General features: G+C 35.2%; 8 protein-coding genes and 1 long non-coding RNA gene across 19 annotated transcripts; 4 read left to right on the top strand and 5 right to left on the bottom strand.

Moving 5' to 3' along the window:
* Positions 1-153: 153 nt before the first annotated feature.
* LOC132599579 (protein BONZAI 1-like) lies at positions 154-3,143 on the top strand. Its single transcript, XM_060312907.1, has 6 exons — positions 154-294; positions 389-496; positions 607-771; positions 2,344-2,457; positions 2,544-2,637; positions 2,771-3,143. The coding sequence occupies exons 3-6, from the start codon at positions 730-732 to the stop codon at positions 2,860-2,862; spliced, it is 342 nt and encodes a 113-aa protein (XP_060168890.1). The 5' UTR covers positions 154-294; positions 389-496; positions 607-729; the 3' UTR covers positions 2,863-3,143.
* A 2,926-nt stretch (positions 3,144-6,069) lies between these two features.
* Positions 6,070-9,814, top strand: LOC132599478 (ethylene-responsive transcription factor ERF113-like). Its single transcript, XM_060312849.1, has 3 exons — positions 6,070-6,599; positions 8,104-8,529; positions 9,388-9,814. The coding sequence occupies exons 1-3, from the start codon at positions 6,410-6,412 to the stop codon at positions 9,600-9,602; spliced, it is 831 nt and encodes a 276-aa protein (XP_060168832.1). The 5' UTR covers positions 6,070-6,409; the 3' UTR covers positions 9,603-9,814.
* A 4,570-nt stretch (positions 9,815-14,384) lies between these two features.
* Positions 14,385-21,254, bottom strand: LOC132599468 (mitochondrial import inner membrane translocase subunit PAM16 like 2-like). Its single transcript, XM_060312840.1, has 5 exons — positions 21,079-21,254; positions 19,898-19,967; positions 15,902-15,989; positions 15,074-15,204; positions 14,385-14,977 (listed from the first exon to the last, which is right to left on the bottom strand). Exons 2-5 carry the CDS (start codon positions 19,898-19,900, stop codon positions 14,855-14,857), a joined length of 345 nt encoding a protein of 114 aa, XP_060168823.1. The 5' UTR covers positions 19,901-19,967; positions 21,079-21,254; the 3' UTR covers positions 14,385-14,854.
* Positions 21,255-21,825: 571 nt separating this feature from the next.
* LOC132599402 (pentatricopeptide repeat-containing protein At5g50990) lies at positions 21,826-27,149 on the top strand. Of its 10 annotated transcripts, XM_060312815.1 has the most exons (5): positions 21,826-22,089; positions 22,756-24,571; positions 25,344-25,424; positions 25,529-25,624; positions 26,467-27,149. In XM_060312815.1, exons 1-2 carry the CDS (start codon positions 21,933-21,935, stop codon positions 24,270-24,272), a joined length of 1,674 nt encoding a protein of 557 aa, XP_060168798.1. In that variant the 5' UTR covers positions 21,826-21,932; the 3' UTR covers positions 24,273-24,571; positions 25,344-25,424; positions 25,529-25,624; positions 26,467-27,149. The 10 variants fall into 10 exon arrangements, with proteins under 10 accessions (XP_060168798.1, XP_060168803.1, XP_060168757.1 ...); XM_060312820.1 differs by lacking the exon at positions 25,344-25,424; XM_060312774.1 differs by having other exon boundaries at positions 25,344-25,624.
* Positions 25,316-27,291, bottom strand: LOC132599459 (uncharacterized). Its single transcript, XM_060312834.1, has 6 exons — positions 27,094-27,291; positions 26,726-26,987; positions 26,570-26,606; positions 26,228-26,333; positions 26,001-26,111; positions 25,316-25,886 (listed from the first exon to the last, which is right to left on the bottom strand). The coding sequence occupies exons 1-6, from the start codon at positions 27,289-27,291 to the stop codon at positions 25,770-25,772; spliced, it is 831 nt and encodes a 276-aa protein (XP_060168817.1). The 3' UTR covers positions 25,316-25,769.
* A 5,906-nt stretch (positions 27,292-33,197) lies between these two features.
* On the bottom strand, positions 33,198-37,805 carry LOC132599388 (uncharacterized). Of its 2 annotated transcripts, XM_060312745.1 has the most exons (6): positions 37,551-37,805; positions 36,654-36,734; positions 35,822-35,867; positions 35,633-35,739; positions 34,434-34,468; positions 33,198-33,535 (listed from the first exon to the last, which is right to left on the bottom strand). In XM_060312745.1, the coding sequence occupies exons 3-6, from the start codon at positions 35,822-35,824 to the stop codon at positions 33,468-33,470; spliced, it is 213 nt and encodes a 70-aa protein (XP_060168728.1). In that variant the 5' UTR covers positions 35,825-35,867; positions 36,654-36,734; positions 37,551-37,805; the 3' UTR covers positions 33,198-33,467. The 2 variants fall into 2 exon arrangements, with proteins under 2 accessions (XP_060168728.1, XP_060168719.1); XM_060312736.1 differs by lacking the exon at positions 36,654-36,734 and having other exon boundaries at positions 37,551-37,803.
* An 8,818-nt stretch (positions 37,806-46,623) lies between these two features.
* On the bottom strand, positions 46,624-49,721 carry LOC132622511 (uncharacterized). The gene is made up of 4 exons (XR_009575926.1): positions 49,554-49,721; positions 49,303-49,431; positions 48,573-48,687; positions 46,624-47,209 (listed from the first exon to the last, which is right to left on the bottom strand). It is a non-coding gene; the product is annotated as an uncharacterized LOC132622511 (long non-coding RNA).
* Positions 49,722-58,816: 9,095 nt separating this feature from the next.
* Positions 58,817-63,076, top strand: LOC132599381 (probable beta-1,4-xylosyltransferase IRX10L). The gene is made up of 4 exons (XM_060312725.1): positions 58,817-59,381; positions 60,893-61,281; positions 61,790-62,031; positions 62,316-63,076. Exons 1-4 carry the CDS (start codon positions 59,276-59,278, stop codon positions 62,827-62,829), a joined length of 1,251 nt encoding a protein of 416 aa, XP_060168708.1. The 5' UTR covers positions 58,817-59,275; the 3' UTR covers positions 62,830-63,076.
* Positions 63,077-63,874: 798 nt separating this feature from the next.
* LOC132599373 (receptor-like kinase TMK3) lies at positions 63,875-68,170 on the bottom strand. Its single transcript, XM_060312713.1, has 2 exons — positions 65,480-68,170; positions 63,875-64,774 (listed from the first exon to the last, which is right to left on the bottom strand). The coding sequence occupies exons 1-2, from the start codon at positions 67,902-67,904 to the stop codon at positions 64,272-64,274; spliced, it is 2,928 nt and encodes a 975-aa protein (XP_060168696.1). The 5' UTR covers positions 67,905-68,170; the 3' UTR covers positions 63,875-64,271.
* Positions 68,171-69,841: the final 1,671 nt, after the last annotated feature.

Below are 69,841 nucleotides of genomic sequence, written 5' to 3'. Positions count from 1 at the left end.
TGACCATACAATTTGTATTACTAAAAGTGTTGCACTTGACTGGTTCGATTGCAAATCTTTTCATACTAGCTGCTGTGGGACAAAATTTGCAAACTAAGGTAAAAATCTCTGTTGGCAGGAAAAGATACTTCTACATCAAACTTTCTGCGTTTGGTCATCGAGGTCACAAATTTTACCAGGTCCTAAAGAGCCAGCTTTTTGCGGAAAGCTTTTTTGAGAAAATCCAGCATACATTCCTCGATTAGTTGGCAGGGGGCTATGAACTTAACTTCATGGTGGCCATCGACTTTACTGGTATGTATTGGTCTTTATATATGTTTTGTACTCTTTCTCCTTCATGATATCATGTTTGAGCAAGGTTGCTTCTATTTCTGGAGAGGTATTGCAGTTCTACGTTAAGGACCGACGTTACCCTGCTTGGGGTTTCGGAGTGCAGCCCATTGATGGCCCTGTTTCTCATTACTTCAATCTAAATGGCAGCAGTGACTACTGTGAGGTATATCCAAAAGAGCATTAAATGTGATTTTGTTACTATATCTTAATGTTGCGACCTCCATAATTTCTGCTTTTCGTTTTATTTTATTAATCAGGATTTTCTTATTCTAGGTGGGATGAATCCAGGGTATCATGACAGCATACATGAATGCCCTTTTTAATGTTTCGCTTGCAGGACCAACTATATTTGGACCAGTAGTTACGTCAGCTGCCAATATAGCAAATTAGTCTTTGATGAAGGGCGAGCGGAAATACTTCGTTTTGTTAATAATCACGGTACATCTCACTTTGTAAACATAGACCATCTCTTTTTCAATTTGTGATGACCACCGTACTTTCACCTTATTTACTGATGGTCGTGGTTTTTAGGTCAAGTAAAATGCTACCCATTATGTGCTAGCATGTTGGCTTTCTTTGATTAGAGTTCTAGCCAGTTGATCTCTTTTCAAACATGTGATCTTTTTTGGCTTTTAAGTGGGAGTTGTGCTTTCTATTCAACGAATGAGCAAAGTTTGAACCTTGATTGGTAGCATGAACCTGAGTTACCATCAAGCCTTGCAGTTAAGCTAGGCAAATGGTACTGATATGTAGACATATAATTATTTATATACATGTAAATATTCCACTGTTGTTTTGGCGATGGACGCACTGATGCGTCACATTCAAGGAGAGGTGTCGTGGTTCATGTTATTTGCAGATGACATTATGCTTATTGACGAGACGCGAAGCGGTGTTAATGCAAGGCTGGAAGTTTTGAGATAGACCTTGTTGTCGAAAGGTTTCAAGTTGAGCAGGACTAAGATCGAGTACTTGGAGAGCAAGTTCAGTGATGTGATACTAGTAGAGGATGAGGACGTGCGACTTGACACTAAGGTCATTCCCAAGAAAGAAAGTTTCAAGTACCTGGGGCCGATCATCCGAGGGAATAGTGAGATTGATGACGATGTCAGACATCATATTAGAGCGAGATGGATGAAATGAAAGCTCATGTCTAGAAGATGAAGGTAGCAGAGATACAGATATTGAGATGGATGTGCGGGCATACCAGGAGAGATATGATTCGGAATTAAGTGATTCGTGACAAGATGGGTGTGGCCGCTGTGGTGAATAAGATGCGGAAAGAAAGGTTGAGATGGTTTAACCATGGGCAACGGAGATGCGTTGATGCGCCAGTGAGGTGTGAGAGGCTGGCGGTGGCGGGCCTGAGGAGATGGAGGGGTAGGCTGAAGAAGTCCTGGGGAGAGATGATTTGGCAGGATATTGTGCAGCTTTAGCTTACCGAGAACCTGACCCTTGATAGGAGGGTGTGGAAGTCGAGTATCATGGTAGAGGGTAGAGGGCTAGTAGTGGGCCGTGAGGATTTCTTTTCCGTAATAGAAGTATTACTATCTTTGCCCATTCTCTTATTTTTTTAAACTCTAATATAGCTTGATTGTTTCTTTCCTTATTGAAAAAAAGGCTTGATTGTTTCTTTCTTTCTTTGTTAACTTCATTTATCTTATTATATGTTGCTATTACTGCCTATTATTATTGTTGTCTTGGCACCTTCTCTTGAGCCGAGGGTCTATCGGAAGCAGCCTATCTACCTCCCAAGGTAGGGGTAAGGTCTGCATACACTCTACCCTCCTCAGACCCCACCTTTTGGGATTATACTGGGTATGTTGTTGTTGTATGTAAATCTTCCATTGGAACGCATAAAAATGGTATAGAAAACCTTTAACTTGAATTTCACCTAGAGTGAAGTCTTTATCTAATTTTGTCCTGAGGCTAAATTTCATTATGCCCATTTGTGAGTAAATTTCATATGGTTATTTGGATATGCTGATTACATTATTACAAAAATCCCAGGACGGAGTGATAACAGATCTCCAAGAAACAATGTATGCCATTGTTCATGCTACGGATTTGCCATTGTCAGTTCTTATTGTTGTGGTGGGAGGAGCTGATTACAAGGAAATGGAGGCATGTATTTACTCTTTATCCATATGAAGCATTGGTATCAAATCATCTAGAGGCATAAAGACAATTCCTTTTTTGTATGTCCACAGATTTTAGATGCTGATAAACAGAGGCTTGAATCAACACGTGGACGTGTTGCAGTGCGTGACATAGTCAAATTTGTTCCCTACTGGGATGTACAAAGTAGGTTATTTTAAAGCTTAACACGAGCTATCTCTTATTGAGGAGGATAGATCAAATGTCTTTCTCTAAGAGCGACACTAGTGTGAGTAGGCTTTCTCTGTATGCGACCTGATTCCTTTGAATTGATTTGTAGGTGGAGACTCGGTCCGTCAGTCACTTTTAGCAGAATTACCTTCTCAGTTTTTGGAATACATGCGGCTCAAAAGGATCCAGCCAACTTCATGATCATACGAGAATTGTACATACAAATGTTGATTCGTGTATTGCCCTGTTAAAATCGTCATTTTCAAGTTTGTTTCCCGATGCTGTCAAAAGTTTTGCTTTTCGATGTCTGGTTACATCTTTTACTTCATATTTCCCGGAAGCTTGTACTTATTATAATTCTTCATAATCATGTTATTTATTTTGTTGATAAAAATTCAACGAAGCTCGTTATCTTTGTACTTATTGAGTAAATGTAATTAGTCAGGATGAAAGGATGCAGCAACACCTCCCTTTCGTGAGTATATTTTGATTACTTTGCCATTTCATCCCAACTAGTTAAGGAGCTTGCCACTCGAACATGTTGGGTTTAGATCGTGAAAGTGGTTACCTAAATTGGTGAGACGAATAGAAGCCTTACACAACTTGTGTCAGTTGTGAGGCACAAAATAGAGTTTCTCGCTTAGAAAAATCTTCAAGAGATTGTAAGAGGAGCCAGGTTAGTCTGGTTTCTTCTAGTAACACTTTGTCAGTCTGCTTTGTCAAGTCTAAGCAAAGATAGTCATTACATTGACAAAATCAAATGTCCTATTTTAGCTTGTCGAATTCTCAAATGCAAAATCAAATAGTTGGGCCTTGCTTTTCACTTCGATTAACATTTCTCTCTTTTATTTAAAGTTTTTTTGGCTGACATTTTGTATACTCTCCCTTTCTCTGGATTCTGATTCCTTGCTATAAATGAATTTGTTAAAACGTTCCCAGGTTAAAACTTGTACCTCAATTTTGGTGTTCTTTCACTCTAATTTTAGTCTTATTATCATGATCATCTCTTTCTTAAAAAATTTCCTAAAAAGTGAAAAATATTGAACATTATTAATAAATTTAATAAGATAACCAAATAGCACATGCATGGACAATGTTTGAGTAGTGGCGGATCTAGGATTTTCACTCAGGAGGTTAAAAAAAAACAATAAAACTAAATATAAAAAATTACGTTGTCCCTGGGGATCAAACGTAGGACGCTAGAGATAATTTTGAACTCCCTAGATCGCTTGAGCTAACCTTTTGCATTTGTTTAGGATGTTCAAAAATCAATATATGTACATAAACACGAAAAATTACCTTATATATACACTGTAATTTTTTATCGAGGGTGTTCAGGTGAACGCCCTCACCGCCATGTAAATCCGCCCTTGTGTTTGAGTAGAATTTTCGTTTTCAAAATAAAACAAGAAAATGATTTTTTTATCCAGCAAAGGGGAATATTAAGTTGTGTTCCACGTAAGAGAGTTTGATGGTGACAATAAGAATAAATAAAAATCAAATAAGTGGAAGCAGTTGTGTCTACTGACCAAGTCCTCCGCCTTTTTTCTTTAAATATCTTAATTTTCCCATATGTGATTTCTTTCTCTTCTCCCTAGTTGGACAAGTATTGACAGTCCATACTTAGTTGGGAGAAAGAAAGAAATCACATTTGAGAAAATTAAGATATTTAAAGAAAAAAAGCGGAGGACTTGGTCAGCAGACACAACTGCTTCCACTTATTTGATTTTTATTTATTCTTATTGTCACCATCAACCTCTCTTACGTGGAACACAACTTAATATAATCGAGCTATCACTAGTTTACTGCTACACTCAATTTTCATTCTTTGCCCTAAATATTTTATTTAAATCATCCAGACTCCAGAGCATCTCCCTCCCCCACACCCCTAAAGAAGAAAGTGATGTGATCTGCTTGGTATATTTGAAATATGAGGATAAACATCTAACGAATACATTTCTAAATAATCATGTCGATTTTGTAATTTATAATATTACACGGAGAATGAGACATATGGAGGAATTTGTGCAACATGCAATTTGAATAAAAGTAAATGACAATGCAAAAATTTCTTGTATTTTATTTTTCGATACGTGTAAATTAAAGGTCTCTTGAAAGATTTAAGATAACAATATACAACGAATTGTAACGGAACAAAACAACTAGTGGCATGATACTATGCAAGCAACACTTAAAAATTTAGTTCTTCGTCCATCTTAAAGAAAGAAAAAACAATATATATTTAAAGAAGAAAGCAGGGAAAAATGGGTCTCAATTTTGTTTACCAAAAGGAGCTTTAATTTTTATTTCGGAAAAGGGCCAAATATGCCCCTGGATTATGAGAAACGTTTTAAATATACCCTTCTTTATACTTTGGGTTCAAATATACCCCTACCATTATACTATTGGATTAAACATACCCCTCTTCTGTTAAAGTTGTCCAAGGTGTACATCTAATCTTACGTGGCACTAGTATTTGATAAGGTGAATGTCACGTGGCATGCCACTTCATCATCTCTAACCCATTTTACCCTCTCCTTTATTTGTTCCTTCACTACTAAAATCTTCTTCCCTCTGCCACCGTTAACACGATAAGTTAGAGCTCTAGAAAATTAGGGCTTTAAGGGAGTGGCAAGAATACAAGGAAGCAGTTAAGCATAAAGACCTGTCTCGAGCTCTCCGCTTCCTGGGAAGTTTTAGATATATGCTTGAATGCGGATGATATGAGGCTTGTTGGTAGTACTTATGTTAGGTCTCTTGCCCAATTTAGGCAAATACCGCACTATTGGTAACCTTCACTTCACCATTTTTACACATTTACCAAGGCCAGCGTTAATTTAAACTTTTTCTAATTTTGTAGTCCCTAATCCACTCGAATCCTTATTAGTTAAAGTATCTCCTCTAGTTTAGACTCCACGTGTGATCGAGTTCGGGGGAAAAAAATCCAGAGCTCTTATGGCGGTAATGATGGGTAGGGGAAGAAAATTTTAATTGTGGAAGAACAAATAAAGGGGAGGGGTAAAATGGGTTAGAGGTGATGAGGTGTCATTCCATGTGGTGTCCACCTTATCATATATTAGTGTCACGTAAGATTAGATGTCTACCTTGGACAACTTTAACGGAGGAGGGGTATATTTAATCTAATAATATAACGAAATGAATATATTTGGACCCAAAGTATAACGAAGGATATATTTAAATCTTTTGTCATAGTACGGGGTATATTTGGCCCTTTCCGTTTTTATTTTATGTTTTGTAAACTCTATGAAGTCTTCTTTTATATCCATTGTGGGACAATCTTCATTCTCGACTAGGACTCGTGTTTGTAGTCCACTCCATTGAAAGATAATTTGAAAAAATGAGCAAATAGCGACAAATTATTACCGTATGACCAACAAATAGTCCAACTTCTACATTCATCCAGCTAGATAATAGTTCACATAAAGTCTACAAAGCTACACAATTGTAAACCCTAGCATTTTCTTCTCCTTTTTTATCCGCATTCTTCAGTTTAATCTCTTGGTTTTCAACTTCATGTGTTTTCCTTTCAGTAGTTAGCACAACGTTAGAGCTACTAATTGATTAGCTACTGTGAATGAATCATATGTAGCTCTTATTCTTGAAATAATTGAAAGAAAGAAAAAAGGCAGCAAAAGTGGATCGAATTAGACATGGGAAGAGGCCATATGAATCATCGGAGAAAGAAGAAGAAAATCATATTACTAATCAACAAGACATATGTCCCAATATGTACTCAGCAGCTCGATCTCAACATGACATGTCTACTATGGTTGGTGTCCTCTCTCAGGTTATTGGGAACACCACTGCTGGAAACACCATTAATAATACCCATTCTTCTTCAGCTTCCTCTGTGCATAATACGCCATTAACCCTAACTCAGTCTATGCAAAACCAACCTCAGCCCAATCAACAACAAGGTATATATTCTAGATAAAGAATGTATATTTGCAACTTTTGATGATCCTCTTCATGATCAACCAAATTTTATTAGGAATTTTCCTGACTATGACTAATTAATTATAAGACGGATTTAAGTGATACATGCTATTAGTGTAATGATTTTTACATGTTCTTACTTTCAGATAACCATATCAAGCTTGCTACACGAAGAGTTAGGTTAATTTTATGTGATGGTTTAAGATATCAATACACTGTCAGAGATATCTTATTATCTAATCCTTCTTAGCTTGTGCTTGAGATCGTTATTAGTACTCCCCTATCCCAGTATATGTGTCATGCTTTTTTTTTTTTTTTTTTTAATTTGTCCCAGAAAGCATGGTATTCTTTTTTATTTGGAAACATTTTAATTTTAAACTTCTTACTTTATTCTGATGAATAAGATGATTTGTCGTACAAATATATGTATGACTTGTTTTAAATTATAAATTTCAAAAGTCTTTCTGTTTGGATGGTTGTTTCCCGTGTTTCATTAATGTACAGTACGGTATGGTACAGTATGGTGCTGTATTGCATTGTACTGTATTAATGAACACAATGTTTTGATAGACCGTATCGTTTGTTGTGGTTTAATAACATTTGTATTATTTGGTTTGACTGTATGGTACTGTATAATAACTTGTAAGTTTACTAAAATATCCTTAACTCTTAATTAGAAATTAGTTTATATATATTAATAAAACTCAGGTAAAGAATAAAATAGGAACTTTAAAAAATAAGTAGGTGGTAGGGTGGGGGTGAGTGGTTGCGGGAGGTGGGGTTGGGTGGTGTTGAGGGGTATTGGGTGGGGGTGGTGGAGGGGTAGGTGGTAGTGGGATGAGGGTGAGGGTGACTGGTTGTGGGGTGGGGTTGAGCCGTGTTGAGAGGTAGCGGGTGGTGGTTGGGTGGTGGGGGTAAGTGGCAGAGGAGTGAGGTAGTTGGGGGTGGGGGTGGGGTGAGTGGGTGGGGTGGGGTGAGTGGTAGGGTGGGGTGGAAGGTGAAGGGTGGGGTATAATAGAGAAATGAAATACGTAACCACGGAAAACCACCAAATTCGTGGTTACATAAATTGGGACTTTTCATGGTTATATAACCATGGGATGAACTACGGATTTACAACACCGTACCACATAATTTTAAGAACAATAGAAACAAACATGGTTTCATAGAAAATCATACATTAATGAACCACGGGAAACCACCATCCAAATAGGGGATTAATTTTCGTGCACAATCAAACACCATCACATATAAATTGGGACGAATGGAATGACTTCTTCAAGTGGAAGCTTATCACTCCTGGGATTCCAAAAGCAAAATTACCTAATTAAGCATCTTCTTCAAAAAGTTACCACTTAGAGTATTGTTGATTTTGCTTATAATAAAAAGATCTCCTTCCAACCTTCCATAAATGGACATATAACCTCACGTGTTTCTTGTCGTATATTAAACCATTTGTTGTTATACGTGTATTCATGTGTGAAGGGAATCAAAGAAGAAGACACTACAGAGGTGTGAGGCAAAGACCTTGGGGTAAATGGGCAGCCGAAATCAGAGACCCTAAAAAAGCTGCTAGAGTATGGCTTGGGACTTTTCACACTGATGTGGATGCTGCTATTGCATATGATGAAGCTGCCCTTAAATTTAAGGGAAATAAAGCTAAGCTTAATTTCCCAGAAAGGGTGGAATGCAAAACTGAATTTGGGACATACATTACTACTGATCATCATCATCATCATCATCAAGAACAATTTCCAGATGCTAGCTCCAATAATTATCTCCCAACTTCTTTGGGGACTTTCTCCCAATTAGAACATGATGTTCACCACAACGCCCAGCTACTTCGCAGTAGCGGTAATAATAATGCTGATTTGAACTTTGGAGTCTCACCAAGAGTTGATCAACCTTCAGGTAAAGTAGAGAATCCTATGTTTGGACATTGTAGGTTTTTAACTGACTTTATCTTCAGCATGCTCCCTCACGTGGGGCCTAATTCTTTTTTTTCATGGATCGAGCACGTGAGAACTGCTTTTAGTAATGGTTGGGGGTGGGAAAAATGGACAACTAGTCACTTTTCGGACCGTTAATTAATATTTAACCGCTTACTCAAAATTAATGAACATTTAACTGTTGTTTAATACAAAAATATATTTGGACAAAATACTCCTACCAAAACCACGAAAAAACTTGAGGAAATTCTACCAGAGTTTCAGAATTTGTCAAACTTCGGATATTTAAAGTGCTGCATTGTTTGAGCTTTAGGACATTGTCCATGAGTTTCATTTGTAAAAGTTGAAACTCCTAGAGAGTGTCGCGGAGTTCAAACTCCATGAAAAATTTCTGGTGTTACAGATTTTTTTTCTGAAGTTTGAATTGCAATTGAAACTCCGGGATCGAATTCTCAAATTCCTACACATTTTACTAGAGTTTCTTTTGTCATAGTTTCGAACTCTAGCACCATGTGTTGGAGTTCTTTCATGTTTTAGTTAGGAGTAGTTTTTCCAAATATTATTTTCGCCTTAAGGATCGCTATTTCCTACTTACATGTCAAATGGTAGCAAAATTAACAGATTGTCCAAAACCAAACCATCCAACCTAATTTTTATGATCAGCACCCAGGATCTTTGTTCGCTCTAATACCATGTTAAAGTGTGTGATCGTTTCATCTAAAAACTTTAGCTATTAGATAGAGCACATTTTCATTTCTACTTAATTTGTCTTCAACAGTATCTAATTTTATCTACCTTTATTTTTCACACACATATATAGGGTTCGTCTCTAAAGCACTGAATTCTGCCGAAACTACTTTCATTTCGGAATCATCATCAATTACATCTTTGATACAACAAGCATATCATGTACAGCAAGAATCAAGTTATCACAAAGAAGATGAAAATATTCCGAGATTTTCATCCCATCTGGGGGCTTCTTCAAGCTCAGGGCCTATTGAAAGTAGTTTGGTGGATTTTGACGATCCAAAGTAATTCTTTTGACAACATGAAGGTAATTTCTTGAGGATGCCTGATATTATAAGTTTTTTCTTAGTTCCAAGTTTTTGGTTTTAAAAGTGGCTTTTCTTTCTCGTTTGTCTTGCAATCTACTTGGTTCGATTAATAAATTCAGTTGGTTAGACAGGAACTATAGTTATGTACCTATGGAAATAAATTAATATTATGTGGTTAAATGTCCTTAACTCTTTAGTTCGTACAGGACAGTATAATGTTCAAGAGGTCACGATTTATCTAAAGTGTCATGAGTTGGAATACTGATTGCTCCTATATATTGCAATTTTCCAATGTTTTCTTCTGTCCTCTTAACTAGTAGTATAAAAATGATTTATCTCCGCCAACATAACTTTACCTAACAGCTAATTAATAACAATATTCCAATCGACTTTTATATAACTTTTGTGCAAGTGCATGTATATTACTTAGTTAAAGTTAATATTGCATAATAATGCAATTGGATGGTATATACATTTGAACTAATAATTGCCTAAACTACTAGAAGCATTGATAGCTTGTGGAAGAGTGTATTAACTCCATTATTCGTAGCTAAAGCTCAGTTCCTTGTGAACATGTGTATATATACAACTGTAGAAGTGCAGTTCCTTCATTTCCCTTCATGTGAACATCAAGCATTTTATAAAAGAGCCTTTGATAAAATCATGCTCACACATGCCATTTAATAATGAAATTACATCTACCAAACCCTCCCAAACGTATCTATATTTATTGGCAGGAACTACAATCTCAAGATCACCTTGATTTGTATATGATGTTCTCCAAGAATTTTCCCTTGCAGTTATATTATCCTCATGCTAAACGATCGAGTAAACAGTAATGAAGACATACCTAATAATAATGAAACTGTGTTTTCCCTAATAACCTAAGCTTTAAAAAAAGATGGGTTCACACTTCAACATGATATTAGAATAAACAAAGGTCTAATTGGATCCTAGTTTTACTGCCACCTTTTATCAAAAATAATTTCCATGTGCTTGTATCATTAAAAAAAAAAAAAATCAAACCCGTACGTGACAGTACAATACAATCAATAGCTTGGGTCATTGGAGATTGGAGCGTGAGAAGTAGTGGGAAATCAATGAGCTATGTCTAAAACCTTAATACCAAATAGGCCAAGCCGTTTCATTAGCCTCAAACTGTGCTAAGGCAACTATTCATATGGTAAGATACTAAGATGAAAAAGAATATCGGTTAATTTCTTCTTATGGCTTGTCATAGAGATTTATTGTTACTTATTTTATAGAATCCGAAGTATAAATATTTTGTATCCTTGTCAGCGCATAGAACTTATAATTCATATATAATTGATCAAAAAAAAGAAAGGTTTTCAAGGCTTCATGAATGGGAGAGTACCTTTTTTCTTTCTGCGAGATGTGTCCTCGGCTAATGGCTTCAGGTGCAACTTGCGTTTAAAGACTCGATGGTTCACATGATTCTGCAATTCACACCAAGTATTGCATTTCTCCACGTTCTTCATCGAGGAGAGTACCCTTCGATCACTACAACTATTGCATAGTACACACACACCTCATCATATATGCACATATTTATTTATTTGATTTTGTCAAGAAGATGTGGTTCTTTCTTTTAATATTAGAGAAGAAGAAGAGAATATCTATATAGTTCGAACTCACCTTTTAATTTAACACTTCCAATGTTTGATGTGGCTGATGATCTAATGTGCAGTTCGCTATTGTAGCATTTAAACGTGCATGATCAGAAGCTAGCTTTATCAGAAACGCAGTATACATGTTACTACTTTCGTCGTCCCAATTTATGTGGTAATGTTTAATTTGCTAAGCATGGAACTTAACAAAGAAGTAATTTAAAAAAAAAATAACTTATGATTTAATAAGCCATAGATATTTGTTTGGCTATAAACCATCTCATCAAGAATAAAATTAGAAAGTTTAAAATTAAATTATTTCTAAATAAAGAAGTATAATAATCTTTTTAGGACATAGTAAAACACATATGACACATAAATTGGGATGAGAGGAGTATATTTTAGTGCAAAAGCAAACTAGGGTGAGTATGGCATATTGGCATGTGCTTTTGCTTGCTTGTAATTTATACTTTTGGACATTAAAATCTCCAAGTTCCGCATTGAAAGAGAGCAAATAATGTGAAAGGAATTGATTCTATAGCTATAATAAATCTAGAAGTCATGGAATTCGGCATTTATTGACGATGTCAACTTTCAAAAATACACACACACCTGGCTCATATTGGAAGAAAGTTATCATCTAATCACCACTGGACAAAACACGTACCAAATTTAGGGTTGACCCTTCATGTATCTTTGACTTTTCTCTGTCCTTTTCCTTAACATTGTGGGCGGTCACTTTCTCATGATTTACTAACTTTACACTGTAAAAAGATGTACATGCATTTCGACACACGATCAGCGTAGCTCACGCTAATCTAATGAATAAACTATTTAATTAACACATACTCCTTTCGTTTTAATTTATATGAATTTATTTCCTTATTAATTCGTGCCAAAAAGAATAACCTCTTTCTATATTTAGAAACATTTTACCTTTATGCAATGATTTATAGCCACACAAAATATATGTGAATCATTTTACACCACAAATTTAAAAGTCTTTTATATTTTTTTAAACTTCATGCCCAATCAAATAGGTTCACGTAAATTGAAACAGAGGGAGTATATTTTACCTTGATATATCACATACTTAACCATGATAAACTAATTTAGTAATATCAATATCAGCACCAAGTTGCGAGTAAATAAATACTCCTACGTAATATTCTTAAAACTGGCATTTTAAAGCCTCAAATTCCAGATCCCATATAGTATATCGTCCCAAAGGCCAAAGCTAAACAAATAAAACGGAAAATGTGAATAATGGAAGTGAAGGTCCACACGCTAAGATTAGAGGTAAACAAAAAGCCCCGCAAACATCTTATCATTTCATCACTCCGTTCCTCACATGTCAAACTTTACGGTTTGATTAAAAAAAGTTAACAAACGAAAGAACTTGCAAAGTCAAAAGCTGCCCAAATTTTTTTGGAGTTTCTGAAAATTTTAAAAAGAAAAACTAAGTTTGAATTTGTTTAACGAAAAAAACAGATCAGACGTACACTTGTCACAAAAAGGAAAAAAGAAAAAAAGGACTTAGAGCTTACAATCTCAGTTCTCAGGTTTTACAAATTTAAAACGAATGCTATTTTTTCGGTCGTATTACTCCCGCTAGAAGTAACTTTTTAAGGGTGTGACACATTCATTAAGTAGGCATTTGGCCATAGAAACCAAAAAAAAAAAAAAAAACTTTTTTTTTTTTTTGGAATTGTTGAATTTGGAGTTGGAGTTAGAGTTGTGTTTGGCTATAGTTTTTGCAAATAATATTTGGTTTTTGAAATGTATTTTTTCTAAGAAATATGATTTGTACCTTCAATTTCTAAAAACTAGCAAAACCACCGAAAGCAATTAATAAACCTAACCAATGCGAGAAATATAACAACTATACTCGAAATCAGTTATGGAGTGCTCAAGACTGATGATTTCTTTCCATCAAAAGGCTGCAACTGGGAAGCTACTTGTGTATACAGAAAATATAGCATTTCTAAGTATGGCTTTGTCGCCAAAATTACCACCTGCTTCTTTTTCTTTTAAAGGCTTTTTAGCACATGATGTTCAATGTTTTTTGGAGTGGAGAGCAACTGAGCAACATAAAAAAAAATTGGGTAAAAATTGAAACCAGAAAAATAAAAATAAAGGTCCAAAACAGACAATGGAAAAAGTGAAAAACAAGGTTTTTGTTGTTTTTCAAATTCCAAATACAACTTCAAAAACACCATAAAGTGAAAAAAGTTTTTTAAAAAAAATCCGAAAAAAAGTGAATAATTCTCATGGCCAAACGGGTACTTATAAGGGAAAAGGTGCAAATACCCTCCAACTTTGCGATTTAGAGCAAATATACCCTTGTTAAAAAGGTGACGCATAAATACCCCTATCGTTACACTAATTGTGCAAATATACCCTCTTTGCTAACAGAATTTTTTTTATTAAAAAATGTCACGTAGCTTTAAAAAAATAAGTCTTACCATTTTTTAAGTAGACTTATTTTTTAAAGTCATGTGGCAATTTTTTTTTTTTTGTGGGTCGGGTCTGTTTCGTTTAAAAAATGGGTAGACTTATTTTTTTTAAAGTCAAAGACATATTTGCTTTAAACGAACCAGACAACCCAATAGAAAAAAAAAAATTGCCCCGTGACTTTAAAAAAAATTGATATTCTTATTTTCTTAAAGTCACATGACATATACTTAATTACAAAAAACAAGCAAAATGATTTTTTTTTTTAAAAAAAAAACTATAGTTGCATCTTTTGTGTTACGTCAGGGGAGTCACAAAATAGAGTATATTTGTACCTTCGCCCTTAAACCAATTATTTATTGACACTAATTAAGAGAATTATTTCTCTCCTCGTTAATCTATACATAAAAAAAATGTAAATAAGTGCTAAAAGAATTCTCAGAAACAATGTATGCATCTGTATCAGACAGATAATTGACATACAGACCAAAAAAAAGAAAAATACTACTCCTTTCAATTCATTTCCTATTCCGTTTGTTTGACGCTGTTTCCTTTCCAAAGAGAAGAGTTCATTTCAGTATCTTCTTAACGAAAAACCTTTCATAATGTCATAGCAGTTTAAGACCACAAATTTCAAAAATGTAATAGCACACAGATATTATTGAATACTTAGAAGATCATAGTTTTAAAAAGCTTCCTTTCTTTATTAAACTTCGAATCAAGTAAAGAATGACAAACAAAATGTAACGAGGGAGCATTGAAGTTATGCCTGTGGAGGAGTTCCCACTTCCCAGCCTGAAGAAAATTATACAGCACAGCCGAATTACACACAAATTTATTTCATTTCGTAAGACATGGAGATTGCAATTTGCATTCCAAATTTTTGACTTCACGCTACTCTTCCGTCAAACTGCGGGAACCAAACGCATGAAGCGCGCTTCTAAGCAAAATCAGAGTCATGCTAACTACACCAATGATAAATTAAAATGCTTCTCTCCCACGGGCCATAATTACCAAAACTAAGGATCGAATACATATGTAACATTGCAGGAAACATCTGGTGCTCAGCCGCAATTCTCTTCTGCTCAAATACTCCTAAAATGAACCCAGAATGAATGTCTGGCAGCAATGCTGGGGGAACTCCAAAGAACTAATTTGGGCCCTCTGCTTTACTTTGGTGAAGTGATTCTAAACATTCCTTCGCTCTATGAACTTTTGATTGAAGATAAAAACTTCCATTTTTAGCATTACTTTCAAACAAGTTATCATATTTCTGCAAGGCATGATGAAGAAACGTATTAAACGCTTCAAGTGTCAATGCATTAAAAACCATGGGGAAAACAATCGCGCAAAAGCACCAAAGACAAACCTGCAACACTTCTTCCCATGATGAATGCTCTGCAACCCCAAGAATTTGCCTAGCCTCCGACTCGGTCATATTTTTGCTTGCTCTTTTAATGTTCTGTACTGCTTCTTGCGCAACACCATTTTTTGACGCGTCTACAATTAACAAAGCATGATTTGATCATCAACCCAAGCAAGGTTGCAAGGGATATAGATGCCAAGCTTCAAGCACGTTAACTAATGTCATAACCTATCACATACTTTATCTATTGTCTCAAGACTCTAGGGCTTGTCACTTGAAGGACTATTTGTTTTCCAATCTAAGGGCTTTGTATCTTGCAGGAATAAAAAGGGTTTTGTCGCAACATTACATGGAGGATGATTCACATTTACACATCTCCTCAAGTAAAATTGTGCCTCTGTTTCAAAAGTGCCATAGAAAAGCTACTAGAGCCAATCTTCCCCCAAACCCCCAAAAAAACAAAAAGAAATTTTTTGAAATCGTCAATATAATCGAAATAATCGAACGATTCTATCCGAGGGATCTTTCCCCCTTTCAGAATTGCATAGAATTCTTTTTTATTCGTCATTGATGAATTATTCCCTATCCACTCTCCCCAAATCTCTTCTCGTAATTTGAAGAAGAAAGATAAGGAAATCCAATTAGAGATGTCTCTTCACAATAATTGTGATGGAGAAAATACCAATTCAAATTGAATGGATTTAAAATAATGTTACGACATGGATCGGGATTAAAAAAAAATCCATTTTCATCCATTAAACCACCTATAGTTAAAAAGCCAAATTTTCTATTGGAATAGGATTAGAGGGGCATATGACAATGAAAACTTACTTGCAATAGCTTGGCGATATGCCTGGGCAAAAGCCCTTACCATTATTCCAGAACCCATAACAATCAAGTTTGCAAGGATTCTCGAAGCCTGCAATGAGAAGTCATGAGAGGCGCTAAAGTGACAAGCAGCCTTTGAATAAAAATAAATTCTCTAGATACTATAATAATTAAACAAGAAAGGACGAATATATGAAAAATCTACGGCTGTGTCTAGACTAGTTTCTGCTGGGCTTTCCAAAGAACCACAAATCTGAAAACCTATGTCATTTTCTGGTAGATTTTGCAGGCTAAAAAGGAGCTTATTTTGATAAGCAGCTTGGGCTATATCTTGAATTCTTTAAATGAGATGCCTAAAGAAGATAGATATGTTATATTTAATGGTGGGAGGTAGCAGCTACCCGTTGAATTAGTCGAGGTGCGCACAACCTAGCACGAACGCCGCGGTCATAAAACAAATTCAAAAAAGGCTTGCTTATTTGCATTAGCAAGCACCAGTCAAATGCATCCATACAACAATAACAACATACTCGTGGGAACTGGGGAGGGTAGGATGTACGCAGACCTTACCCCAACCTTTGTGAGGTAGAGGCTGTTTCCGATAGACCCTTGGCTTAAAAAAGGGAAATCAAAGCAGGATTAAAAGAAAATAGCGACCGCAGAATATCAAGAAGAACAAAGCAACAAAGCAACAGGTAGTAGTCAAATGCATCCATCTTGTATTAAAATATGAAGCGACTTTTTTTTTATGAAGTAAGAATATTATTGACAAAAAGGGCATTAACTAACCCGTACACAAGAAGTATACCAAAATATGAAGCAATTTCTTTTATCAAGAAGATAATCATAATCGCTTCATCTCAAAAATTCTGCCTTAAGTCCACATTCAGCATATCCTTTCTATAATCAACGCCTCGCTTCGCTTCAGGAAAGCGCTGAAGCGACCACTTTTAATAACACTGATCTAGGTCAATCTCTCTCTTTTTGGGGGGTGGCAGTGCTGGCGGGATGGAATGAATTTAATGTCACTTATTTCGATGTATATTTCAGTTTCTCTAGGCTCGTTCTATACTAAAACATAGAGTGAGTTCATACAACAATAACTACAGTACACCTAAGATCCAAACTAGTTGGACTCGGCTATAGTCTAGCTATATAATCCTCTATATCCATTCTGCTCTATTATGCTTTATATCATTCCAACACACACTAATTTGTCTTTTTAGATAAATAAGGAATTCTCTAAAATGAGAAGTTCTCTGCATCTCCCACCCATCTCTACAGTGATATACCAATCGCTTGTTCAGCTAAAAACAACCCAAGCAAGAATCTAACTTAATGCAAAAGCACCAATAACCGCTAGACCTTAATCCCAACTAGATGGTACTTGGTATTGCTTGTATGGATCTTTTACTTTCATTGTGTTTCTTATCTAAAACTCTATAGATCTTTTGAGACTACAACCTTTGACGTGATTTTAGGTCTATCCTGACGGTTCCAAGAACAGTTCCAATCATCGTAGTATCATACTTAAGGACCAGTGAATTCCAAAGTCTTTGTAGGATAAGGCCAAATCACATCAGACAGCCTTTACCTATAAGTTGCATTTTTGTCCTGGAAGAATAAGTCTATACATTTGAACTTTCTGCATGTATACACCTGTCTACCTAGACTACTGAATCCATCCAATGGTAACTTCTTAATTTTTATTCTGCCAAGCGAGGTCGATTACGTCATTTACATAATAAATCAACAAACCCTGTAAAAAAATACAACAAACCAGAAAGATGAATTTAAAAAAAAAAACGAAAATAAAAAGTAAAGAATGACAACACACAGCCGAATTCCTAATTTGGTGGTTCAGAAGCACTCGTGCATTAGAAAACTCAACCTAGATCTCCCTCTTGATTGAAGATAGACATAGACACTCTCCAGAGTAACACAACATCCATGCCAGAGGAAAATGCTACAAACATTTGGATGTGTCTTATCACTGCACTGTTAGCAAAAGTGAAAAGTGCAAAAAAGCTCTAAGGTCAGCTAGGGCTTTAAGCGCAAAGCGCAAATAAAGTGTGGACTTTAATGAAAAAAGGTGCAATGGTGCAAAAATAAATATATATATATATATATATATAGAGAGAGAGAGAGAGAGAGACAGAGAGAGAGACAGAGAGTGTCCAAGACTAATAATAATAAGCATGACTAACAAATATATGGAGAAAGAAATTGTAAAAACATTATGATAAAGTCAAATATCAATTATCTAGCGTCACCTCTTCAAGAGAGGCTCATTAGCAAGGAAAAGTATGTGTTAGAGCCTTGATAATGACACTGAAGCGCACATAAAGCAAGGCGAAGCGCTCATCATGTTTTGAGCCTCGCTTTAAGGCTTAAGCGCGCTTTAAGTGCACCTTTGATAACACTGAGCACATTTGCTCACAGCCTCAAACCATGTAAAAAAAAAAAACAATTTAAGCACCAAATCAAAAGTCCAGCACCCTCACATGAGTTCTATTGAGAAGCTTCCTACCACCGCTAGATGTGTTTCAAGTCCCCTTACCAGAATGAACACATTGCATTCACGGTAGACTTTACCAACGTTATACTGTTATAGGCAAAGCAATGCAACCAATACACATAGTTTAAGGTTTTAGGTTTAGGCTAACATATTCATGGGAAACTTGGACTTGTTTACATAAATTGTAAATTAAGGTTTGAATTTCCTAAAATTAACAAGGGACTTTGGTAGTACTGACAAAAATGTTAGCCAGAGATTATTTTAAATGGCAAAACATAATAGGTAAGGATTTATATACCTGACTTAACTTGTTTGGGACCAAGGTGTATGTGGTGTTGTTGGTAATACTACAAAAATATAGAATGTTAAGACAAGTACAAAATCTCTCTTCGAATTAAAGAAACCTACAGCCGCCTTCGCCATATATCGGTCCATCTCTTTTCCGCTCTTCCTCCTGTAACAGTCATTCCTTTTTCCTTCCCTCACCTGAATCAATCTCCATCTAATTTATTTTCTTACAATCAATTTCGGTGTCTTAAGACCGGAAGTGACATGCTTAGTCACGCCATCGTTCCATTTTTCCTATAAAGTTAATTATACATGTCAAGCACTTAAGCATGTTTTTGATCTGTTGCTAATTATATGTCAAGCACTTAAGAGTTTCGATCTGAGTTCTAATCATTGTTCTCGTTGTTTTCTTTATCAAGAAGATAAACTAAAGATTGTTAGAAGTCGTTTGGCACCATAAATGAGAGTTCTCGGTCTCCAAAATTATGATATAACAGCTTTTGCCATATGTATTTTTGTTTGTTTCTTCTCAAGGGTTCTCTCCCTTTGATAATGGACCCTCACTAAAGATATTGGAGCTCTTACACAAGCTTGTTTCCTTGCGCAACCCCCCGTTGTCTCCAGCCATATGTGAATACAGTGTGTTCCTCGAATTCTATGTCGTCTTGTTTCAGCAAATCTCAAGTCCAAACTGGTTGGTCTCATATAGATTCTAACACAAAAAAGGGGAAAACGAAAACGCGAAAGTGTGATGGAGGAGGAAGACTAGTACTCCTAATTCTTCTTTTGTCATTCTTTTAAAAAAAAAAAAAAAAATACACCCATAAATAGGCTTATGTATGTACCAAATAAATTCAGATTCACTTCCACAAGATGACTTTCTGGGCTTTCAATTACCATTCATTGGAATGAAGTGGCAGTGCGTAAGGCATCAAATTGCCAGATTCCATCCAAATCAAGAAAGAAAGAACAACTGAATCAAGTACAGTTACCAATTTCAAAAAGAACAACTGAATCAAGTAAGACAAGCAATCAGCTTCAAGATTACCCACAAAAAGAAAAATTCACTTCACACAGGACAGTTTAAACAAACTATAGCTAGGATCAGACAAGGGGTCAAAAAATAAGATAAAGCAAATTAGACACGACTATCTGAAGGAAAATATTGGAGGCAAGTTTGATATTGTACTTACCATTACGGAAATCAGGAATATAAGTATCCAATCTGGTGTAGCAGCACTAACACAATTTGAATCAAGTAACCTACAATAAGACCAAGCATCTTTGAATAAATCTTTAATCAAAAGTTAAATATAGTACGGAAACAGGAAAATCTGTTTACATCTACATTTAAAGAGGTTAAAAACATGAACTTTGCTATACAAGCTAAAACAACTATCATAAGTCTCGTTATACATGTACTCGCTAAGAAAATAAAAGAACCTTTTTGTTAAGGCCCAGTGAGAAAGAAACTAGAATAACGTGCTGGATACATTTCTTACTAGGCAAAATCGCATGCTTTTGCTACCTAGTTCTAGAGGCCATACTGTTTGGTACTTTTTTTCTTTTCCAATTATAATATATTAAAGGTTTAATGTCAATTAATGAGTTTTATTCACAATAAATTAACAAACAAAAACAGTCTTTAAACCTAAAAAGACTAACATCCTCAAGAGGCATGAATTTTTCCCATCCAAAAGTTAGCACCTTTAAGATAATGTACTATGTAAATGTTAAGATTAGGAGCCTGTTTGGATGGGCTTATGCCTATAAGCTGCAAACAGCTTATAAGCTAAAAAAAATAAGTTGGGTAGTCTAACTTATTTTTTTAAGTCAAATGGGTCCAATTATATTTTTGAGCTTATTTTAAGCACAAAATGAATTTAAGCTGGCCAGCCAAACACTCAAAAAAAACTGAAAACAGCTTATAAGCAACTTATAAGCCAATCCAAACGGGCTCTAGGTATTAAATGCACAAAAACTATACGACCTAAAACAAGGTAGCAAAAATACAATTTTGTCTTTCTTAAATTATGAAAACCTAATAGCACAAATACAAAAAGCGAATAAAAAGGCAGCATGCCCTAGTTTCTTTTTCAGAATAAAATTAGAACTGAATAAAAATGGGATTTTTACCAACATAAAGCTAAATAAAAATGGGATTTTTACCCACATAAAGCTAAATAAAAAAGGTTTTTTTTTTTTTTTAACCAACACAAAACTAAATAAAAGATTGAGCACAGTTAAAAACATGTAAAAGAAGGGGGGAAATCATTACATAACAAGAATGAGAATGAATGGAAACAACAATTTGCATCATGTAAAACTAAACTTTGTTGCAAGAAACAAGAAACAAGAAAATTACAATAATGACCTTTGTTAAGGCGAGGGTTAATTTAGGGCAGCCGGTGATGGTTGGTATAAGCAGAGGAGAGAGACGAGCTGTATTGGGACAAGGCAAAAAAGAGAGGGGAAAAACCAAAAAGAAAAAGAAAAGGAAGAAGCCTTTTTTGCACAAAATGGTTGGCTTGGCAACTAAGCCAGCCTTCAGATTTTGGAGGCGGTGTCAAGAATGAGGGCCATAAGCTGAAAAAAAATTAGGGCCATAAAGAGAAACTCACAATTTTTGCATGAAGCCCAATAGCTCGAAGTACCAAAAATAAATAAGGCCCATTTCCTTTACGTGCAATTTATTTTGGATTTTTTTACAGAGTATAGCCACCGTCCAAAAAGTAACGGGATTTTCGCATATGTGCGTGTTCTGGGGTGGTCTTTAATTTTTTCCGTTCAAATTTGGGGTCTTTAATTTTTTCCCTTCAACACTCTTAGCGCGACATAGTTAGCATTTAGTTTCGGAGGCATATGTATCATAACATCCTATAATTTATACCAGGCAAAACTCATGTCAGACAAGACAAAATCTTCAACATTCAACATAATTTAAAAAAAGGTATAAATTTAGATTTTGCTCGACATAATTAGCATCTAGTTTTGGAGTCTAACCCAAATTTTGAGATATTTTAGACGAAGAACGAAAATGAAATACCAGCAATTTGAGGGACAAAAGTTAAAGACTATCCCCCAAACCAAAACCCAAAAACAAGCATGGGCCTGTTAAGAGCATCCATTAACAATGGAGCAACCACTTGAAATTCTGTTCAATGGAGAAATTACAGAACCAAAATGAACTTGTGGCAATGAAAATGCAGTCATAAACAAATTGAAAGGATGTTCAGAATTGCCGGCAGTCAGAGGAAACTATGTTACTATTATTATTATTACTCTTCTTGTTCCTTATTTTCACCGTGGCGTCAAAATCTCAGGGCTACATTAAGCACAGGGGCACATCTCTCATTATCTCCAACACAATCCCATTATTCACTAGGTTTTTTTTTTTTTTTAATTATTTTTTATCGCCCTTGCCTCTTTAACTTTCATATCTATATTTTTACTGTCTAATAAATAGCAAAGTTGGTTCCAGTGAATTACACACAAACACTTTTTTTATTCCAAACTAGTTGGATTGGTTGTATGAATAATCTCTATTTTCTCTGTTCAATATTCAGATAATTTATAAATTATTACTCTTATCTGTCTCAGTTTATGTGACTGGGCATGAAGATTAAGAATGAAAGGTGAACTTTTTAAACTTGTACTCTAATACAAGTCATAGATACTTATGTAGCTATAAATCATCTAATTAATAGTCAAACGGGAAGTTCAAAGTCAAATTGTTATCAACCGTGTTGTCATCTTTTGGGAATAATTAAAAAAGAAAGATCTCACATAAATTGGGAGTATTATATTGCTAGTCTCATCCTTTTTCAAGAAGTGAAACTGGTCATACTGCGAGAACTCACATAAGCTGAAATTTTTTCTGGTTTTAGAAATTTACAAGCCTCTTCCATCCCTTTTTTCTGCTTATCTATTCTAAAATGTGAATAGAAAAAATTGAGTCTTTTGTTTCTTCCTTTGGGTAACTGGCTATTTCTGTACTAAAAATCAAAACTTTCTGCTTAAAGGTTACTATCTCCTTCATGGTATCTTGCAGATTATCACAGGCTCGTATGCATTCTTGAAGCATGTCAAATGTCACCAAATTTGAGAACTACAGCTGCTACACATGCTAATATCATTAAACTTGGTTATGGAATGTATCCTTCTCTTATTTCTTTGATGGTAGTGTCATATGTGTCTTGTGATAGACTCAATCTTGCCCGTCAACTGCTTTTTGAAATTCCTACTGGCTATCTTGATGCGCTCTCTGCTAATTTAATGATTGCTAGCTTTATGAAGACGGGGGCAGTTGATGTTGCCAAGAAGATATTTAACGAAGTTCCCCTCCGGGATTTGGTTACTTGGAACTCACTGATTGGAGGTTATGTCAAAAACGACATGTTTAAAGAGGCACTCGGTGTCTTCAGAAAGATGCTGAGGTCTAATGTCGAACCAGATGGATATACTTTTGCATCTATCATTACCGCATGTGCTAGACTTGGAGCCATTGATCACGCTAAGTGGGTGCATCACTTAATGATTGAGAGAAGGATTGAGCTAAATTACATTCTTTCTTCTGCTTTGATTGATATGTACTCCAAATGTGGAAGAATTGAGATAGCTAGAGGAATATTTGATAGTGTTGAGCGTACAAATGTCTCTGTCTGGAATGCTATGATTAATGGATTAGCAATCCATGGTCTTGCTTTAGATGCAATTGAGATTTTCTCACTGATGAGGCCAGAAAATGTTTCACCTGACAGTATTACTTTCATTGGACTTCTAACATCATGTACTCATTGTGGGTTGGTTGAAGAGGGTCAAAAGTATTTTCAACTAATGAAAAGTCTGTATTTGATTCAACCACAACTTGAGCATTATGGAACAATGGTTGATCTACTTAGCAGGGCTGGACTGCTCGATGAAGCTTATAAAGTGATCAAGGAAATGCCAATAGAGCCTGATGCAGTCATATGGAGGACATTTCTCAGTGCTTGTAGAATTCACAAAAATTCTGAGATGGGTGAAGTTGCTAGCACAAAAATATCTCATCTTAGTAGCGGAGATTATGTCTTACTGTCAAACATTTATTGCTCTACGAATAAATGGGATAATGCCGAGAAAGTTAGACGTGTGATGAAATGGAAAGGAGTTCGTAAAAATAGTGGGAAAAGTTGGGTTGAAGTGGGTAATGTTGTTCGCCAGTTCAAGGCTGGTGACCGATCACACCCTGAAGCTGAACTAATATATAAAACTTTGAAGGAATTGATTCGTCGAACCAATTTGGAAGGATTTAGTTCCACAACTGAGTTAGTTTTGATGGATATTTCTGATGAGGAAAAGGAGGAAAATTTGAGTTACCACAGTGAAAAATTGGCATTAGCCTATGGGATCTTAAAATCTAGTCCCGGAACTCGTATTCAAGTTTCAAAAAATCTTCGTACTTGTCCAGATTGCCATTCTTGGATGAAAATTGTAGCGAAGGTGTTGAATAGGGAGATCATTGTGAGGGACAGGATCCGCTTTCATCACTTTGCAGATGGTTATTGTAGTTGTGGGGATTACTGGTAGTGATTCTTTGAAGTTCCAATTGAGTTTGGTTATTGATGCTTAAGTAGATAACTTACAGTAGATGTCTTATGTCTCAAAGCTTCTTGTGGCTCTTGTCTTGCCTGTTTCTAGCATCCTATCTGCTGTCTGCACTCTTTGTACAAGCACACCACTTAGATGATGACCTCCTCGAGTAGTAATGAGTAAAGTGCATCTGGTTAAAATCAGTGCCAAAAAGGTTTATTTCCATATGATGCAACTCCAAGCTTTGAGATAAGACATCCCTGTCTACAGAAGAACTCTCTGGATATTACATCCAGGTGAGTTCTTGATATTATTTTCTGGTCTTTCAGGTCTGAAATTCTCTCTTTCACGAATATCCTGTTGTTATATATTTGTTTGAATCTCTTATGACTAAAATTTTGTTAGTTGTTTGAATCTTTCTCCTAGTGTGGAAACTGGATTAGATTGGCTACTTGGACAAGACTAATGCGGAAAAAGTTAAATTACCTTGAGAAAACAGCAGACTTGAGTTGGTTGTAAAAAATAAAAATAAAAAGAACAGCCTCAAGTGGCCAATAGTTCACATAAGTTACATAGTAGAAGCAACAGCATTGCAGGCAGTGCAGTAGTTTTGACCTTATGAGTTGCTTGAACAAGTGAGGATAATGGCTTTTGTTGTTCCAGAGAAAATGTTCAGTAAATATAAGAAAAAGATTACTTCTTAGGAAAAGGGCGAATTCAAGTGACTGTCGAATCAAATTTCCACTAGAGTTTTTTACGTGTCAAGGGTAGTTACAACATTTTGGATTTTGAAGTGAACTTCTGCAGTGACCTCTCAATCTTCTTAAGCTTCAATCTAGTTGCAATTTAACCTTATATATACATATACACACAAACACACACATATCAGTTAATTCATGCTTATTGTATGTGAGAAGTGGAATTTTACTGATCTTTTGTTAGAGATATTGTTTGGACCCCATTCTCAACATTATTTCCCATTACTTTAATATTAAGTAACGGAGAATTCACTGCATTTGTTTCCAAAATACAAGTTGACATTCAAATGATGCAGTGATTTCATTGTAGGCTTCTCCAATAAAAGGTGGTTCTGCGTTGCTGGACTTGGACATATTACAAGCAACTCATCTATGGAAATGTCATTATATAGTAGTGTATCTTGCTTCAAAAGAAAAGCAAAAGGAAATAGTGATGCATTTAACCGCTACAAAACGTAAAAAGGATTTGATTGAACTCTTTTTCACTTGTTGCAGAGTCAAGATGGAGCGCCATCCAGTTTGTCATATCCAAGTGATAGATGGAGATGAGGTGGATTCATTAAAAGAACGCCAACCAAACTCGCTGATCAGGTGGAAAATATATCATCAATTTTATACTCCATGTAGAAGCTAAATGTTTAGTAATACTTATGCAATGTAATATTTTTCCTCAAAGCTATTAAACTGAGAGCACCATCAACTTGATCAGGTTGAAGCTTTTATTGCAATTACTTGCCTAGGCGTCTTGTATAGGAACTAATTGCATTTTGCCTCCATAAGTCTCTGGAAGCTGGCTTTCATCAATATCTTGAAGTAAGGTTGCTGTCAGTCGTTTGTTTTCCACAAACATGATCTGTAAAGATGGAAAATGGTTTGGTGAAGATGATTTGATACATGTTGTAATCAACAGTTATGACTGAACTAATACATCTACCTTCTATGTGAAACACAAATATTAGAACCTCACCTTTTTCTTGGTGTTGTTGTCTATGAAAGGATACAAAATCTTCCATAATGTGCAAAATAAGTAAGGAACATGAACAAGAAGTACTTTGCCAAGTCTTTCCGGGTAGCAATCCTGCAAAGTAGATGTCTTTAAGGTTATGGACTAAAATAGGGTAAGCCTCCATCTAATGACATTTTATAGGGAAGAATGTAGAGGATAAGATAACTAGACAGTATTAGTGACTAAACCTGTACGATGGATAGAGCCGCAAGATAGGCACGAACGTCACTGTTACAATAGCCAAAACCTTGGAGATCTGCGATTATCGTGAATTTCTCTCTTCCTGGCGAGGTCCTGAATCATCAAATAAAACCCCAAAATTAGTCATGCAGATGATGAGCTCTTTTTATCCTCTGTGTTTATTCTGCTCTTTTTGGGCAGTTACATTTCAATACTCAATAACTTGTTCTTTTTTAATTAAAAACAGGTCTTCCGTGCATGGTGGAGTTTGTTACTGATGTTTTCCTGTGACTTTGGAAAAGAGAAAAAGTAGAAGGAAAAAAGTGCTACTATTATTTTAAATGCTGTACCTTGCACACAGTTTGTCTAGAGCGAAGACTATAAAACCTGAGGAATCAAAGAAAGACTTGACTGTAAGAAATTGACTGGTTCAAAAGTCATTTTCACTGACCATGAAGCAGCAGACCATGTGGAATTAGAAGGAAAAAAAGAGAAGCAAGTCATACGTTTGAACTCTTCAAGACCTCCTAATTTGTTTTGAATATGCCTGCCACCAAAAACTACAGCAATGGGACATCCTTGTTTGTCCACACCTTGCATGAACATCTTGTTCTGTGCTATCTCGTTTGGTATCTCACACACTGAAATGGATCCTTTTGGTACAAAGCTTTGCCTCCATTTATGGTATTTCAAGAACATTGCTGCAGCTTTCTCTATGTCCAGATCCCGAGCTCGAAGAAACCTTCTCAAGGCATAATCATCTACTACCTGCAAACAGGACACATGGAAATCATTTTAGTTTTGATAAATAGATTGTTTTCATAGTTAAGAGAGTGAGAGAGATGATGCAATGCTGCAAAAAATTTTATTATACCTTGGAAGAAGGATCTTGCTTTTCAACAAGAGCTCTCATGAGTTCAATTTTGTTCATCTCTAGGTAAGCAATTGTGTCATTGCATTGCACTTGGATTTCTTCTTTTTCTGTTGCTGCTGCTTCCTGCATCATTCGTTGTTCTGAAAGATTTTCATAATTATTTGGCTTCATTGCTACTGCCTCTGCTTTCCCCTCCATCAGTTTCTTCCTTGCACCTATAACTAGTGGGAGAAATAACAACAGAAAGTAGAAGTTTCTACCCCACTTTCAAGATAACTAATTTTCCTCTTGTTTGTGGTTTTTTAGCCAAGTTCAAGAAGGAAAATATATAAGAGGAACATGGGCATGTTAGAAAAATTAAGTCTTTGAAAGAAATGAATAAAGCCAATTGACCATGACAGGTGTATTTTAATGACTGATGAGTTGAAATCGGGAGGGAGAGTAGATATAAATTAAGATTAGTGAGAAAAAAAGACTTGCGTTGTAGCCTATTAGTCAGTTAGGCAGATGAAAATTATGGAAGACCAAGAATTTGAGCAAAAATTAAAAAAATGTTAGGTCATTTGGTTATCAGGATTAGGACAGTATAATTGGGATTACATTTATCTCATGTTTGATTATTGGTATACATTAAACTTATAGTTTTAACACCAAAATCTTGATATAATCTATCACAAAGAAGATGTGGAATTATAATCCTAGAATTATAACTACACGGCCTATGCCCGTGCTGCGTACGGGCCCAACACTTTAGATTATAGTGCATCTATATGTATGTAGTTGTCTTTGAATAGTGATTATATATATATTATGTTCAAAACAAGATTAATATAACATTGTAGTTTGTGCTCCGTATCTAAAACTTTATTATATTAATGTTTGCTAAGAATACAAAATCGGCAAATTTATTAATATTTTTTAAAAGAAAAGACTTTTTTAAAAGGAAACTATTTTCCTCTCTTTGAGATAAAACAATAGCAATATTTAAGCATCAGTTAATACTTTTAACTTTAATTCGATTAATTTAAAGGTGTAAAATATTTATTATTTTTTATCAAATTTTGATTTGGATAATTCTAATTCAAATTATTAAATTAATTTTACATGTTTAAAACGAAACAAAGTAGAAATTGATTTTCTATTTAAACGAAGAAATACTATTTTTTTAATTTTTGGTAAATATTCTCGGTTTAGCTCATTTTACTTGTCATGTTGTCTTTTGGACGGTTTTTTAAGAAAACGTCGATTAGAATTATAATTTAATTAATTTACCTTATTCATTATTTGATCTCCATTTGATATATTTTTTTTTAGACATTAATCTCTTTTCACATTTATTTGAATAAGAATAAAAATAAAAAAAGTAATTAAATTTTATCTTATTTTAAAATATAAATATTTTAAGTATATTTATTTTTGTAAACATAACAAATAAATGACATGACGGAATAACAAATACAACAGTTTAATATCTACATTAGATCTCAGGCTAATATAAAAAAGGAAAGAAAATTGTATGGTTTGACTACTTAACCTTTTGAAGAAAAGTAATTTCATTTGCTCCTACTAATGGATTGATACGCACGCGGCAATGAATCCATCATTATTGACTTAATGAGATACTTTGGAAATTACATGAATATTATTTGATTTTTTGGGGTGCACTCTTTTTTGTTTGGACATTATTAATTTGCACTATTTTTATGCATATATATATATATACTATGTTCAAAACACGATTAATATAACATTGTAGTTTGTACTCCGTATCTAAAACTTTATTATATTAGTGTTTACTACGAATACAAAGTCTGCACTTTTTTTTTGACATTATTTTTTTTAATATGGGGTTCACTTTTTTTTTTTTTGATATTGCTTGATTTTGTTAATATGGGGTCCACTTTTTTTTACCGTGAGTTTGGAGATGGTGGGTTCGACTTTTTTTTTTTATTGCTTGATGTTGTTTAGTATGAGGTCCACCCTTTATGGGGTGCACTTTTTTTTTTTGACATTATTAATTTGCACTATTTTTATGCATATATTAGTACTATATAGAAGCATGGGTTTGCACTATTTTTATGCATATAATATATATATATATATATAATATATATATATATATATATATATATATATATATATATATATATACTATGTTCAAAACACGATTAATATAACATTGTAGTTTGTGCTCCGTATCTAAAACTTTATTATATTAGTGTTTGCTACGAATACAAAGTCTGCACTTTTTTTTTTTACATTGTTTTTTTTAATATGGGATTCACTTTTTTTTTATATTACTTGATTTTGTCAATATGGGATACTATGTTCAAAACACGATTAATATAACATTATAGTTTGTGCTCCGTATCTAAAACTTTATTATATTAGTGTTTGCTACGAATACAAAATCTACACTTTTTTTTTACATTGTTTTTTTTTTAATATGGAATTCACTTTTTTTTATATTGCTTGATTTTGTTAATATGGGGTCCACTTTTTTTTTCCCCTGAGTTTGGAGATGGTGGGTTCCACTTTTTTTACTTTTTTTTTTTTTTTTTGGTTTAACTGATTTTACTTGTCATGTTTTCTTTTGCACGGTTTTTTAAGTAAACATCAATTAGAATTAGAATTTCACTAATTTATCTTATTAATTATTTGATCTCCATTTAATATTATTTTTTATTTTATGACATTAATCTCTTTTTACATTTATTAGAGTAAGGAAAAAATGAAAAAGCAATTAAATTCTATCTTATTTTAATATATAAGTATTTTAAGTATGTTGCTATACAATAATTTCATTTGCTCCCACTAATGGATTGATACGCATGTGTACAATAATTTCATTTGCTCCCACTAATGGATTGATACGCATGTGGCAATGAATCCATCATTATTGATTTAATGAGATACTTTGGAAATTACATAAATATTGTTTGATTTTTTAATATGGGATGTATTTTTTTATATTGCTTGATTTTGTTAATATGGAGTCCACTTTTTTTTCCGTGAGTTTGGAGATGGTGGGTTCACTTTTTTTTTTTTTAAATATTGGTTGGTGTTTAGTTGGGGCCCATACCTTTTTTTTTAATATTGGTTGATGTTTTAGTTGGGGCCCACACTTTTTTTTGTTTGGTGGAAAACGGACGACGAAACTCTATAGAAACTCATGTTTCTATAGAGTAGTAAAATGGATTGATACGCATGTGGCAATGAATCCATCATTATTGATTTAATGAGATACTTTGAAAATTACATAAATATTGTTTGATTTTTTAATATGGGATGCATTTTTTTTATATTGCTTGATTTTGTTAATATGGAGTCCACTTTTTTTCCGTGAGTTTGGAGATGGTGGGTTCACTTTTTTTTTTTAAATATTGGTTGGTGTTTAGTTGGGGCTCATACCTTTTTTTTAATATTGGTTGATGTTTTAGTTGGGGCCCACACTTTTTTTTTTTTTGGTGGAAAACGGACGATGAAACTCTATAGAAACGCATGTTTCTATAGAGTAGTAATCTCAGGATATCCTTGTTCTGAATCAAACGACTCCTAAGCCAATTGCTTCTTATTAACCTAAGTTTTGGTGAGCAAAGTTACCTCAGTGACTGAGAAGTCGCAAGTAGATAGTGAAATATTCGAGATGCACGTAAACTGAATCGGACAACGTCTTTATAAGAAAATATGACAAATCAAAGGCCACTCCAACCAAAAAAAAAAAAAAGTGAGATAGATGGCTGTATCATTCAAAGCGGGTATTAACATCAAACACAATCACGCCGTATAAAATCATAGGTGCACTGCTAATTGCTTATTTAAAAAAAAATAAAAAAAGGAGATAAATGCAGTATTGTATAGGAGTTGATTATTTTGCCAATTGGTTACAGATTTTGGGGGTTCACCTACTTACCGCCCTCATTAATTGATAGATGACTAAGAACAACTTCATGGACCCCTAAGCATTTAATTGTATACAATCAGCGCCATTTATTGTAGTAGGTCCGTTTCAGTAAAGCTTTACCATGAAGTATGATTTTTCCCCTTTGGAGTATGATATATTTATATATTCTATGAGTAAGATAAAACTAAGTATGTTTAAGAGCCTGTTTGGATGAGCTTAAAAAAAGCAGCTTATAAGCAAACAGCTTATAAGCCAAAAAAAAAAAAATTGGTGTAAGCTGCTTTAGATAAGTTAAGCCAAACAAACTCAATTAATTTTTTGGGCTTATTTTAAGCACAAAATGACTTTAAGTTGGCCAGTCAAACACTCAAAAAAGCTGAAAATAGCTTATAGGCAACTTATAAGTCAATCCAAACAGGCTCTAAGTCTCAAGTTTACGTTGAAGGATAGGTGTACCACTCGATCCACACTTATGTTTTCTTGTTGCTTCAAATAATAATATTCTATCTTTTATTTCACTTTCCAACCAGTAGAGTACGTGATTTATTGTTTTATGATTATGTACTCTCTCTCACTCTCTATCTCCCAAAGAAGGGAAAAGGAAAACAAATTAAGCGTACGAAGGTAAATGTGTTGCCGAAAAATATTATCCTAGAAAATAAATAATTTTGTTGCTTATTTTTTTGTGTTTGATTAGAAAATATTATCCCGAGGCATTACTATATAATTTAGGCAAATATTATGCGTGAGGGGATGGAAGGTGGGGAATGATTAAGTCCACTTATGAAACACTTTCCTGCTTCCACCATGAAAGTCATTTTTCTTATTTTTTAAGGAGCTTGTTTTCCTAAAAAAAAATATTTTAAACTTCTTGACCAACCAAACATGACAAAGTTGAAAAAACAAACACACCCTAAGTCTAACAGAACTTAGCCATGACTTGACCAAGCCAGTCCTTGAATACCGACGACAAATCAAACTTAGATTGGCTTTTTTCCAAACTCTATGATGAATAGAACTAGTCTCGGCATGACTTATTCATGAGTAAAGATATACTGCCCGTCATGCTATAGGAGCTAAGTCAGCTGACCATGCCCAAAGTTGTTAAACCACAAGTAAGTAGGGGATGCCAAAAATAGGCAAGACTAGTGATGGGAGTGAGGTCGTCATAATGTAGCCCCAAGTCTAAATAAATACTATCAAATACACAAAGCAACATAAAATAACCTTTGATAGGGAACACTTTATCCCTAAAGTGAGCTTTCTAGTGTGAATCTGGATTAATCAATCCCCCCCAAAGCGGATACTGAAAACCGGGCGGGAACCGAAAAGAAACACAAAAGCAGCTAAGCAAGACTGCAAGAGTAATAAATGTAAGAGTTTCAAGAGGAGTCCATGGAGACGGCAGCAGATCATAAAATGTGTAGTAGTTTTCTGCTGCAGCTGGCCAGAAGACAAAACCAATTAATGCTTCGAATAAGAGTGGACCTCAACCAAACCGATGTTGACAATGTTTTCGAACTCAATTATTCAGTCAGTTATCTTCTTTTTTATTAGTATTATTTTTTTCTATCTTGTGGATGGGAGGATCCACTGCTACTTCAAGAAGTTGTAGATGATGCAAATAATGGACCTATGATACCTCATTTAATCAAAGTATAGGACAGCATCAAAGTTCTTGACTTCCACCGGCAGACAAAGGTATTACTACATCCAATAAAATGATGAGTGCTAAAAGAAGGCACAACTGAGAGTTCAACTTTGTCAGAATCCAAAAGTGTACACGCTAAAACTAAGGAGCCGTTTGGACATGCGATTAGAAACCATGAGATGAAAACAGCGTTTGAACATACATTCCATCTTATGATTTCAAACTCCAAATCATCCAAAAAGACATCATTTAAGGTTTCAAAAAATTTAAATATAAAACTTGACCCATAAATTTATATATTATAAAAAAAGACCCATAAATTAGTAAATATTTTTAATAATTACTCCACCAATCATTTACCAACCTCATTAACTTCCATTAACCTTTATTTATGTCTACCATATGGGAGGCTTATATTAAAGAGTAGTTATGTTAAATTTTCGTTTTTATTGAACTAAAAGTTTGATCAATTGATGTTGTATTTTTTAAAAAAATCTTCTAATAACGTATTAATTTTGTTATGAACTATGACTTGCTCATTTGATAAGATTATATAAGAATTGAAAATGTTTTAATAGTTTTCACAACTTGTGGGGTTTTTATGTCTATTAGAGAAAATACAACTTAAGATATCTAAATTACATGTCCAAACGGCTCCTAAGTTCAGGATCCAGTTAGTGATGAAGGAAAGCTGGTCTCACATCAAGCTTGCTATCATCCTTTAATTAATCAAAGAAATCATTTGATGAAAAACAAATTCAACTGTTAATTTACTCCCAGCTGAGTGTGTACTTTCTCGAGTTACAAACAGTTGTTCTCTCAGAAGAAGATTATTGAAACACCCATCGTCAAGCAGCCCACTGCCACCCAAGGACTCAACCGTTCACCTGTCCACATTGAAGCATCATAAGACTTGTCAAATTCATACATTCTGGTTGAAGAAATGGATAGAAGATGTAAAATTTACTATGTTAGGATGAAAAAGGACATTCACTGCATTCTATTGCTTGATCTCTGTGCTACTATGATATTCTCTTCTGCGCTAGTTAATGTGCTTTAAGTTAATATCAAATTTTAGACATAGGACAAAATTTTGAGAAGAACAACAAATTCTTTCCTCCATTTTCTTGACTTCGGAAAAGGTGAAGTGTTGAAAGAATAACGAGAGCTCTCTAAACAAAAATGAACCCCCCAAAAGTAGAAGAATAAATAAGTTAAAAGTTAAATTAAAGGAAGAAGAACCACCATGAAGATAAATAAGAATAAAAGTGACATGTTTTTTTTTTAATTGGTTAATAGGCAAAGAAGTGACGTACAATTGCTAGTAGGTACAATATTTTTTCATTCTTTTTCAAAAAAATATATTTTATATTCTTCAGTTGCTTTGAAACAAGCTTTCGTTACACCAAAAGATGGGGAAGACAAAAGAACATTATGAATTAACCAAGCAAGAGGAAATTACAAAAATAACTTCCTATCAAGATGATGCCCTGATGAGAGAATAATAATGCTTAGCCAGGATCGTGTTATTCGTATGCATTCAACGAATAAAGCCTAAATATCAACTGCATGTCCTCATATCAGCACTGATTCAGCATTTCATCAACATCCTATTGTATTGTGTTGTGTTGTTTCATTAGGATACAAGCCAGCAAATTGGTTTAAGAGAAACGCGTGCAATGATTTTAACAACCAGCAAAACAATTTGAAATCTTTAAAGAAGATGAGGAAATTAGTCCAGACAATTCTTCATTCAAGTACATCAGCAAGATAGGAGAAACTTACCTATTCTAGCAGCCTTCCAAAAGAAACCTCGAAACCTGCCACATTTACCATCTCGTAAGGATGTAAAAGAGAATAGAAAAAGTAAACATTTGAATTGAGACAAAATAAAGTAAACATTTAGGGGAAGATACAATTGGAGAACATATTACAGAACTTTCTGTAGATTCTAAACCTGAAAAGTTTTCAGATAGGCAAAATAGTTGAAGCCTGAGATGCCCTCAACAGAAATAACATGTTGAAGCCCATTAAAAGCCAAGGAAAAAGGTTAGATCCAACTAAAAGTGTCCGTGTAATCTCCTCTCCCAAAACTAGCATTATGTTTAACCACAGCAAGATCATTTAAGATAAGATTTCCCGACTTCTGGCCCAGCAAAGCCATGTTCCAATCAAAACCATCTACACATGTAGGTGTAACCACCAAATTCCCAGAGAAATATAACTACACCGGGAACCCTTAAAACTCAGAGTCATGTAGTACTAGATGATGCATAAAGTGGGTTACATGGCTTGTCATAGTGGACATACTATGATCAGGAGGAAAATTTGCATCAAACAAATGTTCAGTCTTGAGCCCCTCAAGTACATCGACCATGCTAAAAACTTCATTCTATGGAGTTAAACATGAAAGACAGGAAATGAAGAGGGATATTTTGCAGGAGAATTCTGATCTCACAAGGAACGTGCCTCTCCCCTGAACCCTCCTTCTTATGAGCTGTTTCCTCCAACCCTAAACTTTCTCTGCTGTCATGAGGGATGCGGCAGTGCAGCAGGAGCAAGGAGGAGGGGAGAAGTAGGCTGACCAGAGGGAGGGTGTGGAGAGGATTAATGTCTCTTTATCAGAGAAGGGAACCCATCAAACGACAAAATTTACCATATTGTAGGTTCATGTTACCCAGTAACAGTAAAACAAGCCTACCTGCTACCTTATAAGTGCGACCATACATGAAAGCCAACCATGACAGAATATAGAAACATGGGGTACAAGTATTAATTCAGAAAAGGCATTGCAAAAAGACATTCCTAAACCAGGCATCCACATAATAAAAGGAATAAAAAAAGCAGTTCCTAACCCTTTACCACACAGTTGGAGGAAATAAAGAACTGCTATATGAATTAATAAGGACCAGCATAGGTAACATTCACGTTAATACCAAATTCCTATCCCCTATCTATTAGAACTACTCACGGAGAAGACTTACCCAGTTCTATGTTCAAGAAGTGCTGGAAAATGCATCTTAACATAAGTGCATGTACAAATCCCTAACAACACTACCGTCAGGAAGGAGTGGAAATTGAAGAGAGCCGACTGAAAATCCCAGCAGAAAAAAAAATGAGCATCGTACTTCTAATTCAACAGCATAAATAACAATAACCGTAATTAAACTTACCATATCTGAATTTTCCTCTCTTAATCAGCTATCTCTTCCACCAAGCCTACACAGTACAGAAGAATCTGTTAGCTCCTATCATACTCACGCAATGTCAAGAAACTTAACGCAATAAAAAGGGTTTGCAGTCCCTGCTCTTTGTCTTTTGATCAAATGATGAAATGAAATAACAAATAATGGATGACCATGAGCACCTTATAACCAGATCAAAATGAGAAAGACATACTCCAAGATTAAACAGATACTAAATTTATTAAGAAAATAAACCCTAAAAAATAAACAAAATCATTGAAGCAAACGCCACTAAAATTTCATGAGCTATGCTTTTGTTATCAAAATAAATTGGAGTCTCTATAGTAGCTTTCTGCACTGAGCAAGAGCAGTGTCTCCGTTCTTATTTTTTTCTCACGTGTCGTCTTCTGAATTTTTCAATCGTCTCTATTATCTTTCTGTATGCATAGCTCAAGGTTACAACTCTCACCTATCTAGTGAAAGACCGTAATAGGGAAATCTAGTAAGAAATATTTGGACGGGAAAAGAGAAGCATATAATAGACAAAAAGAGACTTTAGTGTAAAACTTCTAACTGTCAGGAAATTAAATCTCCAATTAAGCTCGAATATGGCACAGCCTGTAGTCATATTATAAGTTGCAACTATATTTATATTGCCCCTTCCAGTCCGACAACAATGACATTTGTTCAACGCTAGTCATTTATCAGGAAAAGAGACATCTCCAACTCCATGATGTGTGATGCTGAAGAACCAAGGTTTGCTGTCTAGAGTCTTCTATCCCCTTCTTTTAATTTTAAGTGAAAAAAGAAGTCTTCTCACCGCTTCTTCTCTGTCTTTCTAATGATATCCTATTGCATTTACCACTGAAGCTTCAATGATAATGACACTATCCAGCTATCACTGTACAGCAAAATTAAATCAGCCTCACTCATATGTCCTGCCTGTTTTATACCTCAAATTAGGATAATATATAAGTTATAACCCATATTAACAACAAAATTTTAGTGTTTAAAGCTTAAGACATCATTCACTACACCAATCTCTAAGCTTGTGCAACATCTCTCATTACAATGCTCTATAATTTATAAAGTACCACAGTCTACATATTTAATATGTGTATACCGCCGAAGGGCTTGCAAGTAATGGAAAAATCCAAACGTGGAACTTGGTTTCTCAGGTACTCAGCTATGCTTATGCAAAATTTACAGCATATAAGTTCCTTTGACCACACAACAATTAAATGTCCAAGTCCCGAGTTGCTGAAATTCCATTAAACTTCAATGATATATTATCTCCATGAGAAAAGCTTCAATATTCCACATTTGTGCTAATGTTAACTTGTAATACCACATTGATTTTTGTTCCATAACTTAAAACACAAACTTGATATCATACAGAAATTAATATTAAGCAGCAAGAAAATGGATCATGAACAAACAGAGTGTATCAAAGCCCAACATGGAAAAATTGAACTTGTGATTTATAATCATTTGTATTTCAATGGAAATCAGGAAGAGCTTTAAGCTGAAATGCAAACCATCAGTTCATCCAGCAAAAACACAAGGAATTAGAATATGAGACTGCATCATACAAGGCATTTTCAAGGTTTAAACCCTAACCACCAAATTTTAGTGTTCAAACCAAAATTTCTCGTTTTCAATCGTATGTATTATGAGGCAATTTCAAACACGTATGTAATAAAAAATATTTTGTTACCTAACATAAAAGAGTCCAAGAGCGAAATTCCAGTGATAGATGGATAATGGGATTTTAGATCTCTAGATCCGATCCGTCTATCAAAGCACTTGTCTCCGATCACAGCAACTAGAGAGTCGATTCAAACTCAATCATCTGAGATGACAGGCACGCAATTAAGAATCGATGAATTGGAAGACAGAAGATGAATAAAAAATGAAAACCCTTTTTTCTTAGAGAAAACACATGTTGCAATTCTAACTTGCCACGAAAACTCACTTAACTTCTAATTATATACATCCTGTAAAACATATGATTCAATTATTTTCCGAGCCTGAAACTTTTTAACCCAAAAAATAACTGGAACCAAACTAACCCCTTTTTTTTACATTTACACTTCGGTCCTTTTACGCATAGAATCTGTGCGCGAAATCCTCTTTTCCTCGACCCCATTTTTTAGAAATCAAACTCAAAATTAAGTTTTTTCCGTACTTTGATCAAAGATTAGTCATGTTTCAAAATACTGGAATATAAATATTTTATATAGAACTTAATATTTTTTTAGCGTAAAATAATGTCCGCTCATTACATCAAGTATACATATATGTTTGGATCGTCGTTTTAGAGATTGTAAAGTGCCTCGAAGTAAATTTGGAAACTTGTTATTTTAAGTTTTTTTTCGTACTTTGACCGAAGATTAGTGACGTTTCAAAACATCAGAATATAAATATTTTATATAGAACTTAATATTTTTTTAGCGTACAATAATATCGGCTCATTACATCAAGTATACATACATATTTGGATCGCCGTTTTAGGAGTTGTGAAGTGCTCTAAAGTAAGTTTGGAAACTTGTTGTCTTTAAGTTTTTTTTTTATACTTTGACCGAAAATTAGTCACGTTTCAAAACGTCGGAATATAAATATTTTATATAGAACTTAATATTTTTTTTAGCGTACAATAATATCGGCAGTATACATATACCTTTGGATCGTCGTTTTAGGGGTCGTAAAGTGCTCCGAAATAAGTTTAAAAACTTGTTATATTTAGGTTTAAGTGGCATATTTTATAGAGTTTTGATTAATCTCTTTTGTTTTACTCCTAAAGTTATGAAAGTACTTTTCTGGTTCAAGAAAAATAGAAAAGAAAAAATTACTTTGCTTTGTATTAGGTTATTTTTTTCTTTTATGTCTTTTTTATTTTGTTATTGTATTGTGTAATCCGCACCTTTTGAATGTGCAAAAATAAATATAATATTTAAAAATAATTCATCCAATACAAGAGGTTCATAATAATTGAAAAATATTTCATTCCATTAGCAACGAAATATATCATTAAATTACAATATACTTTAAAAAAATCAAGTTCTAGACACTCTTCTACTTCCAGATGTGCTGCCACCATGAGAGTTTTGCCCACATGAAAGCTTATCATGCCCAAATTGCTTACATGTCGAGCACTTATGAGAGTAAGTCTTTTCTCTAACATCCATTTGACTAGGATAACGGGTTAGCTTGTTTTTTCCCAATTTACGGATATGCTTCTTGTTCGCAACCATAGAAAACGGCACGGCTGGCCAATAAGCTTGATTACCAAGGGGATGGAAGTGGCAGGAATATGCTGTAAGGTAATTTACGACCTTATATTCCCCCGCCACATAATCAATTACATTTCTAGCCATTCTCTCAAAGCACTTGACTGCATAAGAACATGGCATGTGGTACGTTTGCCACTTACCACAAGTGCATGATCTTGTACGCCCAGTAACGATATGTTTGTTTCCTCCTTTGTCGTCGTAATAACCCGTTCTAACTTCATACACTCGTTGAATGACGTCATACTCGATTATGCGGTGACCCTCTGCTTTTCTTCTATGGTGCTCCATCTTTTTGTAGGGCTTTGGCATCTATGTTCCGTCCTCAGCTAATATGGATCTGGCCTGCCTTGTCCTATCTGCAAACAGCTCCACGACCTGCTTGAAAGTTAGTCTTACCATTGCGGTGACAGGTAGTCCGCAAGCAGATTTAAGGAGTCCATTGAAAGACTCTGAGATGTTTGTTGTGAGCATGCCCCATCTCCTTCCTCCATCAGCATAAAACGTCCATTTTTCAACTTCTAATTTCATCAACCAAACATATGCCTCTTCACTCACTTCCCTTAGCAGCTCCATTTTTGCAGCCCATTTTCTTTGTTGATGCTGCACCGCAGCCCCCCACATCAATTTGTTTACAGTGCCATTTCCAAACTTTGTTTGCAAATTAGCCTTTAAGTGTCTTAAACAATATCGATGGTAAGCATGTGGAGGCTGCCACCCTTCCAGAATACACATATTGTGCAATAAGTCTTTATGACGATCCGATAGGACACATATGCCCTGACGACCCCTAATAACACGAGTCTTCAGATGAGTCAAGAATATCCTCTATGTCTCGTTGCTCTCGTTGGCGGCAATTACGAAAGCAAGAGGGAATATTGAACCATTGGCATCCATACCTACTACAATTAGGAGCTTGATGTCATATCGGCCATATACATGCGTCCCATCATCGATATCACATTCCGGCAGTGAGAAAAGCCATAAATACTTGGTTTGAATGCCCAAAAGACGAAGTCGAAAATTCTGCCCTCTAAAAGCCGCCATTGTACAACAGTGCCAGGATTAGCATGTTGTAGAGCCATCATATACCCCGCCAATGCCCGAAAAGAGGATTCCCAAGTTCCAAAGATCATCTCAAAAGCACGTGTACGCCCGAGAAATCCCTTTCTCTTGCTTATGGTTTTATCATATTTGGAGTGGATCATACTAATACAAGTTTTGATGGGCACCCTGCATAAGTTTAAACAAACAACATTTAGCAATGATATTTTAATTGCTATAAGATATATAATGTACTAGGTCAGATAAGTTACCTTAGAGTTTCCTCAATGTCTTTAAGTAACACATGAGCAATCAAGTTTATATATAAATTAAAATGATCTGCTCGACTTTGTCCCATATCACAAGTGTGCTTTGGGTGGAATTTTGTGATTTCCCACAGACCATCAGGCTTAACAATTCCCCGCAGCAACAACCGACAGCCTTGAGTCTTTCACTTACAAGCCAGCCTCGATACCGATTTGTTTGAGTCATCAACCTTAAACTCCCTCATATCCTTTATACAATAAATTTTGACAGCCCGTTGCAACGCCTTTTTTGATGCAAACATCATTTCCTTTGTAAGGACGCATTCATCAGTCATGAGATTTTTTAGTTCAATCCACATTTTTTGGCGACTTTGATCATTATCTATTGTGAAGACAAATGCATCATCACGACCTTATAGACTATCAAGATATGGAATATAGTCAGAATGCCACTGCATTGGGCTGTCAGGAATTGGGTTTTCCGCCATCGGAGGTGGTATGTGGGGGTGAGTTGGTTCTGCTTGGTTCAGGGGACTAAAATGCGTATCTTCTTCATCCCTTTCACTATCGTCATCATCGGTTTCCTCTGCATTATTAGCTGGTTCATCGCTATCACTCTCTGATGTATCCACATAACTTGGACAATCAATGCCATCTAAGAAAGACCTCATCCTACACGATAAAAAGCATATGTTAAATTCCAAATTCAAATACATATACATATATATATATATATATATATATATATATATATATATATATATAACATCAAGGTGATGAACCTACACACATTGAGAATGAGCATGGTGTGGAGAATGATCAACTCCACCAAACTGAGAGGAATGCCCAACATCCACAATTGTACCACTGGCGAGTTTTGATAATAATCAGCTGCATCTAACTGAGAATTATTATAATAATCAGCTCCATTGAACTGAGAGTTTTGATAATAATGGACTGCTCCACTAAATTGAGATGATTGCCCAATATTACTCCTATCAGGTCTATAACCCCTACAAAGATTTAAAAATAGTTATTTACCAATACATACAATAAACACGTGCTACTATACAAAATAATAATAATATAAGAATGCATATTTACCAAATTTGATTAAATTGTTGGGTTAGATTTTCTAGCGGCACCTGGCCACTCAAAATGTCCCCGTAAGAACTGATATCCCCATAAGTGTTAACTTGACTGGGTTGTTCTTGAGGGACCTCTCGGGGTATCGTTTCAACATACATCTCAAGAACATTAATGGTGACTAAATGTTTATATTCTTTTGGAGCATTCAAATAATCTCTCAAAGAATCATCATCACTGATATAATGCATACCATAAAGCACTATACCATGGGAAACTCATTGTGGATATTTGCTTGTTATAGAGATTTCATATTCATCTGGACTAATGTTCATTTTTTCATGTATGTAAGTGATTAGTGATTCATAAGACATTTCAAGTGGACATTTAACATGAACTTTTGGTCCTTTATTGTAACGAACTGTACTATTGTCATTAAGGATAATATCATCCCAATATAGTGAAACCCTAACTGATGGAATATCTTGAGTCATTTTTTGTATGAAGTTTGATTTTTTTTTTTTTTTTTGAATGACTTAAGAGAGGCTTTTTTGAATGACTTAAGAGACTTAAACTTATGAAATAGATGAGTTTTTACCTCGTCCAACATTCTTCTTAAATAGATTCATATTGACCCCTATTGCACATTGAAATGTTGCGCAATAGTTATTATTTTCATCATTTCATGCATTGTATTGTCAAATCGGTCCTTTATGTGTGATAAAAAAAACTGAAATTGACATGCATGACGTGTAGTCAAATCAAGCATGGGGTATAAATACACTTATATTGCGCATTGAAATGTTGCGCTATATGAATTAATGTTTAATAAAACGGTCAAATAATGCATCATTGTATTGTCAAATCGGTCATTTATGTGTCATAAAAAAGCTGAAATTGACATGAATGATGTATTGCCAAATCGGTCCTTTATGTGTCATAAAAAAACTGAAATTGGCATGCATGATGTATTGTCAAATCTCTCCTTTATGTGAGATAAAAAAGCTGAAATTGGCATGCATGGCGTGTAGTCAAATCAAGCATGGGGTATAAATACAAGTTTACAACTCCTAAAACTTAAAGATAACAAGTTTCCAAACTTATTTCGAGACACTTTACAACTCCTAAAACGACGATCTAAACATATATGTATACTTGATGTAATGAGCCGACATTATTTTACGCTAGAAAAAAATATTAAGTTCTATATAAAATATTTATATTCCGGTATTTTAAAACGTGACTAATCTTCGGTCAAAGTACGGAAAAAAGCTTAATTTTGAGTTTGATTTCCAAAGAATAAAGGTTGGGGTCAGGGGAAAGAGGATTTCACGCACAGATTCTATGCGTGAAGCCTAGTTTTTTATTTTTTTATTTTTTTAAAGTGTTAGTTTAGTTCCAAAAGTTATTTTTTGGGTTAAAAAAGTTCCGGACTCTTATTTTCCACCCTGAAAAAATAACACCACTCTCATAATGTGAGGTGTATTATACTCGCGCCACGTCATTGCCACATCATTGCCATGTCAAAAATTACCAACCCTTCATTTTTTATTTTTCTTTTATTATTTTTTCTCTTTCTTCTTCTTTTTCCCTTTTCTCTTTCTTCTTCTTTCTCCTCATCCTCACCACACTTGTAGCAACCACCACCGCCGCCGCCGTCACCACGACCTCCTCCACCACCATAAACACCGCCTCCTTAAATCAACCCAATTGAAAAATCCCATCTTTGTCAAAGATTTTCTTTTATTAATCATATTTCCACGTTAATTAATTCCTAATCAATTATTAAAATTCCTAAATCAAACAAAAAAAATCATTATTATTACCAGTCCAAATTGGATGAACTATCCTTCAAAAAAAAAAAATCATCACCATCATCTTTAACCCACACCCACCACCACCACCATCATCTCCCCACCAAATTTCATCCAATTCCTTCTCAAATTAGTCCCACTTACACTCAAATTCGTCCAAATTAGTTGTTTTGGTTGTTATTGTTGGTTATTATTATTATTATTATTATTATTATTATTATTATTATTATTATTATTATTATTATTAGCAATCCCATTTCTTCCATAACCATTATTCCATAACTTTATTTTTGAAAGAAAACAAAAATCAAAATCAAGAAACCAAAAAACGGTGAAAATGAAAAGAAAAGAATGATAAGAATGTAGAGAGAAAGAGGGATTTGTGAAGAAGAAGAAGAAGAAGAAGAAGAAGGAAGGTGGTAGGGACGGGGCTGTGGGGTGAAGAAAAAGAAGGTGGTGGGGGCGGGGCTGTGGGGTGGGAGGGGGGTTGTGAAGAAGAGTAATTTCAAAAATCAATTTATCCAGTCCATTTGAAGGGCAGTTCGTGCAATTTCTTCAACACGTTGTGGGTCTTCTTAATTTGGTGATTTGAATGAGAAGTAGAAGCAAAATTGGAAGAAGATGGTTTGTTGAAAATTATTGTTGCTTCGGTGGTGGGGAAGGTTGGCGGCGGCGATGGTGGTGGTGGATACGATGGTGGTAGCTGTGGTGGAGGTGGATATGGAGGAGGTGGTGGTGGTGGAGGTGGCAATGATGAGGATTGGGGGGGGGGGGGGGGGTTCAGTTGGGCTGATTTAAGTGGGGTGGTGGAAGACGAGCGGGTGGGGGTGGGGGGTGCATTTTTATTTTATTTTTTAATTGTATGTTATTTTTTAATTGTATAATATATATATATATATATATATATATATATATATCAGCGGGTCCACCTTTTTGTGTTCTTTACTCTCTTAATATTTTTTTTTTGCCACGCCAGCATTTGAGTTTATATTTAATTAAGATGAAAGTTGTTTATGGGGGTATTTAAACGTTCATAAAGTTTAGTTGCTAAAGTGAGTTTTCGTGCTACATTCAGGGGTGAAATGATGTTTTTTTCTCTTTTTTCTAGTATAATGTGAACATTAGCTCTATATTCTATGCCTTTACCATCTTTGGAAACAAAAGAAAATAAACAAGTAAAAATAAAACTTGTGTTAAGATTTCAATTGAAGAACTTATGTTCGACTTGTTCTATTAAATTACTAGTTAATTAACCCGCGCTTTGCGTGGTTAGATTTTCTTTTTTGTAATTTGATTGGGTGGGGGGTGCATTTTTATTTTATTTTATAATTGTATATTATTTTTATTGGTACTTTTCTTTTATAAGGGTTTCATTCTAAAATGTCTATTTAATATAAGGACCATGTTTAGGGTTAAGTTACCTTTAGTGTCATGACCGCAGTTTACACACACAAAAACAATTTCTTAGATTCTTCAATAAAACCTATGTAACTGAGCTTATGGTTTGTCATTCAAACCTGCTAATGGTTGGAATACTTTAGCAGAAAGATAAAAATATTTGTGTCAAAATAAAGTGAAGCTCGTGTGATACCCTCTCCAGATCAAAATAAGTGAATTATGGGGTGTAGCATACCCCTAAGAAAGTTAATTAATTACACCAATATAAAAGATCATTTGACAAAATTACGCTTTGCTTTCTCCAAATTTATCTTACAAGTAAAAATAGTCAGGATTTGAAGAACTCATTAGAGAAACACAAAACATATGGATATATTGAAATCTTAGCATTTGTTGAAAATCAAATAAATAAAGCAAGAAGAATATCTTGACAATTGAACCTGAAGCACAAGTACAATCATGACAATATAGAAGAAAAAGAAGAAAACATTCTTTTCTTTATTCTCACCGATGCCGATACCCAAATTGAAGCCCCGACTAAGTGAAAATTATATGGAGAAAAAAACGATATCATTTCAACGCAAAAACTCTGTCATTCAGTTGACTATTGATATGCATATATATTAGTCAGGAAGGATGATGGAGGATGATGGGTCTAGATTGAGAAGCAAAGAGCTATAAAATACATAAATGGCATTGTGAACGGTAGAAATTTGAAGGAATGAAAGGAAATTTGAATGTGGTTAATGGATGGCATAATCGAAAATGTTTGCGGTGATATTTTAATGATCAAGAGAACCATTAAAGACAACTTGAGGAGGCTTTTGGGAATGGTTAGCATAACGTTGTGTCGTTCAATAGAGGAAGGACATATCTATTCAGTAGATATTAGAAACGGTAAGCATAACATTGTTTCTTAAATGGTGACTTTTAGTATTAGGATTTTAGTAGTGCGAACAGGTGCAATAATGTAGAAAGTTAGTGAAGTGATTTTTGGATTATTTTTAATATTACATAAATAAATTAAAAGGTGAAAAATCCAAAAATTTGTAATAAAAGATAAATAATTTTTCTGATTTTAGAGAGTGTCACATCATCGGGCCTATGACCCTCTTTTATATAGATACTAGTAAAACTTATCCGCGCTTCGCGCGGTCATAAAAACCCTAAATAAATATATAATAGGAGAAATATTTATTAAATATTAAAAATATTTTAACGCTTAAATTTTTTCCTCTAATTTGATTTTTTTAATCTTCTAGAAATACTTGAATTTTGCATAATCTATAAGGGTTAAACTTCAATGGCAAACCTTTCTTGCTTTAGTTGCGCTTCGAATTAATGACATGTTAGTAGTATTCAACAGTTAAAAAAGAGCACAGAAAGAATTGGAGAATAACTATTGAAATCAAATACAGTAAACTTATTTAAGAGAACAAGACCAACACTTCTTTTTTTGGGTTTGTAAAACCAAGATATATTCCTTCCTTAGTCTCATGTCCTTAACAAAAACAAGAACCACTACCTTTTTTGTATAAGTTGTCATTGTAAGTTGTTCAAAATTCAACTTATTTATTTGCAGAACATAATTTGATGTGAATAAAAGTTTAAAGTAATATCTAAATAATTAAAAGCACAACTTTTGACTAAAAAGTTTTAAAATACATGAAAAATATTGAAAATAACTTTTACATCTTAACATATAATAAATTATTTTAATAGATTCTATAGAGTAGAAGGATATTTACAGCGTGCATCGCCTATTTCAGATCAACGTTAAATCGAACAAAATTTAGCCAAAATAATTAATGTAGTAGAAGCTGTGCAAATATAGAAAAATTGAGAATCGACTTACATGTTTCTCGTCATTGCTGCTGCAATCGTCCAGAGACTCAAAAAAATCAATTAAAAAAATAGACGGGGTACTCTAGGAAGAATAATAGAGCAGAAGCATAGATCTGATAGAGGTATATATCGTTCGGAAAGCATAATTACGAAAAGTTTTAAGGATATTTGAATGATAGGTTGGTGTATCATGTTCACCAATTTTTTACTGCTACGATTTTACAACTACGCAATTGTTGGATGAATGTCTTCTTTCTACTCTGTATATATATGGTCAATTGCTTTACTATGGCAAAACTGTGTACTGACTCCAATTTGCAGTTGTTCCCAAGGAATTGAATCAAGATCATGGTTTGTGACGATTTCTTCAAATACATCATGAACCCAAAAATCTCTAATAAAATTTACATTCCACTAATTTAGAAGTAACAAATAAGTAAAAACACTTCCCCTACAACTCTATCCTACAAAAAAAAAAAATAATAAAAAAAAAAAAAAATAACAAACCAAAGAACAAAAGTACATTTGGAGGCATTATTAACCCTGCAATTTTTGACAGAGTTAGCAGCCCTTTTCTTTTCTTCTTATCCATCTCCCCCTCTTCTAGCCTTCTAATTAGTGGAGTCACGCAACCTTCAACAAAATTGAATAAGATACTTGAGAATGCTTATGATATTTTGGTTGCTTGAATGAGGCATTTAAAAGTCAATATGCTCACCATCAGTTACCCACGTATATAACTGTTATGGGAATTGAGAAAGTAAGGGGTCTAATCCAACCAGTAATGAACGAATCAAAACCGTGGTTTTTTGTTTGGATAAAAATTAAAAAATAAGTATAAACATTAAAGAATAGTAGCAATGAATAGAGGAGTGGTAATTAATACATTTATTCTTGTACAATAATAAGTAATAAATAGAAATGTAGGGAAAATGGCCAAAAAATTGAGAAAAAAGATAAATATGATCCTTGGCCAAATAGAGGTGTCACATCATCTCTTTATTGCCTAACTTTATATTATATATAGATATATAGTTGTTCAATCTCCAAATGTGCTTTAGATGTAAAACGTACTCTAACGGTGGCCTAATTATCGAATTTGTGAATATGTGTAGTTTATTAGGAGAGTTAATCAGTTTTTTCTATTCAACATGTATTTATTCTATCAGATACCTAGGCTTTAGATGACCCCTATATGATAAAAGAAACTAGTGAATTCATCCGTGGTTCGCGCGATTAAATTTGAACATATACTAATGTTAGAATTTTATAAAAGAAACAATATTTATTTATCAAACATCTTTCATGATCAATATTTATTTATCAAACATCTTTCATGATTGTACAATATTTATTTATCAAACATCTTTCATGATTGTACCATTTTTTTAATTATAATTCTTTAGATAATTTATACAACATCTTTTGACTGAAAGAATATGTGAGACATCAAAATCTTTCTTTTATACATAATTTCGTATATTTCATCTTATATATAACTATTAGTAACCATACAAATTTAAAATTCAATTCAAATTTGAGTTGTATATTGAGAAATAGAATTTAATTTTACCGACATAATATGTTAAAAAAAAAAAAAAAAAAAACCTTCTAGCTAGCATGCAAAAAAATGGTGATGAAATAAATAATTAGCTCAGACAATTCTTTTTCAATGTTCCCGGTCTTCAACAGTTTATTACATTTCTAATAATCTCCTACCAAAATAATGAAAAATAAATATAGAAAAAGAGTTAGTTACCCAGCTAAAACAATTTTAACAAAGAGGAGATCAAGCCAGGAAAAAATAGAAAAAGCAAATAATTAAATAATTAGTATAAATAAAATTAAGCCATCTAACTATCCCAATTATAAGAAAATTAGATACTTACATTGGGTGAAAGAGAGATTATCAAATGGTTCCTTTTATTTTTTTGAAGTCAAATTTAAAGAATACTAATTTTAAACTATTTAGAGAAAGCAAATAGAAAAGTATTACCAAAAAAGACATTCATGTCAAGTGGTTAATGCCTTTGTCCTTCTCCTCAAATCTCCCCATAGTCATCTTTTAGTCTTATTTTCATCAATCCACCATTTGGTCTTCCCTTTAATCCCTGCAAGAAATAATAAATCACAAAAAGTGATGCACTACCAATGAAAATTGTAAGAAAAAAATTAAAACACACACATTTTATTTCGTTGTTTAGGGGTTAGAATCAATATAGGATACGAAAAACTAACTTACTGGATGAAAATCTTAGAAAGTAAGATCATACACGATATATTTGTTAGTATATACTATTTAGTGCACAGTCAAAAATGCATGAAGGCACAATGCATGGAGAATAACATACCCAATAAAAAGAAAAGATCTATAGGGCCAACAATAGAGTATCAATAAGCAGATGAATGAACTTGCCTCTGTAGTTTTCGATGATTAAGCTTGCATGGAGGGAAAACGGCTTTAGAAATTTACAATAAAATTACCAAAACAACATGAAAAATCAAACAATAAGGTAGAAAAATTGAGGAAGATACAGAATTTAAGATCAAGGAAATAAAGTATTCCAAGAAGAAAGTATAAAAAAAAAGTTCAAATTGACAAAGCAAAAAGATAAATGGGTAAATGATTCTGGCATAAATAGAAAACGCTATATGCAAAAATGATGTCTGAATATATCCTTAGCCTGTATTTATAGTTAATGGTATTTGAAACATGTACAGATTACCTAGAAGAGGGGAAGTAAACCACTCATTTACTAGTGATGTGGCTATGGTTATGGCGCAGCAACCTGTGACATTTTTTCTTTCTGGCCTTCTGGTATCTTCTTTTGTGCTAGCATGTCTTCTTCTTTTCTCTACAATTAAGAAAAGGTTTTTGTTACCATAGAAATACTGAGGCAATGTTGTCATCTAGATGGAACATATATGTCCTCAAAAATGAGGGAATTATGAATCTTATTGTGGAATGGCGACAGACCTTCAATTTTTTCATGCGATCACCAAGAGCTGGCAAGCCTTCCAACAATGTTCTTGCTATATAATCATTGGACCTAGCTTGTTTAAAGAAAGGATGCTTCAACAACTTTTTGGCTGAGGCCCTTTTTGAAGGATCTTTAACCAAGCAACTAGCAATCATTTGCCTAAAGGACTGAGAAGGAAAAAGGATTGCACAGATGTTAACAATATTATTGGAGGATAAACATTAATGGTTTGATAAATACCCTCGAGAACTTCCTGTCCCTCTCAGAATCAAGGCGTGGGGTGTCATTTACTCATTTTGCAATGTCATTAGCAACACCTTCATTGGCGTTGGGACTTAGTAGCTCAGTTGGTTGGCTACATGATATTTTACCTTGTTGGTGAGGGTTCGAATCCCACATTGTAATCCCCTCCCCCATTTTCTCTTCCCCTACCCCCTATCCCTATGTAATAAAAATAATTTTTTTAAAAAACATTTTTTTTTAAAAAAAAAACCCCACTCATTTACTAATTATTTAAAGCACAAATAGTTAATGTACGTACCTGCATAGTGGAGGGGGAATAAAGACCCCATTTACAGGTTATTTAAGGACCCATTTATAAGTTAAATAGAGTGTCTTTAAAATCTAATTTCAAAGTAACGTTTCAGTATGAGAGAAGTATACAAAACTACCATTGAGATGCAACAGTTAAGAAATGAGAATTAGGATTACTGCATGTACGTGGGTAAACCTTGCCAAGGAATATTTAATGTATGTTTTTTTTAAAATCCAATTAGTTAGTAAATTACTATGTAGATAATGAAAAGAAATGCAAAAAATTGAGAAAAAGGATAAATAGGAATGGTGGTCATAGAGAGGTGTTACATCACCTTGTCTATGTCTAGCTTTATATTATACTAGTGAATTTGCCGCGCTTCGCGCGGTCATAAAAATAGATAAATGAAGGTTAAAAAGGTTCTCCTTACAATGTTAATTGTATAGATTGGATAAATTATGGTTCGTTATTTTTTCGGTTAGCTCAAACACTTTCCATATAACCAGTTTGACGAAAACGTACTTTGTAAGAAAAAATGATATTATCCCTGAATCACCATATAAATTTCTATATTAACCATATGTTATTGTATTTCTTCGTTAAAGCATAATCAATAATTTGATTTTATTGTACTTCTTCGTTAAAGCATCATCAATAATTTGATTCAACAAAATTATTCTTTTGCTTCTTCATTACTAAAAGGAAAGTTTACTCACTTAAATCGATCTTTATATCTGAGTGATGTAATTCATATATAATTTGAGTATATAAAGACAATCTCATAATGGATATACTTCACTCAAAAATATAATATCTATGTTTCAAGTAATTAGCTGAGTAAAAAATATATTCTTAGACAAACAGCTTTTTTAGGCACATAATTATTTACTTTTTCACTAATTTTTACAAATTTTAATCATTTTCTAGTTTTAAGATAAGATTTATAAACAGAAAATTTTAGCATTCAAATTTAGATATATTTCTTTGATTATCTGAAAATGGAAAGAAGAGGAAATACATTTTAGGAAACTTCATTTTTCTTGCAGTTATAAATAGGTGATTTTTACTTGGACTTGTTTTATGTTTAAATTTGATCTTAACTTCATTAGGTAGTTAAAGTTTCATAAATGAAAATAACACAAAGGGAGAGCATGACAATAATTTCGGCACTGTTTTCCACGTGCGTACTTTAATTTTTGTAGGCAGCCTTAAAAAGGAAATGATAGGAACTGGGTAGAAAATGTCGGGTAAAAAGAAAGCCAAAGGGTACGAAATTTTAAAGAAAGAAAATGGGGCGTCGTTTCAGGGATAAATGGAGCCTTTTCAGAAAGGATATCTAAATCCCGAATAGACATATCAGGCAAGAATTTAGGAAATTAATGCAGAATTCGAGGAAATTAGATAAATAAACGGAAATTAAGGGAATTAGTGCAAAAATCTGAAAAAATTAGATAAATAGGATTTCTGGCTTAGGAAAGCGCCACGTCACCAGGCTAAGTCCTGCTTTTATATATATATATATATATATGATATATGATATAGATATAGATTGTAATTTTTATGTTATAAATCTTTACCTGAATGTCCATTAGTGATGTTCCTAGAACATGAATGTTGTACCAACTGAGATTAGTAAAATGAGGTCGTTCATTTGTGAGTTACACAAGAAGTTATTGCAACGAAATTAGTACAATTCATATAAACATATTTGTAAGTAGCTGAATATTACGAGGCCTAAAGAAAAAGGCATGAAATTCCAAGTTCTCTGCACACAACACTCTTGTCTTTATGCAAAGAGTTGATAATAATTCAAATCTTTCTTTGGATATTTATTCCAACTTCCAAGATATACATGGTATGAGAACTACACATTTCCAAGTAGACTGAAAGAATATGTTCCGTAGTTTCCTTTCATTCATTGAATTGGTCAATATACAAAAATATTCTACTCAAAATAGGAGAGTATAAAATATTACAAAATATTCTAACCTAAATAAGAGATTACAAAATATTTACATAATCTATCACACCCCCGCAGTCGAAACGGGAGGTTTACGAACGCTGAGACTGTCACGAAAATCTTCAAAAAGGACCTGAGGAAGGACCTTTAGTGAAAATATCTGCAATCTGATATCGGGACGGGACATGAAGGACTCGAACTTGTCCCCGCGCAACCTTCTCACGCACAAAATGAGTGTCCATCTCAATATGTTTGGTGCGTTGATGTTGCACCGGATTACCAGACAGATATATGGCACTCACATTGTCACAATATACCAACGTAGCTTTGCGAACCGGACAATGTAGTTCCAATAAAAGATTGCGAATCCAGCAAGACTCAGAGACAACATTAGCCACACCACGATACTCTGCTTCAGCGCTAGACCGAGAAAGAGTTGGTTGTCACTTTGACGACCAAGAAATCAAGTTGTCACCCAAAAATACACAATACCCCGACGTAGAACGACGAGTGTCCGGACAGCCACCCCAATCTGCATCGGTGTAGGAGACAAGGTCGGTGATCGATGATGGGTAGAGATGCAACCCGTGATCAAGAGTGCCCTGAACATACCGCACAATCCGCTTAAGAGCATGCATATGATCGTCCCGCGGGTCATGCATATGTAAGCACACCTGTTGGACAGCATATGAAATATCTGGTCTCGTGAAAGTGAGATACTGAAAAGCACCTGCGAGACTACGATAATGAGTGGGATCTTCATAAGGAGCACCCAAAGTAGCACCGACCTTCGGTTTTGTGTCAACCGGAGTGAGAGAGGGCTTGCAAGATGACATACCCGCACGATCAATGATTTCCTCGGCATACTTACGTTGAGAGAGGAACATCCCCCCTTGTGACGGGTCACAACAATGCCAAGAAAATAATTCAAAGGACCTAAATCCTTCATAGCAAATTCGGAACCATGCCTATCCATGATGGAACGACGGAGAGCGTCTGAGGATGCAGTGAGTATAATATCATCAACATAGAGTAATATGTATGCCATTTCGTTCAAAATGCGTTCGGACATGGGCCCAAAATTCTAAAAACTTAGCAAAGACATCTGATTTCCTAGCTAAGGGAAAAGTCCACAAATATTTCGAGAAATCATCCAAGAAAAGAACATAATATCGATGACCCATGGAACTTAAGACAGGAGAAGTCCATAAATCACTATGAATAATATCAAAAGGCATACAAGTGTTCAAATTAGATGGAACAAAAGGCAACTTAATATGTTTTCCAAGCACGCAAGAACGACAAATACTAGAGCAACTAGAATTATTACATTCAATGCTTTTATTTATCCTAAGAGAATTCAAAACTGACGCTCCCGGGTGACCCAAACGATCATGCCAAAGAGAAGAAGACAAAGCAGCAAAGGTTGACGCAGAATTGGCTGTGTTTGTGATGGTGGTGGTGATGGGATATAGATCGCCCTTGCTCTCACATCTCATTAGTGGCATCCCCGTCTGAAAGTATTTCACAGAAAACCCATATGGATCAAAATTAACAGACACAGAGTTATCAGTAGTGAACTTTCTAACAGAGATTAAGTTTTTAATGAGTTTTGGGGCGTGGAGGACATTTTTCAACGATAAAGGAGGGTTTGGGGGAGGCAAATGAGTATGACCACAACCGTGAATTAGAATTGAATGACCATTACCAACAATAATACCATGATGATGATTGCTCAAATTAGAATAAGACGAGAGATTACCATTCGTGGATGTCATGTGAGATGTGGCACCGGTGTCCATGTACCACTTCTGGTCCGGGGGATTCAAAGTCATCGTATGCATTACCGATTTGATGTCCGTGGGAGCATAAGACGGGGCATACATCTGCTGAAACGGGGCAGCAGCATACGCCTGCTGCGGAGGCTGGGGAGCAGGGCCGAGAATGCCCGGCTGTTTGGCCGAAGGCCCTTGCGAAGACGTCGGCCAAGTGGACGGATACGGGCAAGGTGGCACGGCCCATTGTGGCATCCATCCCCAAGCATAATGTCACGACCCAACCCCGTAGGCCGTGACTAGTTCCCGAACTGGGCACCCGAACACACTCATCAAATCCGAATCACATACAGATAGCGTATACGGGCACAAATATCATACGCTGCCTCAGACACATTTCAAACACAACCATATATGTACATATATATCAGAAGCCGACAAGGCTATCAAATGGCGCAACGGCCCAAAACATATACAAATGCACGCCGACAAGGCTGCCATGACAAGTGGGATCATACAAACACACCCGTACAGAAGTAGGCACAAAACCCACATATACGTCTACAGACCTCTAAACAGACAGACCGAATCATATGGCGGGACAGGGCCCCGCCGTACCCCTGAACAAATATATACATATGCAACGAACGAAGATATATACCAAAATGTAGGCTCCGGAATAAGAGGAGCACTCCAAACAGCAGAAGAGGGTATCCTAAACGGTTGGATCACCAAACTGTGCGTCTGCACCTGCGGGCATGAAACGCAGCCCCCCGAAGAAAGGGGGTCAGTACGAAATATGTACTGAGTATGCAAAGCAGAAGATACAGAAAACAAATCTGAGGCATAAACGAAATAGAAGTACAGAACATAAGTGCAAACCCAAAATATCAAAATGTTTACTCTCAAAATATAAGTCATGCATAGGGCACAGAGAATATGGTCGCCCGCCCGTCGATGGCGCCATAACACAGCATAACACCAGAAGGTTCAAATCTCCGTATCCCCGTCACACATCATAACACAGCATAACGCCATACACAGCATAACGCCAAATATAAGTGGAACCCGGCCCTCTAGCGAGTGGCTCGGTGAACCATCAACACAGCATAACACCGGAATATATCAAAGTGCACACGACAACAGAACCGGCCCGGGATCCGGCGAAAGATATGACAGAACGCACGAGCAGAGTCGTGAGTAACCATATGCATAAAATCATTATCATGGACTCAAATATAAGTAAAATGACCATACTTGAAAATCGAAATAATAGTCATACCAAATTCTTTCAAAAGTCTTCCGAATTACATAAAGGAAAGTCGCGGGACCCACGGACGGGTATCGACCCGAGCCGAGCCCGCCTATGGAGAACATACTCATCATACGCCATACAAACTCCTACGAAGATATCGAAGCAATCCGAGCCTTTATGCGAAAGATACAACGTCCATAATTACCGAATTCTTGAAAACAAAACTTTTTGTGAAACATTTGGAAATCAGTTATTTCGAAGACATAAGGATTCATATTTCATCACCTCAAACATACGAGTGCCAAGAAATATATAAGAGTCATAACGTACTCGGATTGCGAATTTAGAATTTCCTCGAGGCTCGTGACATAGCCTATTTATAACTAAGACATGCTAAAAGAAAGAAGGTTGAGCTTTACATACCTCGTACGCACTCCAAGCTAACTCAACTCAAGCTAATCCAACCTACGCCTCGGGCTCCCCAAGGTCTACAAATACGTCAACGAGTATTACACATTAGCCATCGGCACTAGGCAATTTATTCCAAACTAACACTTAATTCTACAGTAATTTGGGCAGCATTTCCCCTGTAAATAGGCCAACCCCGAGAATTTAACTCGGCCAGAATCAACAACAACAACAACAACAACAACAACAACGATAACCAACCTAGCAACCCCAATGACCAATCCGAAAGATAATATAACATTAACAACTTTCTTTCACATCATTCGACAACATTCATAATATTCAATTCGACGGCTTACATTCAAGCCATATTATCGCTCATCCATTCAATTTCCAACCCGAACCCTTACCAACGATATTCAAGGACATGTTAAACAATTTACATAATATTTCCAACAACCCAACAATTGTTCCAATTTAGCCGAAAACAGTCCCCAAACCCGAGAACCTCACTATAACACACTCCTCATTTTCAAATCATGATTTGTATCAACAATCCACACTATAACGATAGCATTCTCATAAATGTACAACTTACATCAAACGCACAATAGCCCTCAAACCAGCCCATACAATTTCAACATCAATCTTGAGTCATTAAACGCTCATTTCCAAACTAGAATTCATAACGACAACAACTAAAACACTAAGCGATATTAATTCATCCTTTGCCACACATGGGAGGCTACACACGGCCACATACCCACATACACATTTAAATGGTTCTCATTTATTTCTTCACCCTACAACAATCAAACATGCTACATAGAATTAATTCATCACCTCAACACCAGACAACATACACACACCTCATACGGCTAACACACCAAGCACACAACCCACTTCCAACATACCCTATCTCATGATTTTCATTCATTTTAGCATACTACAACATGCATACAACATTCACAACACATAAACAAGACCAAATCTTACCTTTCTTCTTCAACTCCACACTTTGCCTAGGGTTTGCGATCTACTAAACGGATGGCTTGATCGCTCCAACAACACTTCCACGTTACTTAGGGACCTTCAATTAGTGGATTTGCACCAAAGAAATATTTTTGGAATGGCTCAAATTGGATTTGGTTTTCTCTTGGCTTGGCCGAAAGTTTGGTGTTGAAGTTCTTCAACTTCTTGATTTTCTTGCTAAGTATGGAATGAGAGAAGATGACTTAGAAGTCATCTTTTAAGTTCCCATACTAACTCTCCAAGTGTCCATGGCCCACACAAGTGTTGGACCATTTAAAATTGGCCACAAAGTGTGAGACTTCTTGCATGATTTTCAACTTCCAAATTTGTGACTTTTGGTCCCAACTTTTCCTAATTGTTCCATGCCAACAATTTCATGAACAACTTATGTCTCAAAATAAAATCGAAGGTCAAAAGTCTCGACTTCAAGTCCCGGAATGGTCTTGGCCCTAACTTATCATAGTTAATCCGGGTTGTCCCAATGTATAAAATCCGGGACATAACACATAATTGGGAAGCTGCCACGGCTGAGGAGACGGCTGACGCGGCCAGCTACCTGGCGGTGGCTGGTGATTTCCGTCGTTGTGACCACGGCTGCCGCCACGGCCAGCTTTGCCGCCAGCGTTGCCACGGCCAGCGCCGTTCCGACGGCCAGAATTGAGGCCTTTGTTGTTGTTATTTTTTCCCCTGTTATTCACAGCATGACCAGACGAATGAGTATTATCAAAAAAATTAGTCGAACCCTCACCACCTGTGGCAGCCACCATCGCCGAAGGAGTAGAATGGGCCGCCTGCATCGCCTGTTCTCGTTCCTCCAGAACGAGTGAGGAGCGCGCCTCGGTGAAAGGAGGCAATGGTTTGCTGTGACGAATCTGCGTTCCCACACCCTTGAATACGTCGGTGAGACCCGAAACAAGCTGAAGAACAAGGCAGGAATTGGAAACCGGAGCCCCCACATTTTTTAACTGATCGGAGATGCTCTTGAGCTTCTGACAATACGCAGACGCGTTCAGGAAGTCTTCCATCCTAGTTGTAGAAAACTCTTGTTCGAGCATAACGACACGGGAGTTTTGATGGTCCTGGAAGATATCACGCAAGTGATCCCAGGCTTCTATGGCCGTTGCTCCAGGTTCAAGAATAGTAGTAAGGAGGTCATTCGAAATCGTGGAATAAATCCACTGGAGCACAGTCGCATCAAGGGTCGACCAAAGTTCTTTGTCGTCATCGGAGGAGGGGCTGCCTAGTTCCCTTTCTCTGGTGTGATGATATGGTGTATGACCCTATGGGATATGGCGTGGATCCTAAACAATTCCGCCCATGTGCCGTATTGTGCATTCTCCATTTCAAGAACCACAGGAATGTGATTACGGATGTTGGAGACGGCGAAAGCGGGGTGGAAGGATGATTTAGAGGTGGACATGGTGGCGGAAAAAAAAAAGGAGAGAGGTGGCAGCCGACGGAGCTAGGGCAGCGGAGAGGAGAGGAAAAAAGAAGAAAACCCTAGACTTCTGATACCATGAAAGAATATTTTCCGTAGTTTTCTTTCATTCATTGAATTGGTTAATATACAAAAATATCCTATTCAAAATAGGAGAGTATAAAATATTACAAAATATTCTAACCTAAATAAGAGATTACAAAATATTACAAAATATTTACATAATCTATCATAGACGATAGCACAAATCCTTTAACATTTCAGGCATGTTAAGTACAAAAATATTGACCCCCCTTTGTCCAAAACGTAATCCTACTTTTTCTCCATATTTCAAAGACTCAAACAAATAATCTTCGTAAATCTTCACAATTTTACAACTCCATTATTCACAGGGTTTACTTGTGTTATTTGTATGGGCTAAGAGCGAATATTATGATAGGAACATTCGTAGCCACATCAACATCTAAATACAATTTGTTTCCTTAATCATACTAGCTTGTTTTTTATGATATATTTTGCAACTTTATCCGGAAGTGATTCAAAAATTTAAAATTTGCGCATTTGAAGTATCATTGCACTTACTATTCTTTATACATGATTGCGAGTTTATTTAATACAAATACATGGAAGCTATTAATTTAATTCTATTTCATTCGCGATCAACAATTTCAATAAAATTCAGAAACTAAAAATCGTCAAATTTGAAGAGTTAGCAACTAATCATTACAAATTACAAATATATATAAAATCAGACACAAGATTGGTAAGGACTCCATCAGTCCATTTAAAGAATTGACATTGAAACAGCCTATGTAGACTTTTAACTAATAAGTCTCTGCCTCATAAATCAATTTCCACAATCCACCAAACACTAAATCTAAAATGAAAGGCTCGTCCCATAATAGGAGTAATCTTTATACACTATTCCAGTGCACCAGTAATGGTACCTGATACATCCAATATAATAATATTGCCAACTTTTTCAAGAAAATATTTCTAGCAGTTAGCTTGAAAATTGACATCCAAACCAATCCCCACTATCCCCTTCCTCTCTGTTTCTTGAAGCAAATTCTTACAAACCTCATTTCTATTTTCTTCTCACATCTTAGCTGTCTTTGAAAGAACCCCAGTAGCAAGAAAAAAATACTACTAACAACTACCCCAGCTAATGACATTCTAACTATTGATTCCTCCTACCCATTATTAATAACAAATTTCCTTTCTTTTTGTCACTGGGGCATACCAATACCCATTAAATCTTTGGTCTTTTTGTTGTTTTTGGCCAAATTTAGACTTATTACTTCCACTACAGAAAATGAGGAGTTGGACAAGGGGCTTTTTTGGGTTTCTTTATCTTGCTTTCTTGTTGAAAATTGAAGGCTTGAGACTTAATAGGTTTGAACAAACTGAGAGAATATCAGGTACATTTTCTCTTTTGGTGCTAATTGTTGTGGTTTAGCTTGGAATTATATGTAATTTCATGTCTTACTGAGGTGGGAATACTTGTTTTTTATAGTAAATCTAGGTTTTTGCTGATGTTGGATACTTGGATGATTTTTTTTTATTTTTTTTGGGATTCTTGTTCTCAACAAGTATGTCCAGATTCAGCTGGTTGATGTTCCTTCTCTCAGATGGGTGTGTTTGGGGAAACTTAGGCAATATAGGAGTTAACAAGTATCTGCATATTGATGAAATGAATAGTCTGGTAATGGCTGGTGTTTCTAACTGCTTAAATAATGGCATTATCTGCACAATTGATGTGCTTTTGGTACCCAAATTTGAATATCCTTCTTTGATGATGTTCATACTTTTTTTTTTTGAAGGATGAGGTTCATACTGTTTGTTACTTTCAGAATCTGTAGGTGGGATAAAACCTGTACTGTTATTAGATCGTGACCATGATATATGTTGCTTTTTCAAGTCTGTTTCGGATAGAACTTGGGATTTGATTAGCTAGAATGTAGGTTAAAATGAGGTGGAGATGAATATGGGTTTTTGTAGCTGAATTATTTACCTATCTGATGTTAGTCTGAGCAATTCTTGACCCTGGAGCATCAATGATTGTTGCTTACAAGATTGTTTAGTTCCAGCTCTAGGTTAAGATAAATAAAAACAACTGAAATGGGAGAAGAACCATGATGTCTCGGGTTCAAATCCTGGTAGAAGTAAAAACACACTAGGTAATTTATTCCCATTAGCCTAAGCCGTGGTGACAGAGTTACCTGGTACCTATGATGGTGGGAGGTAGCAAATATCCGATGGTATAGTTGAGGTGTGCGCAAGCTGGCTTGTATGCCACCATCATTAAAAAAAATCAATGAAAGCAACTGAGCTCACCTTAGAGCTAAGCCTCAATAAAAATAAATAGGTATTTTTTTCTCAAAAATTTCGCCACTCAAAATTTGGTAGTAGAGGGAAGTTATTTCATAGGTATTAAGTATATAGTCTTCTGCATTTGGTTTTTTAAGCTAAATGAATTAGTTGATTGAAGACTTTGGTAGGCTGTAATTCAGATGTTTCAAGAGTTGTCATCAATTTCCGAGGGATGTTTTGAGACTCCTTAGAACAAATTGGTTCTTCATACATGTATTTAAGTGGAAAGTCAGATATAAATGGATGTTGCAACATCAGAGATTTGTTGGTGAATAATTTTATTGTTGTAGGTGACACCACAGAACCATTGTGGTGATCACAAAGGAGCATATTTTTTACCTTAACCAAAAAAGAAAAGGAAAGGAAGAGCATATTTTTGACCAACTGAATGTGTTAACTTTAATATAGAATATGTTACCAAAAATATAATCAAATTCTTCTGGGCAAATAAACACCATCTGTTAACTTGTTTAAATGGTTTAGCCTAATAATGATATGGATACTTGCTTAAAACACTAAGTATCAACTCCTTTGTTTTCCTTCTATTTCCATACTTCAGGAAGTGCGGGTGACGTCTTGGAAGATAATCCGATTGGAAGATTAAAAGTTTATATTTATGAGCTTCCGAGCAAATACAACAAGAAAATTCTACAGAAAGACCAGCGATGCCTCAACCACATGTTTGCTGCTGAAATCTATATGCATCGTTTCCTATTATCCAGCGCTGTTCGAACCTTTAATCCTGAGGAAGCAGATTGGTTCTACACCCCTGTTTACAGTACTTGTGACCTGACACCGAATGGCCTTCCTTTACCCTTCAAGTCACCACGTATGATGAGGAGTGCAATACAACTTATTGCTTCTAACTGGCCTTATTGGAATAGAACAGAGGGGGCTGATCACTTCTTCATTGTGCCACACGATTTTGGTGCTTGTTTTCACTATCTAGTAAGAATCTCTCTCTCTCTCTCTCTCATATATATATATATATTTTTTTTTTTTTTTTTTATGCTTCAGATGATATATATATATATATATATATATATCATAAACACACTCACCTAATTAGAGAGAGTCCTTGGAAGGTTGCTAACAAATACTCCTTCCGTTTCAATTTTTTTGTCTTACTTTCCTTTTTAATTTGTTTTAAAAAAGAATGCGACTTTCTATATTTAGAAACTCTTTAGACCCAACATCCTATATGGCATATTTAAGACCACAAGGTTCAAAAGGCATTTTGGTAAATTACACGCGTCTTTAGTTTAAGACCACAAGATTCAAAAGTCTTCTTTATATTCTTAAACTCCTTGCCGAGTCAAACTAAGACAAACAAATTGGAACAGAGGGAGTATACCTTAGGTTCATGATTATTGGTTTTGTTATCTTTAACTGTAACTTCCAGTCATTACTTTCAAGGTAAATATGCTTTGGTTACACTGGGTTTGCACGATTGCAGGAAGAAAAAGCTATTGAGAGGGGAATTCTTCCATTGCTCCAACGTGCTACTTTGGTTCAAACTTTTGGACAACGAAATCATGTTTGTTTAAAGGATGGCTCAATTACAATTCCTCCATATGCTCCCCCACAGAAAATGCAGTCTCACTTGATCCCTCCAGCTACTCCTCGGTCTATCTTTGTTTATTTCCGAGGCTTGTTTTATGACGTTGGAAATGATCCAGAAGGTGGTTACTATGCGAGGTATAACCAAGTGTTTTACCTGTGAATAAATCAGATTTGGCCGTTTTTTTAATACTTAAGTAGCTACTTATCAAAAGGCCCTAATAGTCTTCACTAAGTTGATTAATCTGTGAAGTTAAATACAGAGTTATCAGGATCTAGAGTTGATGCTTAGTTGATTGATTTATTTGATTGTTTAAATAAATGATGACTGCAAAAGTTGAAGAAAAATATTCTCATTTAGTCTACTGGCTTCTGAGACATGGAATGACAAAATAACTAACTATGATTATTTCTCGCTTCAGAGGTGCTCGAGCAGCAGTGTGGGAGAACTTTAAAGACAATCCTCTCTTTGATATTTCTACCGAGCATCCAACTACTTACTATGAAGACATGCAGAGAGCTATCTTTTGCTTGTGCCCCCTGGGATGGGCCCCATGGAGTCCGAGATTGGTTGAAGCAGTTATATTTGGATGCATCCCTGTTATTATAGCAGATGACATTGTCTTGCCGTTTGCTGATGCAATCCCCTGGGAAGATATAGGCGTGTTTGTAGCAGAGAAAGATGTCCCAAATTTGGACACCATTCTCACTTCTATTCGACCAGAAGAAATATTGAGGAAGCAGAGATTGCTTGCCAACCCTTCAATGAAGCAGGCAATGTTATTTCCAACACCTGCTCAATCCGGTGATGCTTTCCATCAGATCTTGAATGGACTTGCACGTAAACTGCCACATGACAAGAGCGTTTACTTGAAGCCCGGGGAGAAGTTCTTAAACTGGACTGCTGGTCCAGTTGGTGACCTCAAACCTTGGTAGAGGCTGCTTAAATTCATCTGAATTGTAAATTTTAACATGTAGTTTTTGAAGACTCAATATTCATTTTTGGACCTGTAGGGCTCTGCATTAGAGGTATGGGTATGTTCACTTTCCTACTCGCGTCCTTATGATACTAGGATGGTGTCAGAAATTTCTTTCAGTTTTTTTGTATTGCTTCAACGTACAGGTTACTTCAGCATTTAAGCAGTCTCAGTTAAGAGCTAATGTTGATCCCTGATTTCCGACCTTTTTTATGTTTCATTTGCATTTTCATCCCTGAATCGTGATGATCTTCTCCTCCCTTAGTATTGCCCCGCCCCACATGACTTGTCCTGCCCGCTTACTTTTTTTAGCTCATTTATTGTAAACAATAATAGAGATGTTCGTCTTTATTTGAAATGACGATCGATGAATAGACACTTAACCAGAAACCCTGATTAGTTAAAATGGTTATGTGAATCTTATTTATCAGCTCTGATCCCTTGGACCCGTGCCTAACTGGTAAGCACGGATAATGTTTGTGTGAACTCATTTTATATGGCAAGTTAAGTTCATGATGTTAACATTACCAATCTCTTGACTTGAACTTACTATCAATTAGTAGTTCAATTACTTACGGAAACATTGATAAATAGAAAATCACATTAAGATTTACACAAACTAAATAGTCCTATTAGATTTTGAAATGTTTACTTTATCACTTTAGAAATCATTACCAATATTATCGTGACATAAGTTATGCCAGAGAGTAACTTTTATGAAGTTAGTCATAACTTTAGTGCTAAACCAAAATTCCTTCAGACTTCTCTTTGAGAAAAAAATGTTCAATAAGAATTCGAAAAAAATTGGAGTTCCAACTGGTTCCATTCCCTAACCCCATATTAATACAATTTAAAACAAGCCAGAGATGTTGCAAATATCTTTTGTTTGCATATCCTCTCTATGCATTAAGAGCAGCTAATGTAATTTACAAGCATAGGATTAGGAGCCCCTAATTCTCAGTCAACGACTCAAACACCTTATTCAAATGATCTTGAACTTAAGATGTATAAAGACTTCTTATGATCAAGAAAATAAAGCATTTTCTACATAATTGTTTTGAACATCACTCTCCTTGAAAGCATGCATATGTTTCCAATAGCTTACCCTCAGAAAACAAACAAGATCCTCAACAGTATCATGTAAATAACTTATACAGCAGTTTGAACCAAGCTATTCTAAATAACTTTATAAGAAATATTTGAAACAAATAAACTGTGTGAGCAACATTAAAACTGAAAGGATTTCTCAGGTTTTTGCTCTGTATCTGGACGACACCAGTTTGATCACTTGATCAATCATTCATGGCAACTCGGTATCTGTATATTCACCATAGACTGAACGCAACACCTCCATAAATTATTTGCACGAGCAGAAAGCAAATTTTCCAGAACGGACTTCACTTACCGAGCATCGTTGGAGGTAAAAGAATCTGCAAATCCAGTTGGCTTGGCAGGAATACTTCCTCTGCTATCTTGACTAGTACCAGTGAAGTCTCCAGTATCTTCATCTTGCCAGTCCTTCAACATCTCTGGCAGAGGAAGACTATAGTCAATTCCTGAATATTCGTCGGATTCTTCTACAGGTTTCCAAATCTCAACTAGTTGGCCAAGCACATTTACAGCGTGTGACATGTCAGGCCTATGATTAGGATCTCTGGCAGTGCAATGTCCAGCTAATTCAGCGATGACGAAAATGCTCTTGTGGATATCTTTCTTCGCGTCAAGAGCTGGGTCAACGGAAGCAATGAGATTCTCTTTATTCGATTTTATCTGCCAGAACCACTCAACTAGATATCGAGTTTCCTCGGATCGATGCTCATCAAGGGCAGTTAGTCCAGTCACAAGTTCCATCAACACCACCCCAAAGCTGAAGACATCTATTTTAGTTGTGACTTTGCCGGTCACTGCAAAGACGTAAAATTTGAGTTAGAATAGATGAAAGGTGACTTAAGAAATAGTTATACGCGTGACATAAAAATTGAGTCAGCAATAGTTTCTACACCAAAATTCACAGGTAGTTTAAAAAGTAGCTGATCAGCATACCATGTTTGTTGAACAGCTTTATGCTAACATATTAAAGCACCATGTCTCGAGAGAAAAGCATCTTAATCGGGATGGAGTTTCTATTACTTTTGTGGAGACGAGATATAACTATGCTATGAATGATAATATGGAGAGGGATATGAAACATTCTACTTGAATTATTTAACAAAGATATCGAAAAGAATGAGAATCTCACTGAGACATGAGATTGATACATCAATGTCCGAGGTATATCAATTTAGTAGGGACAACACAACGTCAACATAAAGGAAAAACAGAAATGCTCCATTAGTTACTTTTGTTCTATTTGTCTGGAGAACGAAGGGCTTGGAAGGTGCCCCAGGGCAGAAGCACAATTCAGCACCGTAGGGATTCTCATCGGAGAACTGATGTATTTATGAAAATACGAACTAAAAGGGGATTGCTATCCTTTCAGGTAGAGATGTGTTCATGTAACATATTACCAGAGAGTGAAAAATACAACTGATGCTAAAATGAAAATATTTACAAGAACAGTCGAAATGAGTGTCTATGAAAGAGATACATGGCAAAAAATGCACACTTACCAGCATACTCAGGAGCAAGGTATCCAAATGTTCCTGCAAGCCTTGTTGCAACAGACCTTTCTTTGTCAGGAGCGAGTTTCACTAATCCAAAATCAGAAACTTTTGCTCTAAAATCATCATCTAGAAGAATGTTTGATGATTTGAGGTCACGATGTATGAAGCTCTGGTGTGCCAGATTATGAAGGTACTCCATCCCTCGAGCAACATCTAGAGCAATATTGAGTCTCTTTGTCCATGATAAAGGCTCTAAGTTCAGGATCTTCCACCGGAAAAGATGTCTACTCAGAGCGCCCTTTGGCATATATTCATACACCAAAAGCCTCTCATTTCCTTCAATGGAGTAACCCAAAAGAGAAACTAAATGGCGATGCCGAACCCTAGAAAGCACAGCTATTTCTGCCTCAAATTCATCCAATGCCTTGCTATTGATAACCGCAGATTCCATTCTCTTCACTGCAATTTGAATTCCATCTTCAATTACACCTTTGTAAACAACTCCAAAGCCACCACGACCAAGCTCATTCTCTGATGCAAAATTATTGGTTACCCTCCGAAGGTCCTGCGTTGAAATGACAAGGTTTCCAATCTCAATTACTCGGCTACCTTCTTTTCCACCACTACTTGTAGTTGTAGCATCACTCTTTGCAGTGTACATCCTGGGATCTTCTAAGACAGTGATCTTAACAATGTTATCTTGATCGAATGGGTCTTTGGGGTGGATAACAGTAGTAATCGAGTCCTTCTCTCGTTTTCTCCTGCTCTTGAAAAACAAAAAGACGGCAAGAAGAGCTAAGACCACAGAAACTGCACTCACGACTATAATTATCACGGTCTTCTCATGGTTCTCTGATGTGGTCTTCTCTTTGGCACTAGGAGTAGTCTTCAATCCTGAACTTGAACTTTTCTCTGGGGAAGGTGGCGTATCTGATAATGTTGGCTGATTATCACTGGGTGACGGGCTTTGCAGTGGTAACTCCTTACTTGGTTTAGGACTGTGGCTCAATGGGGGAAATGGGCCGATACTCGGAGGAGGAGCCCCCACAGTTACATTAGCAACAAGATGAGCATTTCCATCTGTAATGACTGTCACACCATCCCGAAATTTCGGCAATGGTGGATCAAAATTATTCCCACTTAAGTCCAACAATCTCAAGAACCTGAGCTTTGTTAAGTTTGCTGGAACTGGACCGTGCAAACTATTTCCTTTTAAGTGAACTTCAAGCAGTGAATCCAAGTTTGCAAGTGAAGGGCTAAGCTTACCCGTAAGGTTTTTGTTCTGCAGATTAACAATCGTAACCTGACCTTTAGGATTGCAACTAATTCCCAACCAAGGATCTGTACACGGATCATTACCGGACCATTCAGAAGCAAGATTGGCTGGATAATTCCAAACACCAAGAAGATCTAAAAGTGCGTTAACTTGGGGACCACAAGGAACACCTGGAGTTGGTTGACAGAACGAATTTGAGGAATATGTAGCATTAGCAGCTCTGAACTTTGGGATAGGACCCATTAGCTTATTATTGTTCAAGTCTAACACACTCAACTTTAAATTCGCCAAACCTTGTGGAATCAGACCAACGAGTTGATTTCCATTAAGATTAAGATTATTCAAAGAAGTCAAACCACCAATTGTATCAGGAATTGGTCCACTAAAACTGTTGCCTTGAAGCCATAACCACATAAGCTGATCCATAGTACCAATTAACTCGATTGGACCAGTCATTCCAGGACTGTTTTGATTATTCAACCACAAAATCTGAAGCATTGAATCACGAAAACTGTCCGGTATCTTACCAGTTAAACGGTTATATGACAGCTTCAAAGCAGTGAGAGAAGGCAATTTTCCGAAAAAATCAGGCACAGGTCCAACAATATTGCAAGACATGCAAGAAAAATTTGCCAGCTGAGCTGAATCTTGCAGCGCAGTTGGAATAGACCATCCACTCATATTAAAGGGATTCTCATCCAATGCCAAAACTTGAACATTGCTAAGACCATCAAAGAAATTAGCAGGGATCATATCGAATTGATTATCATCCAAGTATACATATTTCAAATCAGATAATCCACTGAAAGTAGGTAATTTCCCATTAAAACCATTCTTCTGAAGGCCAAGATTTTGAAGCTTCTCTAGTTCATTCAAGTTCTGAGGCAAAGGACCCTTTAAGCCCAAACCCTGAACCTGAATTTGGGTAACTCTATCACTAGAACAAAACACATGAGGCCATGCAGGTGGACCACACGGATCATTCCCCTTGGAAGGCCATTTCAAGAGCTCTGGATTCTCTAATCCATTTCTAAAATCATTCAAAATCTTGAAATCATTCGGGTTTGTAACACCAGAAACCACATTTACAAGAAATACACCTAATGTACATACGTATACAACTCCTCTATAATCAAAATCCATATATACATGCATTTCATGGAAATTCTAGATTATCATAAAAATCCATACTTTCCCCTTTTTCAAGAACTCTAAACCTCATCAGATGAACTAATAATCTTGAAAATGCTTACATACAAGAAACATTTTAGATAACTAAAGAAAGTTTATAACAGAATTGTAAAAATGGTACCTTTTTCTGGAAAAAGAAAAGAATGAGAGATAATGTGAGTGAATTGTGGAAGAAAGAAGAAGAGAGAGTTAGCTAACAGTTGTGGTGGTGCAGTGTTTTCACTTATTTACAACCCTAAAGGCAAGTACATATTCATGACACCCGCCCCCCCCCCCCCCCCTCTCTCTGCATTGATTTTTCATACTTATGTTTTCTTCTTTTACTTTTACTTTTTCCTTTTTTTCCTTTTATTTTTATTTTATGACTCTTGTTTGGATTTGCAAGTTGATTAATGAAAAATTGTGTAAATGGATGTGAGATCTTTAGAATCTCATATCTAAATTATTTATTACTTTAATTAGACTATCCTCATTGGACGGATTAAGAAGATAATCAACTTATATCTCCTTTCTTACAGCAAATAGACTCACCTACCATCACTAATACATAGTATGTCATTATTTGAGGAGTCAAATAGATTTCTTTGAATTAAATTTTTTAAATATTTGAAATTATTAACGATCCTAATTAATAGTACTCCTTGCATTGCAATTTACATGGCAACTTTCTTTTATGGTCCGTCTAAAAAAATGGACACTTTTTTATACTTAATAACAATTTAACTTTAAACTTTTCATTTTACCATTAATAAGATGATTTATAACCTTAACATTTGTTTTAAACGATGAAAAATCTTTCTTCATTTTAAATTTCGTGTCCAGTAAAATACTATCACATAAACTTAAATAGAAGAAGTTGTATTTTTTTATAAATTTTAATATATTAATTTTATTTGTTAAAATTGGAAATCTATGCTAGAATGCACAATAAGCAATAGGAGCTTGAATCCTAATTTCCTGAACTCCTTCAAATAAATTAGGATAAGGCTTAACGCATATGCGACCCCTTAAATTTGCTTTTTTTTTTTCATTTTGGCACCTCAACTAAATGTTGTTCCTATTAAAACCCTGAACTCGTCCTCAAGTGTGTCTATCAAACCCCTTAAATCTGATTTTTATTAGAAGCAGTAATTAAATTAGACACGTGGTAAGCTATCCTTTAGGTCATGAATGTGTCGGTTTCTACTCTTCCACTACCAACTTAATTAAGAGCTACTCTTTTTCTCCCTCTCAATTGCTGCTAATCTTAGCTAAAAGATGACATAATTAAATTAGAATATATATTAGCATGTTGCTACATTGAAGATGGAATAGTATATTAGTCGGATTGTATTTGATAGACACACTTGAGAACAAGTTTAGGGGTTCAATAGAAACAATACTTAGTTAAAGTGTCAAAATGAAAAAAAAAGGACAAGTTTAGGAGGCCGCATGTGCATTAAACCTTAGGATAAAGAAAGAAATACTACTCCATATGTTTTTATTGTTACCCATCAGGATAAACAAAATCTATTTGTCGATTCCTCACAACAGAACTTTCATTTTTTGGGCTTTATTCTAAGTGCAAATTTGTTTTAACGTTTTGTCCAAAAAGCAGAGGACTCATACTTTTTTTATTACAGAATTCATAAAGTCTATCTGATTTCTTAAATAACGAGTAACGAAAATCAGATTTACACTTATCATGTGAAAGATTTTCATCGATTCTTTCACAATTGCAAATGATAGTGTCAAACACACACATTAGTAATTCTTTTTATTTTAACTTTTTTGTATTATTATTTTTATTATTTCTAAGGAAAAAACGTGGCATGGTCTTGGGGTCAAAGGAAGAAATGGAGGTGTCGGTATTTTGGTTTTGGGCATGATGACAAGTTATAATGAGAGAAGCATTCGACAAC

This window comes from Lycium barbarum, chromosome 1, assembly GCF_019175385.1.
Source record: "Lycium barbarum isolate Lr01 chromosome 1, ASM1917538v2, whole genome shotgun sequence".
Lineage (NCBI taxonomy): Eukaryota > Viridiplantae > Streptophyta > Magnoliopsida > Solanales > Solanaceae > Lycium > Lycium barbarum.
Note: the sequence above shows the minus strand (reverse complement) of the source record. Positions and strands in the feature narration are given on the sequence as shown.

What these genes read in the sequence shown, in the direction of transcription:
- LOC132599388 (XM_060312745.1), bottom strand. An exon ending in CTTCTTGAACATAGAACTGG is followed by an intron (nt 34,469 to 35,632) that starts GTAAGTCTTCTC and finishes TAAATGTGGCAG; the next exon opens with GTTTCGAGGTTTCTTTTGGA. An exon ending in TTGGAAGGCTGCTAGAATAG is followed by an intron (nt 33,536 to 34,433) that starts GTAAGTTTCTCC and finishes CAATGTGGACAG; the next exon opens with GTGAACGGTTGAGTCCTTGG.
- LOC132599373 (XM_060312713.1), bottom strand. Translation starts at nt 67,904, where the DNA reads ATGCATGTATATATGGATTTTGATTATAGAGGAGTTGTATACGTATGT. An exon ending in CCTTGCTCCTGAGTATGCTG is followed by an intron (nt 64,775 to 65,479) that starts GTAAGTGTGCAT and finishes ACGTCTTTGCAG; the next exon opens with TGACCGGCAAAGTCACAACT.
- LOC132599468 (XM_060312840.1), bottom strand. An exon ending in ATATCGCCAAGCTATTGCAA is followed by an intron (nt 15,205 to 15,901) that starts GTAAGTTTTCAT and finishes TGTTAATTGTAG; the next exon opens with ACGCGTCAAAAAATGGTGTT. An exon ending in CATGGGAAGAAGTGTTGCAG is followed by an intron (nt 14,978 to 15,073) that starts GTTTGTCTTTGG and finishes CATGCCTTGCAG; the next exon opens with AAATATGATAACTTGTTTGA.
- LOC132599381 (XM_060312725.1), top strand. Translation starts at nt 59,276, where the DNA reads ATGAGGAGTTGGACAAGGGGCTTTTTTGGGTTTCTTTATCTTGCTTTC. An exon ending in ACAAACTGAGAGAATATCAG is followed by an intron (nt 59,382 to 60,892) that starts GTACATTTTCTC and finishes TCCATACTTCAG; the next exon opens with GAAGTGCGGGTGACGTCTTG. An exon ending in GTGCTTGTTTTCACTATCTA is followed by an intron (nt 61,282 to 61,789) that starts GTAAGAATCTCT and finishes GCACGATTGCAG; the next exon opens with GAAGAAAAAGCTATTGAGAG.
- LOC132599402 (XM_060312820.1), top strand. Translation starts at nt 21,933, where the DNA reads ATGTTCAGAATTGCCGGCAGTCAGAGGAAACTATGTTACTATTATTAT. An exon ending in ACAATCCCATTATTCACTAG is followed by an intron (nt 22,090 to 22,755) that starts GTTTTTTTTTTT and finishes GGTATCTTGCAG; the next exon opens with ATTATCACAGGCTCGTATGC.
- LOC132599459 (XM_060312834.1), bottom strand. Translation starts at nt 27,291, where the DNA reads ATGGAGGGGAAAGCAGAGGCAGTAGCAATGAAGCCAAATAATTATGAA. An exon ending in AGGTCTTGAAGAGTTCAAAC is followed by an intron (nt 26,607 to 26,725) that starts GTATGACTTGCT and finishes TTGATTCCTCAG; the next exon opens with GTTTTATAGTCTTCGCTCTA. An exon ending in CTAGACAAACTGTGTGCAAG is followed by an intron (nt 26,334 to 26,569) that starts GTACAGCATTTA and finishes TTGATGATTCAG; the next exon opens with GACCTCGCCAGGAAGAGAGA.
- LOC132599579 (XM_060312907.1), top strand. Translation starts at nt 730, where the DNA reads ATGAAGGGCGAGCGGAAATACTTCGTTTTGTTAATAATCACG. An exon ending in TCGTTTTGTTAATAATCACG is followed by an intron (nt 772 to 2,343) that starts GTACATCTCACT and finishes CAAAAATCCCAG; the next exon opens with GACGGAGTGATAACAGATCT. An exon ending in CTGATTACAAGGAAATGGAG is followed by an intron (nt 2,458 to 2,543) that starts GCATGTATTTAC and finishes GTATGTCCACAG; the next exon opens with ATTTTAGATGCTGATAAACA.
- LOC132599478 (XM_060312849.1), top strand. Translation starts at nt 6,410, where the DNA reads ATGTACTCAGCAGCTCGATCTCAACATGACATGTCTACTATGGTTGGT. An exon ending in TCAGCCCAATCAACAACAAG is followed by an intron (nt 6,600 to 8,103) that starts GTATATATTCTA and finishes TCATGTGTGAAG; the next exon opens with GGAATCAAAGAAGAAGACAC. An exon ending in AAGAGTTGATCAACCTTCAG is followed by an intron (nt 8,530 to 9,387) that starts GTAAAGTAGAGA and finishes ACACATATATAG; the next exon opens with GGTTCGTCTCTAAAGCACTG.